Here is a 72,089-nt window from a genome sequence, read left to right on the forward strand (position 1 = left end):
CTAAACTAAGATTCTTATACCCAGCAAAACTGTCCTACAAAGTAAGATCAAAATAAAGCTGTTCCTAGAGAAACAAAAGCTGGGGCATTTTGCTACCAGTAGATCTGCCCTGCGTAACATGTTCAGGGGAGCTCTGGAGGATGAAATAAAATATTTAAAGCTACATGAAGTTTTAAATATCTCAATAAAGGTCAGTAAATTGACAATTACAAAAGCTAGTATTTTATAACAATGATTTGTAACTCTTTATTTTCTACATGATTTAAGAAACACATTTTTTAAATGTATTTTTAATCCAAAGGCTAGTAAGTGTTGTAAATGTGGTTTGTTCCAACATCAATTTAAGAGACCAATGGCTTTAAAATAATTATTAGTTTATGTTTTGAGGTACACGACACATAAAGACATAAATTTGTGATATAAACAACCAAAGGGCTGGGAATGAAGCTGTAAAACAGTAGAGTTTTAGTAAGTTATTAAAGTTAAGATGGTATAAATTTAAGTTAGAGTGTTAAAAGTTTAGAATGTTAAATATAACACTCATGGTAACCACAAATAAAAGAACTATAGAATATACACAAAGGGAAATAAGAAACAAATTTCAATATTTTACTTCAAAAAATTAGCTAAACACAGAAGAAAATAATACATAAAATGAGGGACAAAAAACTCTAAGCCAATGAGAAAACAAGCAGCAAGATGACAAAAGTAAGTCCCTCTTTGTCAGTAATACTTCTATTGTAAATGGATTTATTCTCTAATCAAAAATCCCATATTGATAGATTAGATAAAAGCACATGATCCAACTAAATGCTGTCTATAAGAAGCTAACTTTAGAATACAAATAAATTAAACTTAAAAGGATGAAAAAAACTTAAAAGGATGAAAATATTAACCAAAAGCGAACAGTGCCAAAATAATTAAATAAATGAATAAAAAATAACCTTCTCATTTCACAGACTGGAAGATTTATTATTGTTTTAAGATGGCTACACAATCCTAAGTGAACCCTAAGGAGTCAAAGCACAATCTTATCTAAATCCTGATGACACTTTTTGCAGAAATAGTAAACTTATCCCAAAAAGTTATATGGATTATCAAGGTATCCAAATAGCCAGAGCAATCTTGAAAAAGAATAAAACTGAAGAATTAATGCTTCCTTATTCCAAGATGTACAACAAAGCTAAAGCAATCAAAACATTGTGCTACTGGCATTAAGACAGACATGCACACCAATGGAATAAAATATCCTAGAAATAAACAGTCAAATGATTTTTGACAAAAATACCAAGACCATTCAATGGAGAAGAAGTATTTTCTCAAGAAATGGTCCTGAGAAAACTAGATATCCACTTTCAAAAAATGAAGTTGGACTCTTTCCTAATGCTATATGCAAAACTTAATTCAAAATGGATCAAAGATCTACATCACATTCATAAGATCTAAAACTATAAAACTCTTATAAGAAAATTTTATGTAAAAGCTTCATGACAATGCAATGATTTCTTGGAACTGATACCAAAGGTACAGGCAACAATAACAAAAATAAAACAAATTGGACTTAAAGTTTGGTGTATCAAAAGACACTATCAAAAGAGTAAAAAGACAATCCACAAAATAGGAAATAATATTTTCAAATCAGACATCTGATAAACAATTAATGTCCAGAATATATAGGAAACTTCTAAAACTCAACAATAAAACCAAATTATAAAATGGATTTGAATAGACATTTCTCCAAAGAAAATATGTAAATAGCTAAGCAGCACAGAAAAAAATACTCATTACTAATCATTGGGGGTGTACAAATCATAACTACAATGAGATACCACCTCACGCACATTAAGATGGCTACTATAAAAAAGGCAGAAAATAATGAGTGTTGGCAAAGATGTGGAGAAATTAAAAATTGAGTTACAATATGATCCTGCAATTTCACTTCTGGATATATGCTCAAAAGAATTAGAAGCTGTTAACAAAGATATTTGCACTCCCATATTCACAGTAGTGTTATTTAGAATAACTAAAATGTGGAAGCAACCCAAGTTTCCACTGACTGCTAATACATAAACAAAATGCAGTATGTACACAGAATGAAATATTATTTGGTCTTAAAAAAGATAGAAATTCCGACATGCTACAACAGGATAAACCTTGAGGACATTATGATAAGTGAAATAAACCAATTGTAAAATACAAATATTATATGATTCTACTTTGAAGCACTTACGAATAATCGAAATCTTAGAAAGTAGTTTCAGTTTTGAAGATGAAAATAGTCATTGAGATAAATGACAGTAAGGGTTGCATAATGGTTACATTATGAATGTAATTACTAACTGAACTGAACTCTACACTTAAAATGGTTACAATGGTACATTTTATGTTATATATGTTTTACCACAATAAAAAAATTGAAAAAATATTTATTGACCACTATGCTAAGTCTTAGGCATCTGTGTCTTTTAAATTGACAGATAAATAATATATGGTCATTATATTCAAGAAATGTACTACTGATAAAGAAAAAAGCTACATAAACACATAAGCAAACAGTATAATTTAATAATTCTATAATTGAAATAGGAATATAATATTAGTAGATGAGAGGGTCATTCTCAGAACATTAAAGAAATGTTCCCATGTGGAATTGTCTTTGTTAGGATTCAGTGTTCGAAATTTTTTGATTAATATATCATTAATTGTCATTTAACAAGATATTTCAGTCCATATGATAATTTCAGATGAAGCATCAGGCTTTGGACCAGAAGATACTATTTTAGGTAACCATGTTTTCAATAAAAGATTAAAAACAAACAACAGACACTGAAATAATGCAAACAAACATGATTCAATTTCTTTTTCTCAAAGTTAAAAGCATTTCGCCTCCCCTGAGCTGAAAGGATGCTGGGACTCATGATACCTGTGTGTATTTGACAACTGGGTCCTGCTGAGAATCTACTGAATAAAAGAACTATGTGAGATTTCCTAACACTTAGCTAGACAACTCTCTAGCAAAGTGCCTGAGAAACAGCAGGAAAAGGACTGATATATTATTCTGCTAGGGTTGCCCTAACAAAATACCTCAGACTGAGTAGTTTAAACAACACAAATTTATTTCTCACAGTCTTGAGGCTAGAAGTCCAAAATCAAGGTGCCATCAGGGTTGGTTCTGCTGAAGCCTGTCTTCCTGAATTGTAGACGGCCATCTTCTTGCTCTGTCCTCACATGGCCATTCCTTCGTTTATGTGGAGAGAGAGGTTTCTGGTATCTTTTCTTCTTATAGAGACACTGGTCTTATTACAGTGGAGCACCTCCCTTATGTCTTCAGCTGCCCTTAATTCTCTCCTTAAAAGGCCTTTATGTAGTCACATTGTGGGTTAGGCTCCAAATATAGGGCTTCAGCATATGAACTTGGGGAGGACAATTCAGCCCATAATTGGAAAGCTGCAGAATCTTGGAAGATCTTGTTCATTAAGATATTTTTATTGACTCAAACATAAGTGTGTCAGGACCATCACCATTCCCAGATAATGGATGAGGCTGAATGGGATGTCTGGATCTTCTTGCTTCTTAGATGATCTCAGAGTGCAACCACAAAGGACTGAGGGCTTCTAGGATACCACAGTGCAATTTCATATTGTTCAGAGGCTACTGGAAATTTGGAAGAAAAATGTGACTGAACAAGCATACATTCAATTATGAATTTATTTGTTCATATAAATATGTATTGATCTCTTGTACTATGGGTTGGTTGGGACATGGCTATAAAAACTAGAGGAACTTTTGCTTGGCTTTATAAAAGAAATAGGATGGAGTTTCAGACCTCATGAACCTTCAAGTTTAGTGGAGAAGCAAGCAAGAAGATCAAGAAAGATAGAAAACAAAATAAAAAACCATATACTGTGTCTTGGGGTGATAATGGTTTAGATTAAAAAATATCAGTATAAAGGGTCAATATTTATTCTATTTTGCTATTTTAATAGAAAGTTAAGAAATTATCCCTAAAAATGTGATATTGGAACAGAGTTTTAAAGCAAGTGAGCACATGTCGTCAAATAGAACTATTGAAAGGAGCAAATAAATATTTTAAAAATTTAAATGAAGATCCAAATGGACAAAAAAAAATTCCAGAATTAAACTGAAAATATTTTAAAATATAACAACTAGTGAACAAGAATAAAGAAATAATTTAGACAAGGAAGATTATAGCAACAAATGGTCCTCCATCCCATCCATCCTCTGACCAACCAAAATTAACAAGTAATCAAATAAAATAAAATTTAAAAGATATAATTAAAATCTTCTGAAAGCTGTTCAAGCAATCAGGAGCCAAGAAGCCAAGATTTCAAAAAGGGAAAACTCCTGAAGAGGGAGATAGCATTTAAAAAATTTTTTTCATTTATTTTTGTTTTTTTTTCTTTTATATGGTAAACCTATGCAAACTTTAGTTGCAGAGTTTAAGGAGTTATTAATGATAAAATGCTCTATATAAAGAAGGATATCCTGAAGGTTGATCCAAATTGTGCTCAGCATTATTTATAATTAGAGAAATGAATATTTAAATCACAATAAAGTGGCTATATATATCATGAAATGGCTAATTTGAATAAGCAGTGTTTTTAATATAAATTAAAAACAAGCCCACTTATGGTCAAAAAATGATGCTTTTTTTTATTACTCAAAGGAAATGAAAGCATACCTACACAAAGTATAATACAAAAATGTTTACAGCAGCTTAAAAAATCGAATATCCATAAAGATGCATAGTACATTGTGTTGTATCCATGCAATGTGACATTATTCAGTAATCAAATGGAACAAATGCTGAGAGTGAACAGCATAGTGTATTCAGTACAAGAAGCCAGACACAAAAGAGTATGCACTATGTGATTCCTATAATATGCAGTTAAATAACAGGCATCACTAATACGCAACAGAATTCATAACAGTGTTTGTTTCTGGTGGTCAACAATGAATGACTAGAAATAGAGTACAAGAGAACTTTTGGAGTTGATGGAATGGTTTATATGTTCATGAGGGAATTAGTGGCTGTGTAATTGAATATATGTGTCAAAACTCATCATGCTGCATACTTGAATATGTGCATTTTATTGTATGAAAATTATACATATGTTGAAATAATGGATCAAAAAGGATTTTTCAGGGATAGATATTTCATTATTGACATTGTTTAGAATTGCCAGAGCATGGCTATAATTAGAAGCAGAGGAACCCTGACTTGGCTTTATAATTGTTTTAAAATTCTTTAGAGACAATGTAATTTCTATTAACTGCTCTATGAGCAGATCTCCCCTTCTCCATTGCACTGGGTACATCACCACCCACTCCTAATTCTTGAAGTAACCAATAAAGAACATCACAATATGTCTCTACTCTGGCGTCGTAATCCCACATCCATTTGATTTATCTCTGTTGTAGAGGACAGAACATTCTAGGTAGGATTGAATCTATTCCTGCTTCTGGAAGTTAAAATCACTCTGGTTTAGGAAAATCAGTCATCTTAATCCTAATTACCACAGTGACTGGCCCTGGATGATCCATTCAGAATGAAGAACAAGATTTGTGTTGAAGAGAGTACCTTTTACTTGCATAGGGTGATAGGGTCTGTATGAGGCCTAGAATTGCTTCAGCCATGTTGTTGCAATCAGGTAAAATAATAGGGCAAGGGGAGTCAATTCAAAAGGGAAGTAAAGACAGTCCAGAGGACCACAGAGGAATGGACTGAGACCCTACCCTATTTTGATGAAAACTAGCCATACCTCCGGATTTTCAAAACAGGTAATAATAACCCCCTTACTCTTTGAGCTATGTTGTGTTTTTCTATTATTTGTTAAAATAAGAGTCATAAATGTTTCAAAGGGAAATAATTCTGCCTTATTCGACTGTACATTTCTAATATTTTTCATAGGATTTGCTTTTAAGTGAATGTTTAATCTGAAAGGATTTATTGCTTATGAATTGAGAATTCTTTTTAAAAAGAAAGAGATGCATTTTTTTTCTTTGGATTCTACAAACATTATTAAAATAACATCTTATTTGAAGACTTGATTATTTATGTTTAGTTCTGAAATGTTAAAGAGAATGTCTGGTATATAAATACCATACCAAAAAAAAAAAAAATTTGCCTTAGCTTTGTTGATTTCTATTTTCATCTAGTTAATGGAGTTTATTTCATTGTCTATTTCTTTTTCACTTCTGTTTTTTTTTTTTTTTTTTTTTTTACTATTATTTGTAGTCATCTCCTCTGCATTTTTTCTTGACCTGTGAACAACCCGCTTTGACAATGATATCCTGATTTCTTAATTAATTCTGTGGTTTCTGAGTGCAAGGGTAATAGTGCAAGTGATAATAATGAGTTTGCCTCTTATTCTGCTTGTGTTCTTGTCTCTGGATGCTTAGACATAATTACAAATTTAACTAAAAGTGTTGAAGTTTCACCTCTGGTGATAAACTTTTGTGTGCCGAGGTCAACTTCTAGCTTGCTGACATTTTCATTAAAAAGGGCAAAAAGAAAAAGAAAAATCTCTCAGCTTAAATGGAGATACCCAGTCTTTTGAACAATATATTGCATCAAGAGCCCATTAACTTTTCCAGTGTCAGCCCATGGGCCCAGCTCAACTATTATGATTATGATTGATACATGCTATTTTTACATACTCTGAGAGTCCTAACAAAACATTACATATCTCTATTGTGACCAACTGACCGTAAATATTGGGTCAAAAGAGAGATATTCAGTAATATTCTGGATATTTTCTTTCTACATTATCATATTTTAAAGGAAAACAAGTTTCTCATAGTGTTCCACATGTTTCATAAAGGTTTAATTCCTAAATTCTAACTTATTTATTTTTCCTCATTTAACTCAGAATTAAATATCTTTATGGCCTTAAATCTATGTCAAGAAGTGATTTGATTATTTGAGTAATTATTTTGAAATCAATCAGAAGTTCAATTTGATATATCTGCATATTTTTTTATTAAAAATCTTTTTAGCATACCTACATATGTTTCAATTTGATTTTTTAAATGTTCAGAGAGTAACATGGGATGATTTAATTTAACTACTGAACTGTTTTCTATTCTTGTATTTTGTCTTTTTATTTATACCTATCACCATTAATCAGCCTTTATTATTTACTTCTGTGACCACTCCACAACATGCTTATCAGCTACATAATTCAAGCCCAAATCTCGAGTGTTTTAATTTGTGATTTTTTCCAAATTATATTTGCATTGTTAAGTACAGCCGTATCTTTGTAAATAAATGGCCAGTTACCACTGTTCAGTCACACTTAAAGCAATCATGCTCTATTTTTCTAGTCAGCTATTTCATTTATTCTGTACAATAATAATTCAAACCTTCAACACTCCTCGATTATCTCCTTTCCAAGATTTAATTTCATTCGAAAGTTGATTCCGCCATATACTTCCACAAAACAATAAGTATATATTGTACTGAAATTTACTGTATCTTTAAAACATCTGAATGGGCTAACGTTCTCATATTCTCTAAAGACTCTACAAAAGAAAGATACTGCAATTGTGTTTTTGACTCAAATGCCTACGTATCATTCTAATATTGTCCATGAATTTTTCCCATTCATATCTAGCATGTGCGAAAACATTCTCTACACATTTTTCCCATGACAATTTAAACTTGCACACATCTTTTCCATCCTAAGCATTGACGTGTTGTCTTCTATTCAAAATCAAGATTACTGAGAAAGTATCCCATTTAATGACCAAGTATCAAAAATGGGTTCTACAAGATCTACTTTGCTCCTTAAAACAATTCTTGCCAAATCAATAATCTCTTTGCTGCTAAATTTAACAGAAAGACTTTAGATCTGCTCTTACTTAAAATCTGTGGCATTTGACAAATTTCATCAAATCTACATCTTTGAATAGACTCTTTCATTAGCTGTATGTAGAATATTTCTCCAACACTTTCTTTAAATATAGGGTCATTATTTGAATTGTGTTCCCCTCAATTCAAATTGTTAACCTCTCCTACTTGTGAATGTGATTTAATTTAGAAATAAGATCTTTGCAGATAGTCAAGTTGAGGTTATTATGATGATTTCCAGTAAAAAATGATTTGGGTTTTAATAAAGAGAGGAAATTTGGACAAACACAGACATGCACAGAGATAAAATGATGTAAAGACAGGCTTACATTTCCTCTTTCTTATTGTTCCCTCATTTCTGTCCCTACAAAGGTCCAGATAAAAAATTACTAATTTGAGAAATAAAGTACGAACATAAGCACAAACTGTCACTTAGCTGATTATTATTATCACTAGCAATAATTTTTACATGGAACCATTTCAAATAAGTTTGATTTATGCTTTAATGGTTCTCAATGAATATCAAATATTGACAAAATTAGAACATTTTTATTTTGACGTATATAATAAATTTCTATCATGGTGATGAAGGCAGAGACCAGACCAATGCAAACCAAGCATTGCTGACCAGCAGGAAAAGGTAGGAAGAGACAAGTAAGGATTCTACTTCTTTGTAGAGTCAGTCTCAAAAAATGTGTAGCTATGCTGACAACTTAATTTCATTTCTAATCTCCAAAAATGTGAGACGCACATTTCTGTTGTACTAACCATCCAGTTTGTGGAACTCTGTTATGCATTCCTAGCAAACTAATATGAATAGTGCTTCTTTGGCATCTATCCTTGGCTTTCTTCTGTTCTGAATCTTCGTATTTTCTATGTGTCATCAGTTACAGTGACTACAATTATCATCAACACTGGGAAAAAACTTTACATGACATTCAAGGCTTTTGATGTTCCAGGCTTGTTTTTTAAAGTTCATTGTTTTACATGTACTCCACGTTCTCTACATTCTAAGCATGCTAGTCTTCAGCATAGGGACTAAGAGCTTTATATCTTAGATCAAAAAGCAGTTCTAAAAGCCAGTTGTCTTTGGAAAAGCCACTAAACTTTTTAAGTTTCAATTTCCAGTGCTGTAAAATGAAGTTATTAAAGTATCCAACACTGCTACTCTAAAATTATTCTATCAGTCCTCTTACTTGTTTCTTTCTTTTATAGAGCATAGCTAGGCTTTTCCAATTCTGGGAATTTGATATGTTGGGAAGAAAATGACCCTCTAAATAAAGGCAAAGTATATTATGTGCAACATCATGTATTTTCTATTTCTTAAATGTTCCCTCATTTTGTCATTTATAAAGGTCCAGATAAAAATGACTGATTTGAGAATTAAAGTACCTAAATAAGCGCAAGTTGCCAATTGGCTGATTATTGTTAATCATTAGTGAAAATTTTTAGACAGAATCATTTTAAATAGGTTCTATTTATGCATTAATGGTTCCCAGTTAATATTAACAATTGAAAAATTAGTATATAGTTATTATGATGCATTTAATAGATTTCTACCATGACACGATTCAATATTTATCGCCAAATATATTAGTACAGATTATAATTTATCTTTCTTCCTGATTGTTTAAAATCCACATATTCTCCCTTGATATATTTAAATTACTCAGATTTTTTTGTTGTTGTTGATGATATTTGTTTGTTTTGCACAGTACTGTTGGATCGGTAATTAATTAATTTTTTATGTCCATCCACAGAGTTAAGAACTTATGTGTTGAATTATTTCTAGGATTTTTAGTTGTAGAGTTTATAAGGATAAACATATAGGACAAAAATGCATTAATGGAAATTATAAAGTTTACTGGTTCCACCTAGTGGAAATAAAAAGCAAGTTAAAAATAAAATTATCACTAAAATGATATCAAAAGGCTTTGTATAAAGAATTTCAAAAGTTTACTTATATGACCTTTCTATAAAGGTGGATATTCAATGCTTAAAATAAAATCTGCTATTTTAGAAACTCATATAAATAAATTCTGGATATCTATAACAATTCTCGTCTGGTAAAATATTTTTTTTTCTTATTTTAGAAGAGCTATCTGAGCAATAAAGAGGAAACTGAAATAGTATCTCCTAGTAATTATAAAGTTTTTGTTATTGTTTATTTATTTATTCCTCAGCATATCATTTAAATGTCATTCATTCAGCTGCTAGATCCGAATAAATAGCCAGAAGGATGTTTATAAATGATCCCAAACAAAACACATAAACCTGTAATAGAATGGTTCTTATATAGAAATTCCTCTTTTGAGCTAATAAAATATAAAAAGTCCTTTTAATGACTAATCATTTTATTGAGAAAAGCCCTGTATTTTCTACAAAACAATGTTCAAGCAGATGATATGTTTTAGCAATAAAAAAGCTAAATTATGTTTTCTTTAAATTCCATAATTATAGTATCTTTACCCTAATTGTGTTTATCATCAGAAAGTATGTTGAAATGATATGTGAATAATTTTTTTTCCAGTACAAACATTGTTAGAACACTTGTCAAAAAAAAATATTTTTCTCCTCTGCTTCAACAGCACCTTCGAGGTTTTTATGAATGCTATTTTTATCTTACAACTAAATTCATTTCTATTGTTTCTCTAATGTCTGTGAAAATTCAAACTGCACACAGTTTGTTTTTCTCATAGAAAAATCTTTCTGGGTTAGTTATGACAGACTGAGCTTTTTATGATGTGTGAAAATATCTAATCTGTATACAAAACACGTGGTTAGGAAAAGAACACTTCCTCATAATGCTAACTATCATTAACTAAACTTTTAGGTGTTTTAAAAGAAGTAAAAGAAAAATTACAACTCAGTATTATTTTTGTCAGATAGAAATAATATGCCACATAAGTCAAAAGGAATAAAATCCTCAGTGTGTCGACTTTCAATCTTGCTTGTTTAATTAATTTTACATATAAAAGCAAACGACTTAAAAACCATTTTGTGGCAGCAAATTACTTTACCATTTTTACCTTTGCAGCTTGCTGTAGATAAGCTAACCACATCCTTTTACATTTGTCACAACAGTGAGGACTTAATTTTGCTCTTATTGAACACCAGAGGAGAAATAATAAGTAAAAATAGCATTATCCTTATACTCTTATCATAATTATATATTACATTACATTGAACCATAAGGATGCAAGTTCAGACAAGTAATGTTATTTGCACTCATAAAAATATGAATCCGATACACTTAATTAATATATTATGGATTGCTTACATTTCAATATAAATGTATAAACGACGTTCATTTTTAAATCATATTGTGTAATCCTATTACACGATGACAAGGAAAATTACAAATCTAAATGCCATGACTGTAAAGTAGGCATGCAGAGCAAGGTGTATATCATAAAGTACTTCCCCTTCTATTCTGAGAAGACAGACAGAGAAACAATGAGAGAACTTATGAAAAATACTGAGGCTTACAATATTTATTAAGTCTTAGAGAAACTAAATGTGTGGAAATGAAACATATCTGAACCCATGTAAAATTTCATGTAGTAACCTTCACACTTCTTCAGAAAATTTTCCACTGGAAAAATTATATTTGATGATATATGTGCCCTGAACCACAGATTATCCTTAATATGAAAATAAACAGTGATAAGTACCACTTTAAAGAACATTTTTCACATTCATATTAGTTTGTAAGAAGTAGATCTGCTATTTGATTCCAAGTTCTTATATTAGAGTCATGTTCCTACCTCAAAGCATTTATATCTCTGTTCCTATATCTGAATATATCTTTTCCTCAAAGGCTCACATGTCTTCTGTCATCATGATTACCAGGTATGTATTCGAATGTGTCATTTTCACTAGGTCTCCCCTAATATCTATATTTAAAATTACATTATTATTTAAAAGTAAATTTGAAATATAATGAACACCTTAGTCTACCTCATGATGTCCCCAATACCCTTCACCATTTCCCTTCTTTATTTTTCTCCATAGCATTAATGACTATTTGAAATACTGTAGACATTTTTATAAATAGTAAGTCATCAATGTGATCAATAGGTTCTTGAGAACTTGTGACTTTAAGCAGAACAACAGATAAAGAAAACAATTTTTATCATGGGCTAATTGTTAGAAAAAAAATTCCTATGGCATACTTCTGGTTACCAATCACCAAACTTCTAAATAAGGACCCAAACACTTCTAATACTAAAGACTGAAATAAATGTGAGTTATACATGCATTTAAGAAAGATTTATGCAGAAAGATAGAAGCACTGTGGCATGAGAGATTCCCTCTGATCTCTCCTCTTGAAGTTACAAGTCAAATAACTATACTTCAAAAAAGGACTCTCTGCTCAACCCACAAACAGTCTGAGAGATCCTTGCATTGAAACAAGTGGAAGAATTGGGGGTGGAGGGGAGACATGAGAGGAGGAAAGGGAGAAGAGCACCCATGAAGGGTATCAACTCACTGAGGGTCTCAGGAGAGGGGAGGAATCAGGTCGCAGCATGCACTCTCCATGGCCTTGAGGAGCCAAGAGGTAGAGCAAACATTCAGCACTTACTGCAGCTGAACCAGTGATAGGGGCAGAGAAAACACTGAAGAGTGGCAACTGTGATCTAGCAGCTGCTATCGCCAGGCAGAAAAACAAAGCCATGGATCTTGGCCACCTCTTCTCACCCTCCCAGAGCTCGGCTTCCTTCACTCACCCAGAGCTAGCAGGGGACCCCAGAAGAAACTGTTTCAGTGAGAGTCAGGTTAGAGAGCACACTATCAGCAGTCCTGAGAACTAGAGGGACAGAAGCGCTTCTCCTGAAGTGGCAGACACATGCTGCAGGTGATCCCAGCGACAGTGATGGAGAGGTGAGGCAGCTGAGGTCTAGCAGACACCATTACAAGGAGGGGAATAAAGCCAGAAACACAGAAGCTGGCCTCTCTTAGCCCACGTGGCACCCGCCCATTCCAGCCGATTCTAGCAGGCCACCTGGGACACCACAGGCAATATGACAGTGCTAGCTGCATCCGGTCGCAGTGCTCAGATTTCACAAGATCAGAATCCCATTGTCTACCACATTCTCTCACAGGGATGGTACCCCGGGACTGAGGAGATCTGGTCACAGAGGAGATGCCCACCAACACAGGGATTATAGGACATGATCTACCGCCCTGCAAAGATCCAAAAAGCTGGAGAAGTGCAAGAGAAAATAAAAATCTTGCATTTCAGCACCACCTCTGGAAAACAATAGAAAGACCACTTTCTAACAATATACGCAAATGTTACTCTTAAAATTTTTTTATTCAGATGTCATTCCCATAAATGCCTAGGTAGAGAAATAATACAGACATATATAAGCTGGGGGAATTTACCACCACATGATCTGGATTACAGAAAATACTAAAGGGGTAATTCTACCTGAAACAAAAAACAACATGATAATAAACTATACGTAAGATGACTAACAGACAGATAGAAGCAGGAAATCGAAGCCCTTATTCAGAATAGGGTATAATATGCTTAAATATGACATAAAGAATAAAGGATGTAAAACATTTATAAAAAAAGACAATATGAAGAAATAAGCAACTGCAAATTAGAAAAGAACTCACAGCATAAATAGGGATAATTTGTGACAACAAAAACATAAAAGGGAAAGATATAAATATCTGAATTTTCATAGGGGAATAAAGTTAAGATACATTTAGAAGAGAAATGACTACAGTATATGAAACTTTCTTTTGCAACCATACACAAAAATGTCTAGAATGGAGACACAGAAAAAAAGAGGAAACAGAAGAAAAAACCTAAATTAAAATAGCAGCTAGAAACACAAGGGCAAAGAAACAATGGAGACACAGAGCTACCAGAAAACAAAAGGCGAGATGGCTATAAGAAATCCTCATACATCAATAATCACCCTGAATGTAAAGGGACTGAACTCAGCAATAAAAAGTCACATAGTAGTAGACTGAATCAAAAAACAAAACTTAACCAATATGCTTGCTACCTTCAGGAGACAAATCTCAACCGCAAGAACAAATATAGATTCAAAATAAAAGAGTAAAGGATGATACTCCAAGTAAATGGCATCCAGGGAAAAGTGGATGTAGCCAGATTTCAAAGTAAAAACGTAACAAGAGACAAAGATGCACATTTTATAATGATAAAAGGAACAATAAATCAAGAAAACATAAAACAATATATTTGCACTCAATCAGGGAGCACCAAAATATGTAAAGTAACTACTAAAAGAACTAAAAGGCAAAATTGACAAAAACACAATCATAGTAGGAGACCTAAAGACCCCTATCGATAGCTATGGATAGATCATCCAAACAGAAAATATATAAGGAAATATCTGCCTTAAATGACACATGAGACCAAATGGATATAATTGACATTTACAGAGCCTTATATCCCAGAACATCAGATTATATATTCTTCTCTAGTGCACACGGAACAGTCTCAAGGATAGACTATATGATGGAACACTCAACTAGTCTCAATAAATTTCAAAAGATCGAAATCATACCAAACATATTCTCTAACCACAATGCTTTGAAATTAGAAATCAACTGCAAAAAAAAAAGAAGCAGAAATAAACACAAATATGTGGAGATTAAACAGCATGCAACTAAAATACAAATGGGTCAAAGAAAAAATAAAAGGAGAGATCAGAAGATTATACATAGAGACCAATGAGAATGACAATACAACATGTCAAAACTTTTGGGATGCATCGAAAGTGGTAAGAAGAGGGAAGTTTATATCTTTGATGCCTATCTCAAGAAACAAGAAAAATGTCAAAAAACCATTACATTTTAAAGAATAAAAAAAGAATAAATGAAGTCCCAAACCAGCAGAAAGAAATAAATGATAAAATTAGAACATAATTAAATGAAATTGAGAGCAAATAGAAAATAGAAAAAATTAATTCAACAAGAGCTCATTCTTTGAAATGTCAATAAAATAGACAAACCCTTGGCCAGATTTACTAAGAAAAAAAGAGAAAGGACATATACAAAATTGGAAATGAAAGAGAAGTTATAACAGATACTACCAAAATACAAAGCATCATACAAGAATACTATGAAAGATTATATGCCATCCAATTCAATAACTTGAAAGAAATGGACAAGTTCTTAGAAGTATACGACCTTCTTAGACTGAATCACAAAGAACTGGAAAAATCTAAATAGATCCATCAACAGTAAGAAAATTGTAACAACCACCAAAAATCTCCCCAAAAGTACTGAATTCTACTAAATATTCAAAGATGAGTTAATACCTATCCTTCTCAAACTCTTCCAAAAAACTAAAGAAGAGGCAATACTTCCTAATTCATTTTCTAAAGCCAACATTAACCTGATTCCAATACCTCATAAGAATAACACAAAAAAAGAACACTACAGACCAATATCTCTGATGAATATAGATGCAAAAATTGTAAATGAAATACTAGCAAATTGAATATAGCAATACACTGAAAGATAATACAACACGATCAAGTGGGGTTCATTGCAGGGGCACAAAGATGATTCAATATATGCAAATTGATCAATGTGATACATCGCATAAAGAAAACATGATAAAAAATCATGCGATCTTATCAACAGATGAAGAAAAAGCATTTGACAAGATATGACATTCATTTATGATTAAAATATATAATAAAATGGGTATAGGAGGAAAGTACCTCAACATAATAAAAGCCACATATAACAAACCCTCAGCTAATATCATATTCAATGGTGAAAAACTAAAAGCTTTTCCTCTAAGATCAGGAACAAGACAAGGATGTCTGCTCTCACCATTGTTAATCAACATAGTACTGGACATCCTAGCCAGAACAATCAGGCAAGAGAAAGAAATAAAAGGCATTTGAATTGGAAATAAAAAAGAAAATTGTCACTTTCTGCAGATGGCATGATTCTTTATATAGAAAACTCTAAAGACTCTACCAAATAACTATTAGAAATGATTAACAAATACAGTCATGTTGCAAGATACAAAATCAATGTATCAAAATCCTTTATGTTCCTATAAACTAACAATAAAATTTCAGAAAAAAAAATTTAAAAAATTCCTTTTGTAATTGTAACAAAAAAGAATTAAACATTTAGGAATAAACTTAACAAAGGATGTGAAAGACTTATATGCTAAAAACTACAAGACTATCAAAACAAATTGAAGAAGACAAAAATTAAAACATATTCCATGTTCATGGATCAGAAGAATCCTCATAGTTAAAATGGCCATATTACCCAAAGCAACATACAGATTTAATGTAATTGCCACCAAAACCTTAATGGTATTTTATAAAGAAATAGAAAATAAAAAGCAAAACATTAGATTTCTAGGGAACCACATAAGACCTCAAAGAGTCAAAGCAATCCTAAGAAGAAAGAACAAAGCTAGAGGTACCACATTCCCTGACTTCAAATTGTGCTACAAAGCAACAATAATCAAAGCAACATGATGATTTTGGCAGAAAAACAGACACATAGGGCAATGGAACAGAATTGGCAGTCCAGAAATCAAGTCACATATATCTGGGCAAATAATTTTCAACAAAGGAACCAAAAACATACAATAAAGAAAACCTCGTCCAGAAATGGTGCTGAGAAAATTAAAAAGCCACATGCAAAAGTATGAAACTAGACTGCTCTCAGTCACCATGTATAAAAATATAACTCCAAATGGATCAAAGATCTAAATATAAGACCTGAAACAATAAAATACATAGAAAAAAAAAACATAGGTAAATCACTTATGAACCTTGGTCTTAGTGAAGATTTTATAAATTTGACCTCAAATACAAGGGAATTCAAAGATAAATGAATAAGACTATATCAAAATAAATGAATAGGACTATATCAAACTAAAAAGCCTCTGCACAGCAAAAGAAACCATCAACAAGACAAAGAGCCTAGCAACTGACAGGGAGAAAATATTTGCAAACAACATCTCCTATAAGGACATACTTTCCAAAATGTGTAAAAACTCATACAACTAAAAAAAAAAAAATCCGAATAAAAAATGAGCAGACAACCAGAACAGACATTTCTCCCAAGAATGGCCAACAAATAAATGAAAAGATGCTCAACTTCAGTAGCTATTAGGAAAATGCAAATCAAAACCACAATGAGATACGACTTCACACCTGTTGGAATGGCTGTTATCAACAAGACAAGTAATAACAAGTGTTGGAGAGGCTGTGGAGAAAAAGGAACCCTCATACACTGCTGATGGGAATGTAAAATGTTACAGCCAATATGAAAAACAGTATGGAGGGTCCTCAAAAAACTAAAAATAGAATTACAATATGACCCAGTAATCTCTGTCTGGGTATCTATCACCAAGATTTGAAAACATTTATCTGTAAAGATATATGCACCCTGATATCAACAGCAGCATTACTCACAGTGCCAAGACATGGAAATAACCAAGTGTCCTTCGATAGATGTTTGGATAAAGAAAAGGTGGTACCTATAGACAATGGAATATTACTTAGCCATAAGAAAAGATGAAATATTGCCCTTTGTGACAACATGGATGGCTCTTGAGATTATCATGCTAAGTGAAATAAATCAGAAAATGTTGGGAACCATATAATTCAAAACTGCATCAATCCATCTGGTGAAGCCATCTGGTGGGATATAAAACTAAAAGCAACAAATGAACAAGACAAACAAAAACTCATAGACATAGACAATAGTTTTGTGGTTATCAGAGAGAAACGGGGAGACTGGGAGGTAGAGAAGAGTAAAGGGGGTCAAAATTATGGTGACGAAAGGAAACTTGACTTTGGGTGGCGAACACCCAATACAATATGCAGATGATATATTATAGAATCATATACTTGAAATTTATTGAGGTTACTGGTTAATTTCATTTAAATTTGATAAAATTAAAAAAATATTAAGAAAGATTAATAAAAACAAGTAAGAAAATTATTTTCTAATCTGAAGAGTCCAGTCCAGATTCAAAGCTAGGTAGAGCCTCTCCCATCAGCTCAAGGTACAAGGTGGGAACTCACCCCGTAGAAGACACCCTTCCATCACAGGGTGCACTCACACACACCCACATACACTCAGACTGGAACATGCCAATTTATCTAATGTGCACATCTTTGCGATGTGAAAAAGAAAACAGTGTAGAGAAAACCTACGCAGACATTGAAAGAATATGCAAACTCCATATAGACACTAGCCCCACAGGGGAATCTACTTCTTTTCCCTCATCAACATTATAAGTAAATGATGTTATATACTAAATGACATTATTGGAAGACCTGCTGTACACTTAATATAGGGCTTGTCCAACTCCAGCAAAATGTAAACTCAATAGGAGGAGAGATTTTTTTTTAATACTAGATTTCTAGGGCACAGAACACTACTTGGCAGATAAAAAATGTACTGTAAATATATGTTAAGCATTTAATGGAATATTAAGATGAATAAATAATTCACATAATTATGTGTTGCAAACAAGATCAACATTTAGGAGTTAGATGTAGATGCACATTTCAATTAAACACAGGGGTACTTCTTAAATTGGATATCTCTGTGGTTCACACACGTAGGTGGCATATCCTACATATGTGATACAGTGACATATCCTCTGGGGGTTCTCGGTGGCAGTATCCTTGCTTCCTTTCCTTTAATCTTCCTATTAGGTATGTACCTTCCTCAAAGTCCAGATTTTAGGTCTCTAAATTTTTTCTTAATTATACTTCACTTTGGAATCTCATTAATTTCTATAATTTCCACAACACCTGCAAGTAAACTTATCAACAGACTGCAGGTTTTAGTAATGCATGCGCATGCACATAGATGCACACACATAAGCATCCATGCACATATACGTGCACAGTATATTTTTGTAATGTATTTTTCCATATTTTAAAATTGAGATATAATTCACATACTATTGAATTCATCTTCTTAAAAATATAAAAGTCAGTAAGTCTCAATATTTTTTAAATTTTTAGTATATTTACAATATTTTTGCGATCATTACCATTACCTATTCCAGAAGACGTTCGTCACACCAGAAGGACACACATTACCCATCAGCATTCCCTTGCCATCATTATCTCTTCCACTCACCCTTGGCAACCACTAAGCCAACTTTCTGTCTCTTTGGATTTACCTATTCTGGACATTTCATATGAATAGAATGATGCATTATGTAGCCATGTGTGTGTGTGTGTGTGTGCGCGCGCGTGCGTGTGTGTGTGTGTGTTTCACTTGGTACAATGTTTTCAAGGTTCAACCATGTATCAACACTTCATTACTTCTTCTGGCTGAATATCGTTCTATGGATAAACATATTTGGTTTATAAAGTCATCTGTTGGACATTTGGGTTCTTTCTTGTTTTCAGTTATTAAGACTAAAGCTTCTATCAATATCCATATAAAAATGTGGTGGGAGCATATGTTTTCAATTATCTTGAATGTATATCTAGGAGTGGAACCACAGGGGTATATGGTAACTCTGTTTAATATTTTGAGAAACTGCCAAATTCTTTTTCCAAAGGAGCTGCATATATTCTTACCAGCAATTCATAAGCGTTTCCTTTTCTCCACATTTTCAAAAATACTTGTTACTGTCTATATTTTTTTAATTACAGCCAACTTAGTGAGTATGAGTGATATTTTATTGTAGTTTGATTTTATTTCCCTAATGACTAATGATGTTGGGTGTCTTTTTGCGTGTTTATTAGCCATTTGTATATATTCCTTGGTAGTATGTCCATTCAAAGCCTTTGCCCAATTTTAAAATTCTATAATTAATCTTTTTAATGTTGAGTTGTAAGATCAATTTATATATTCTGGATACTAGGTATTTTTTCACTTCTTTGATAGTGTCCTTTGAAGCACGGAAAGTTTTAATTTTGAGGTCCAACTTATTTTTTGTTGTTGTTGCTTGTGCCTTGGAAAAAACATTTCTCGATCCTAGGACACAAAAATTTATACCTAATTTTTCTTCTTTGAGATTTATAGTTTAGGTTATATACTTAATTCTTAAATCTATTTTGAGTAAATTTTTTATATATAGTGTGAGATACAGGTCCAAATTAATTCTTCACATTTGAATATGCAAGTGAACCAGCATTATTTGCCCAAAAGACTACTGACATTGGAATATGTTATTTCTAAATCTATCTATAATATTATTTTAAAAATTAGGACACATCCATAAGACATTATAAATTACACTCCTTAAAAAAGAAAAAAAATTGCATAGTGATATATATGTGTGTGTATATATATATGTATATTTATATACGCGTGTGTGTGTGTGCGCGCGTGTGTGTGTAGTGATACGCGCACACACACTACATATTTAAACTGCCTCCAATCACATTATCATCTCCGGTTTCATCCACACTTTGACTTTAACTGTGGGTAAATTTATGCAAAGGTATACCAAAGTCCTTTGTACTATTTCTCCAAAGTGTTTACCTTTGAAATTACATAAACCTTTTTTTTTAAAGGTCAATTCAATAGAACTTTCAAAGTTTATGTAAACTTTGGAAGTTTTATATAAACTTCTGAAGAGAATGGGTACAAAGTTTTGTTGCAGATTTTTAATAAGAATAGTGAAAAATTTTGAAAGAATATGGTATATCCATATTTGGGGCAAGTAAAATGTTCACCAAGAAGATGCATTGCATGGAAAATCACTACAGTGCATTATAATATGTCATTAATTGTAAAAAAAAAAAATAAGTTACTAAACATATATATTCACATATAAAAACCAATCTATATTTTCAGTTATGTAATAATTCTTTTCTTATTTATGTTTTTATTTTTCATGCCATTATTTTTATATTCAGAAAAAATATTTTTCTATATTCACTTTAAAAATCCAATGTAAACATATCCATGATTCTTTTTTCATGCCTTTATTCATATAATGAAAATTATAGTATGTTGAAAATTATTATGAAAAAAAGCTCGTTACTTAAGAAATAGTATCTAAATCATATAATACTATATAATACCACATATATAAAGAATGTAATATACATATTCAGCATTAAAATAACTGGTGTAACTTAGGAAATATATGTCATAACATGTCACATATAAAATTGTTCATACTTGTTTTCAGTGTACTCTTTAGAGAAAAAAAAAAAACACTTCAAACTTTTAACATAGATGGGTATAGTAAGTTCGTTTGCTTCAACAGCCATTCTGATCAATAATTTAAAAGATTCCTTCACAAAACATTTAAGGATTTTCTTTGAATTAACCTCTTAGTATTGTAAAGTTTGTGTTTTGGGACAATTAACTCTGTCTCTGTGTTCTTTGGAAAGCAGACCCTGAAATGTGAGGTTAGCATACAAGTTGTTTATTAGAGAGATTACTGGTGATCCATCCCTCTCCTAGGACAGTAAGGGAAAGATCAGGATTCAACAGAGCACAGATTGTGCTTAGGCCTCAAACCTGACTTGTTCTGTAGCTGGGATGGCCTTTTAAAGTAGTTGAGTTGGGATAAGGAAGCCAGGCTCTTATTGTATACCCCTGTATCAAAGAGTCGCTGAATATAGTCTTCACCAAGAAGGGGTTGTTGGCTACTCTAAAATTTCTTTCAATGCTGTAATATAGTTGAGTGATCTCAAGCTCAAAGTCTTTTCTTAGGTACTGGAGAAATGACAAATTTGAGGAAGGAAGCAATAGCATGAGAGTTTTCTAAAACTACATATAATTTATTAAAATGCCTTTTAAAATAGTAATAACATATTAAGGCATATGATTTATCATTTTATATGTATAACAACTTCAGTCTCACTTTTAGCTGAGACCAAAGAAATACGAAAAATAAATAAGCACCTGGGTCACCTCATTTTGAAGCAAAATGCTGCAATCATCGGGGCAAAGTAAGAAACTGAAATATTGTTCCACCTATATTAATTTTCACCTTCTTCACTGACTGTAAAGATGATGGTTGAAGATTTGAAGAAAGTACAATTATTTTAGAGAGTCATCAGTGTAATATTCACTACCCTTCAATGGAAGTGAAGTATAACACCACTGCTTCACTTCAAGCCTAGTGAGAAGGACCACGTGGAGACTTCCTTTATGAGAGCATAAGGATTTACAAATATAAGGATAATGCTTGTGTTAGGATGACCGAAGTGGAAAGTTTATGCTTGGAGTTCATGGCCCTGTGCCAGAGCAGAGTGGTAGCTGTACAGATAGCTGTCAAAGGTAGGACAAAATTTTCATTCAGACATCAGGGGTGAATAAGGAGTCAAATTAAAGACCTTTTTCCATAGGGTAGCGGTTAGCATGCCTTCTTAACACACGAAGGTCCTGGGTTCAAGCCCCAGTGGAGCCATTGTCCATGGTCTACGGCCACGGCACCTGGAACAAGCCCAATGTCTGATCTTGGAAGCTCAGCAGGGTTGGGCCTAGTTAGCACTTGGATGGGAGACTATCTAGGAAGACCAGGTACTGTAGGCATTAATAATAATAATAATAATAATAATAATAGTAATAATAATAATAAAAGATACATAAACTGAATAAGGATATATAGAAAATTAATTTCATTGAAGAGGTTCATCTGTGGGACAAGGAGATCCAACACCATTTTGGTGATTTGTGTGGGGAAGATCAACAAAACCACTTGATCTTTATTTTGGTGACCAACTTTTTATACTTACTTTTCTGGACACTTTTTATTTACCTCAGTCAACTCTCTTGTGCTTCCCTAAATTTCTGCTATCTCTTATACTATCATTTGGAATAGTGGGGGGGAAGATAAGAATTAATATGATAATCTCATTTATGTTCTCGCTATTTAATTCCCTAGGCTGCAATTCTTTTCATTCACAAACACTACAAACTAATAAAATTTATCGTAGCAATCTAGGCATTGGTGAATACCATATAGTACATGTGATCGTCCTAAAGTACTCTAATTATAATTCCCATGAAATGAAGAGACTACTGAGTGAGAATTAGAGCATTTAAAAATAATTATATTGCAAAAAATACTAATAAATTTCTAAAACACGGAAGGAGAAGAGGGGAGGGTGAGAAAGCAGGGAAGGGAGAGGTAGAGGGTGGGGTGAGCGAGAGAAAGAAGTAGCAGAAGGGGGAGAGAAGTCAATTTAGAGGTAAAAAAATTAATTTCAAAATATGTTGAAAATAAAGCAATTAATTTCAAATTGAATTATTCTAGATTATTTTTAATAACTTATTTTTCCATTTGCCAAAAGTTATGCAGTATAAATGTGGCTTGTCAGAAAGAAAATTTAGAACTGAGGTGATCTGAGTGAATTATTAGTGATCAACAACTTAGTTTGGGTATTTATTTAATCTTAGCTGATTTTTTTCACAGGCAAGCTGTGCCATTTTAAGGTGCTGTGTTGATATGTACAAATAAATGAAGAATGTAATTGAATAAGTAATACATATTGAGAAATGTGTCCTCCAGGTAGAATGGACATACCAATATACTAATGTTTGATGTAAAAGAAAATATCACAATCAGTTTGATTTATAAGATGAACTGTCACTAAATACTGTTTGGTATGTGAGAACCCTTAAATACTCACCTGTTTTTCCTGTGAGAAGTTTTCATTCTCCCTTTTTTTGTTGACTCATTAGTAAAATATCATTTAAGACATTTCCATTAATATTTAAAGCACATCTGTGAAATGTGAAAAACTAAATATTAAAAAAATTCCTCAAATTGAGTGTTAGAAAGCACGTGTGTGTGTGTGTGTGCGTGTGTGTGTGTGTGTCTGTGTGTCTGTGTGTGTGTCTGTGTGCGTATCTGTGTGTCTGTGTGTTTTGAAAGGTGTGGTGAATGGTTTGACTTCTGGGCAGGATCTTGATGCAGTTGTGGCAGCAGAGGCTCTCATATCTAAGTGTCATTTAAATTCTACCTCTTCTAGAACTTGAAAGCAGAGAACGAATCAGTTATTCAACAGGCTAAGTCTAATATTTACAATAATGTAATCTTTGAGCCTGGGTCCTATTCTTGCTCTTTATAAATTTTTGGTTAGAAGGTAGGATTATTCAAATTTTAAAGCTTTAGCAGTTTTTCTGATGTTTGTTTAATGAACTCTGATTATTTAGTTCCCTTTGACAACTTAGGCATTGGTTACTTCAGCTTTAATAAAATAAGGATATTCTTAAAAACTGGATATTTGTAAAAATTAAAAATAAATTAATTGATTACACTCAAAAAATTAACAGTGTACTTAGGATTATCCCTAGGAACATTCTGTCATTTTTATGTTGGTGAGCAATGTTAATGACAAACAGGTACAAAAAATATATTTTTTAAAACTTTCATCTTTTTTGAAAGTAAATTATAGAGGTTCACAGTGAGGATATATGATCAGCTGTCCCCTTGGCCAAAATAAATAATGAATCCTGTTATTTATATTTTAAAAAGTTATTATTTTAAAACATATCATAAACATACCACTATAAATAAGTGCATACTTATTTCAGATGAATCTTGGGACAACTTGTAGTTCTTTGGAAAGAACACATATTGAATCTGAATGCTGGTTCTTGCATTCAATATATGTAGAACCTTATAAAGGTTTCTTTTACCTACTAGCCTCAATTAGCTAGCATATACATTGCAATATTAATCCATATATCGCAAAGTCATGAGAAGCTAATGAAATAATGTGTAAAATACTATAGTTCATAGATCAGAGTAGCAACACACTAATATTAGTACTGTATGTATATTTATAATACACAATAGATTAAAATTTATAGTTATTAAACATTGTGCAGTGTAGATTCTAATTCTGTTTAATAAAAGAAATAAAATTTTATTGAAAGACTACAAATGATTTGAATTAATCTTTATGTTTGTTTAACAGAAATTAAATATTTTTCGAAACAAAAAATCTTCAAACAAAAACTGTAGATAAATATACATTCTGCTTAACTATGATAAATAAAAATAATAAAAACAGTTACTAAAATTTCCATAAAAACTAAAATCTAAAGAATATACACATAATAAATACATCAACATGCCATATTTACATGATACAAGTATTCTAAATGCAATTGCAATACTTCCTCTTGAATTACATTCCTCTTTTTATGTACGACAAATGAAAATAGTTTTATTGCTTTATATTCACTTTCCATTTTGATAGTGCCTATATAATCCAGTTTGTCAACCAACTTGTTTAGACATTGTCAGGAAATAGGTTTGGATTTTGGTAATAGCCAGACTATCTTCAATGAATGAATTCTACAATATGCAGAAAATCTGAAGAATGCAGACCTATCTATAAAAAGTCACATCATTCCTATATAGGTAACAATAAAGTTCTTAATTTCTACTACCAGAAAATTCCCCCCAAAAAAGTATCATAAAGTCATATTCAATTGAACAATCTAAGCAAATTAATTATAAAATGTCAATAGTGTAAGAAAAAAATATGCAGATATAATCTGGTATTTTGAAGAAATTATGTCATTGGATGAAAGAATATGAAACTAAAGTTCAAGCAATATTTATTAACTGTTTTTTAAGAATTATTTAAAATATTCTCCAGCTAATTTGAGTTTAAGAAGGCATATATATTTTTACGGTTGTTTAAAAGTATTTTTTCGTTGACATTTGCAAAGAAGAAAAATGCTTTGGTGTTGATACTTGGATTCAAAGTGAAAAACTTAGTTGTCAAAAGTGAAATGATATGCCCCTGAACTAATAGCATCAAGCTACATAAATAGTTATGTATACAAAGTTATGTATATCTTTTCATAAAACTGTCTTATTAAAACAAAACACAAACACTAAAGTTTTCTCTATTATTTTCTGAATTGTATTAAACGATCAAGAAATCTAAATAAAGCAACCTTAATTTTAATAACCTAAACATGTAGGTATCTCATATATTTTATTACAAAGAAATCATAGCTAAAAGTGATATTCAGGAGATTATATTGGTAAAAAATAGGTAAAAATTGATGAAGTCATTAAATTTTCAAAAGTTATAAATTATCCTGCAAAGCTTCACTGGCTGCAAATTAGCCTGTGCTGTAGCCCTCTGTTAACAATCTATAGATCATTTTATTATTCATGAATTTTAGTAATTTCAGGACACCACAGGTCATCTTATGCTCATTTATTTGCTAAACACCTTGTGCTAGTATGCCTATGCTGAAAAATTGCTACTATTTACTTCCTGTGAGACAAGCAAGCAACAAAGTGCCGATTTTGGCCCCAGACATCTAGTATGCCAGGCTGCACATATATCTTGCTGTCAGTGAAATAAATGAGCCCTTAAATTGGCTGCAAAGCTTTAAGAACTGAAATTTATATGTCTAGTTATCAAACAGAAAGTTCAGAACACCTGCCAATATGAAACATAATTGTGACAAACTGTTACATTTTACCTTTAACTTCTCAGTTTTAATATGGCCGTTTCTACAAAACCTCCCAAGTCAGCAAAGAAAAAAACAATCGTGACTCTTGTGTCTGTGCGTGTGTATGCATGTGTATGCATGCATGCGTGTACAATGTATGTGCATGCATGTCTGCATAATGGCATTACCATTTAAACATTGAGTCGTCCATCAGCAGATGCATAACATGACACAAATAGCCAAAGCATCAGAATTTACTTTGAAGGGAAAGTCAAATCCAAGTGGATTTGCCAGCTTCAGTGAGCATTTAGATATCTTCCCAGATTTACAGCTCCTTTACAAGTTCCTCTCAAAATATCAACAATACTGAGGATAAAGGGTCTGTATTTTATTTTAGTTTTTAATCATTAGAGATTTTGACAGTTTGAAGGATACTAAATATTATCCCTTACACATACTTTGCAGATGAAGAAACATTCTTTAAGGGTTATGTGACTTGTCTTTGAAAACAAAGAAGGTGGAATAATCTGTAAAGGGGAGGGAACCACTATAGCGCTTGCTTTCTAAGACAGTATATTTATATCAATAAAAAGAACAACCAAAGAAGACACATTAAATACTAAAAAACACTCTTATGTGTGTTTTATATTAAATCCTGACCATGACTCCAATTCTAGATATGGAGAAGCTGATGTACAGCCAGGATTAGTGGCTTGCGCAAATTTTCATGCTTAGGCTGCATGTTGTGAAGTCATGATTTAAATTCCAAAATCTAGCTTTACTATCCATGTATTTAAACCACTGTGTTAAAACCCTGAAGCTCCAACAATGACTAAAACCCTTGATTATGTCATTACCTCTTTTTTTCACTATTCCACACTATATAATACTAATTTATTCTGTACCATCTGATGTGTTTCTCTTTAATGGCATTATAACATTTCACAGATAACTGCACAAGCCTTCTAAATAAAATTATTTATAATATGTACTCTTTTCTAACCCTATGTCACATATGTGTGTACGAGCTGGTTTTTGTGTACTAACTGCAGGAGCCAAGTAAAGAGCGAGACAGGAAGAACTTCGCCTGTCTACTTGGTTATACTTTTTTTGTTTGTTTGTTTGCTCAAGGACAGTTTCTTGTACAAAACTGTAGGCATCCTTTATAAAATCCTTTAAGAATAGCATGTATTACTCAAAATTTTTTTAAGTAATGATTTATTTAATTTAAACTTTCTATTCTTTTTGAAATGCTCAAAATCAAAGATGTGCAAAATAATGCAATTCAATATAACTGTATCTTCCCCATCAGTGGAGCTCACAAAAGAAATCAAGGATTATATCTTACTCTTTTGAATTCATTTTGTGTGGAATTCTCAAGGCAATAGAGCAGCTTTAATAATTCTGAAAGAAAAACTATACTTTAAAAATGTATGACACTGTTACTTTGATTAATTTTTTTCTGATACTTTCTCTCAGGTATTGGCTCTCAGATTGGTGATAGCCAACGATTTGTCCTCTTGTTAGAGAGAAATGTGATTTGACTGTCATATATTTTGCTAACTGATTTTCCAAGTAACTCCCTCCCTCATTATATTCATCATATAAGCTGCTTCTGCAGCTCTCTTAGAAAAATACAAAATTGATTATTTTACCTTCCAGTTTAACTGCTTTGTTCAAAATTCAATTCTGCCATATACTATCTTCAATTTTAACTTGAAAGTATACCCAGTGCCATGTACTATTTGCAATGCCCAGAAAAGTTCTCGACATATATTAACTACTCAATACTGAATACACTAATTTATTTCTAATTATTTACTTCTCCTTTTTCAATCTGATGCCCTACCATGACAATTTTATTATTCTGTTCTAAAATAATCTCCCATAACCACAAGCATGTAATGATAACACCTCTAATAAAAACTATGATCATCACTTCTTGAGTTCTTATTAAAGGCTAAACACAGTTTGAATGATTTACAAATATTTAAAACTCACAATAAAATTATTATAAAGAACTAAACCTCGAACAGATTAAGTAAATTGCCCAGGTCACATACCATTAGATGTTGGAGTAAGGGAGCAGACTGTTGGAGAGAAGGTAAAGAGTGAAGCAGGGCTGTGTGTTTTCCTGGCCTACCATCTACTGAGATCTGGCTCTGACTATTGACTGAAAGTCACGTTCCTGAATTTCTATCAAGTTGTCCTTTCCACTCACAGATCTGTCCATGTCCAAATTTACATCTGGTCTCTTTATGCCTAGCTGAAAGAATAAAGACACTCCCACTATCTCATCCATTAACCTCCTACTTTTTGGTTTCCCTTTATTAACAACTATTCAATTGATTACATTCCCTTCAAATTAGCCAATCTGAGTGTGTTCTGTGTTTCTTGCTAAACCGCAATGATGCAGGAATAATTTACTATGATATTCCTATGTTCACAGATATGACAGCAAGAACCCGAAGATATTAAGTGATTTGTTGAAATTCTACAATTTAGTCATAGTCGATTTTGAGGCTACATTCCAGAGTTCTGTTTCTTCTGCTTGAATATACAAATGGTAGTTTTAAAGACATTTTCCTTTTTATCCTGCTTTTACGGAATCTAAGAACAAAGAGACAAAGAAGTTATGAAATGAGAGTCATAGAATGCCAATATTATTCAAATATGCACAATGTTATAAATGGAAATGTAATTGAAATAATGTGATAATTATGAAATGAAAATAAGAGGTTCATCTTAAATAAGAGTCTATTGGATCATCCCTATCGTTGCATTAGCAGATACTCCTGAGCCATCACGAAACGGTAATTACATAAATGTATTTATACATATTCACTCTACAAAGGCTATACTGTGATAAATTTGAAGTGTTTTCAGTCTATCATAACACTTAGAGTAAAAAGTGCTTTCCTTTATGTATTTTATGCTCCTCCAGAGATTCATGTTCTCTATTCCTTCTCCATTTATAGTATCCTTTCAGTATTCTTACTGCTTTTAGCTATCAGCTAGTTCATTTTTATTATGTCTATGATAACCACTTAATGTTTTAAATTCTTTTTTTCTTTTTTGTTGAAAAGGTGTGGTAGAAAGAGTAAAAGCTCTCCAAAGTGTCTATATCTTAGTGCTTAAATTTATGACTGTTTCAGATTTCATGGCAAAGGAAAATTAAGGTTGCAGATGGACATAAGGTTGCTAATCAGATGACCTTAAAATGGAGACAGTGCCCTGATTAATCACAAGGATCTTTAAAAGTGGAAGAGGCAATAGAAGGAGAGAGTCAGGCACTGGCAGTGTGAGAACTCGACCCAGAGTTCCTGGTCCTGAAGATGTAGGAAGGAGGCCATGAGCTAAGGAAACCGAGCAGCCTCTAGAAGCTGGAAAAGGCAAGAAAATGGTTTTCCCCATAGAATCTCCAGAAAGTGACTTAGCCCAGAAAGACCTACAATGGATTTCTGACTTACAGAACTGTAAAATAATAAATTTGTGGTAAGTCACTGAGTTCGTGGTAAGTTATTGAAGCTGCAATAGGAACTAATGAAATAAAAATTTAAGTAACCTATTATTTCTTAGTATATATATTAAATATTTTCACTATATTTTCTATTAAAAATGTATATATAAATTTCCTAAAACTTGTTCAAATTTTGCATTTTAATAGTCCCAGAATTAAGTTATATGTGACTAACATAAACTTAATTGAAGTAGAATGTTTTGTCCATTAAAACCTTAAAGATGACAAGTGTTTTGAAAACTATTACTATATTATCATATAGTTCATATCATATAGCTTACTATTTTCAATTATTAAAAAACTAAAGAGATAAGATATGTAATAGGACATATAATATTTATCTTATATTTGTGAAATTTGTTAGAAATTGATGACATTCCAATACATATGAAAAACACAACAAACCTTCCAATAGTTCTCTCTCCCACTTTCCATCTTTCTAGATACATATTATTTATATATAAATAGGTATTACATTCAGATATTTTATTTGTATTTGAATATGTATATATTTGAATAGCCTCATGTTCATTATATAAGTTAAATTTGAAGTTAAAAATCTTCCCACAAATAAAACTCTATGACTAAATAACTCTACTGTGAATTATACCAAAAGTAATAAAGGAATATTGCCAATTCTATACAATCTCCCTAAAACCTAAAAGAGAAACCCTTCCTAAGTTAATTTATGAGATTAGAAGTATGCAGATGCCAAAATTATTTTTTAAATTATTATGAGGAATAAACACTATATTTATAAGAATACAGGAAAGATTTCTTAAACATTCCTTAGAAATCAACTTTGATTTAACTTCAAACTCTCACCAAAAAATAGAAGTGGATTTCTTCAACCTAAATGCCATCTATAAGAAATCTATGCTTAAAATATACTTAATGGTAAAAAACTGATTTCCTGCTATGACTGAATGGAATCAATGAAACATTCTTATTCAATATGTTTTGGAGGTATTAGTACAATAAAACAAGAAAAGGAAATGACAATCGTAGAGGTTGAAAACAAATATAACCGTCTATACATATACCTTATAATGACTCTAGAAAATTTCAAATACAGAATACATAAAAATGCACTAACAATAATAAATGAAGTTGGCAATTTTGAAAATTATCCTAATAAGGACAGCATAAAATTAGTGTAAAGATCAACTAATAGATCGATAAAATTAAATGTATAGCCTTGAAAAAACCCTACATACATATCATCAATTAACAAGTGAGAATGTTGTCAAATTATTATAATGTCAAGAGATTACTTTAAGAAAAAAATTATACTGGACCATCTGGATAAACCTGGGTAAAAGATAAGAATCAACCCCAATTTTAATCCTTGTACAAACATTAAGTTGGTGATTTATAGATCTAAATTTACTGTCTGGAAAAATAAGATTTAAAAAATAAAGGAGAAAATCTTTGTGGCCTAGGTTACAGATTTTGTAGGTAGGACAAAAAGCATGAACCATGAAAGAAAATAATGATAAATTGGACTTTGAAAAATAAAAATGTCTGCTCTTAAAACACCTTGTTAAAGAAATGAATAAACAGGCCATAGACTGGAGAAAAAAATCAAAATTCTATTCTGACACCTGTGATATATAAAGAAAGCTATCGCAAGCTGAGATGAAAAATTACAAAACTTTTCAAATGAGCAAAAATGTATAAAAAAAATTTTAAAAGGCTTACAGTTTTGTATAAACAGCGATGGCAACTAAGCATATGGAAAGAGGCTTAATATTATTATTCATTTGGGAAATGAAAATTAAAAGTAATTGGGATACTATTACTTATCTACTGGATTGGGAAAAATCCAAAGTAAAATCAAAGATAAACAAAATCAAAATCAAATCTAATGATAAAAAGGGATGACAAAGACATTTAGCAAAGGGTACTTTCACGTGTTCTCAGTAAGAATGAAAAGTTAATCACCCACTTAAGAATAAAATTTGATAGTCTCTTAAAACTTAATATACACCTATTACATGACCAAGCAATTCTACTCTTAGTTATATGTCCAAGAGAAACAGATGCACACATTTGCAAGACCTCTCCATCAATATTTGTGGCAGCTTCACACAGCCACATATTTGAAAGAACCCAAATATCTACCAACTGATGAATGGATAAATAAATTATAGCATGCCAATTCAATAGGAGAACATATAAAATAAAAATAAATGCAGCTGCATTGGTGAAAATATCAAAGTATTTTGCTAAGTGAAATAAAACAGATACACGAAACTATTGATTATATGATTCTGCTAACATACCATTGTGAAAATGATAAAAATATAGAAATCAAAAGCAAATAACTGTTTGCATGTCCCCAGGGTTGAAAATCATTAACTATAAAGGATCATATAAAGGAAACTTTATCACTATGGAAATTTTCGATATCTTGATTTTGGTTATGGGTTATTTACATTTATCAAAACTCCTCAAAGTGCATGGGTTATATACATTTATTCAAAACTTATCATATGTTCACATCAGTAAATATAACACAAAATGACAGTGAAAATTAACATGAGCATAAAACCTTAAGTTAATTTTTCATATTTACATCCCGTAATTTCTATGAGAGTACGAATCTTTCTTGTTTCCCTTTATATTCCCTGCAACAAGTCTGTTAATCTATTACATATTAAATAAGCATGTGTTGACTAATATTATGGAGATTGATTCACTGTGATGGGAAAAGGAGAGGGAGGAAATAAAAAAGACTTGGAACAGTTGAATCAGGATCTCCAGAAAGAGAATTTTCAACTAATAGATATAGGCAGAAAATGTTTCAGGTGGGATATGTTACAGACTGAATGTTTGTATCCCCCAAACCTTCATATGTTAGAATTTTACCTTCATCGTGATGGTATTAGGAGGTGGGGGTCTTTAGAGGTAAATAGAATTAGACGAGGCCACAAAGGCAGAGTCCTCATTAATAGGATTCGTGCCCCTATAAGAGTCAGCCAAGAGTTTGCCAGCTCTCTTTTTCTGCAACATGAGGATACAACGAGATGTCAGCTGTATGCAGCCCAGAAGATAGCTTTGACCAGAACCCAAAGTGCAGACATCATGATTTCAGATTTTCAGCCTCAAAAACTGAGAAATAAATTTTGGTTTCTCATAAACCATGCCATTTATGGCATTTTGCTATAGTAGCCTGAGTTAACTGAAACAAGATATTTTGAGATCTTATTAAATAATTTATCAAAAATTCTTAACATTTTGCTGATTTAAAAAGCAGCCTAATACAAAATCATATTTTGGGGAAATGTATGCAAATATTATCATAGATAGCTTTTAATTTGTTATGTGTCTGTTACTATGCTTAACAATTTATATCAATTACCCTATCTAATATCTGGGGCCAATCTTTGGGTCAGATGCTAGTGATGTCCTCACTTCCTGCTAAAAAGGAAAATAACTTGCCTAAGGACATAGAAGGTATAACCTAAGGATAGACCCTTATGACTGTCAAACTCCATTTTTCACCTTTATAATTTGCACCCCCTCAAATGGTAGACTGCCTGTTCAGTATACACAGGAAAGAGGGCTTTGTATACTGGGTATTATTGAGGTAAGAAACTCTCACAGAAGTTCTTGAGCAAACAGGCTAAAATTTAGAACACAACGTATTAAATTTTGTGGGGGATAGAACATTCATACACATTATTTTTCAATGGGATGTGAGAATATTTTATAAAACTAGAATCTGGGTGATTTCATTGTGCTACAGTGATCAGGAGTGGATGAACAGTGTTTTCAGGAGTGGAAATTATTTTAATAGAATGAATATAATATATTTCTTATGCATATGTATGTGAAATAGTAATAACATAATAAGCTACTGCAAAATCTATTATCTTCTTAGCTTTTTAAGATATTTTCTAGATGCAACATTTTATTAAGTAGCTTAAAGTATAAGCTGCTGTTAACAAAGAAGTCCCAAAATGCAGTGGGTTAAAGATATTAGGGATTCGCCTTTTTTGTAACAGTCCTAAGGTAAGAGGTCCAGGTCGGTAAGGCAGCTCTGCCTCATGCATTCATTCAGGAACCAAGATCTTTACTTCATGTTGTTCTGCTATACCACAGGGCATTAGCCTTGTCCATGGTATTAAACTGGAATTTCTATGTCTACTTTCCAGGTTGTGGAAGGGTAAAGAGAAGTAACCTAAATTGTCATACACAATTTAGCTCACTTTTCATTGTCAAGAGAGTAGTCATAGGTCATATCTCACAGAAAATAGGTTGAGAAATATAGTTACTATTAGATGTCCATTTATAATTATGGCCAATTATAATGCTGTAACAATAGAACGAGAGAAGAATAAATTTTGGTGAATAACCTATGACTTCACCTCTTGGTTGAAGCACATTCGTTGATATGTGTGTATATATGTGTCATGGTACAGCCGCAAGTACCATCAAAGCACCAAAATTAATGTACTCTTAATGACGGTGCATTAGCTTTGGAAATGTAAAGATGAAATGACATTTTTTTTACTCCTACTCTTCAAAGACAACACAATTTTTTTTCTCTTTCCATCCATATAATAGACTAACCTTTGAACACTTATATTTTGAGATGATGGTTAATGGTCTAGTTCATCGGATGATCAAAAGCTCTTTTAGCAGCATAACGCATGTGCACTCATACTTCAAAGCTAGATTTATTCCATAATGCATAGTTGAATAAATGAGGAAACATAAAAAGATTACTTTTGAAATTAAGATGCAATTTTAAAGCTATGCATTCTGTTTGGGGTAATATACCATTTATAATACATCCATTTTTATACACATATTCTATTTCAATTCATAAAACTGGGCTCACAAAATAAGCAGTTTCTAATTTGAGATCTTCTTAAAATGTGCCCCCAACTGACTTTACATTGTCATTAAAATCATTACAAAGTAATGTACTCCTTAAGCGCATTCAGAAATTCCTTCGCAAAACATAAATGTTTCCTAAGAAGCATGAGCACTTTAGCATTCACTCTTCCCTACTCTCCTGTCCCAGCCTCTAATGATCAGCCTCATCGAGATCACCAGTCTTCCAAGAGAAATTTAATACAAGCTAGAAATATGAGACACAAATACAATTTAAAATTTTCTAGAAGAGACATCAAAATTTTTTTAAATGAAATTAATATTTATATTCATTTATATAAATGTATATTTAACTTGATACATTTAGTATTACCAGTTCAATATGCAATCAATATATAAGTATTAATGAGATAGTTTACATTATTTTTTATACTGATTTTGTAAACTGGTGTCATTTCCCATTTACCGCAAGTGTTAACTTTGAATATCAAAAGATTCAATAGCTACATGTAGCTAGTGGCTGATCTGTATTAGATGCAGCAGTTCTAAAATAGAGAGGAAAAATTGAGATGATATTTAAAAATACATTCTAGCAGGGAGAAAAATATTTTTAAAAAATACTTATTAAAGTCTATAAAATTTGACAAGATAAAAAATCTGATTAAAGTAGTATAGGAAAAAGCAGTGACAACTACACAAATGATGGAAGTAAGAAAGTTAAGCACGTGAACATCTGAGCAAAAAATATTTCGGGCACAAGTAATTCACAATGCTATTGTCAGGAAATGAAATTCCAGCTATATTTTAATAACAATAAGACTAGCTGCTAAAAACAGACTGAGCAAGGCAAAAAGTCTAGGGATTGATACAAGAGACCTAACAAGGACCAGGAACAAATAATAATAAGGAACAAATAATAGCAAATATAACCCAACAGAAATAATAATATAATGACTATTACTGTAAGAAAACTGTGGAGATACTGAAACATTTTGAGTAAAAAAGGGACAAGATTTGATATGCATTAAAAATATCACTCAGTGTTAAGGATATGTTATGTGGATAAAGGATCTTTCTGCTATTCTATTGAGATTGAATTGAAAGTGGATACGTTAGTTTCTGAAAGCTGCCATAACTGCTAGAAACGGGGTGGCTTAAAGTAACAGTCTTATTCTCTCACAATTCTGGAGGATAGGAATCTGAAATCAAGATGTTGGTAGGAACATGCTTTCTCTGAAATCCTTAGAGAAGGATCGACCCTTTTCTGCTTTTTCCTAGCATCTGGTGGTTGCTGGCAATCCTTGATGTTCCTTAACTTTGTGTGTCACTCTAGTCTTGGCCTTCACATGTCAGTCTCCCTGTGTACCTGTGTTCGAATGTCCTTTTTATAAGAATACCAATCATTATAGTAGGGCCACCCTACTCCAGTGTGATTTCATCTTAACATGAGCACATCTCCAGGGACGCTATTTCCAAATAAGGTCACGTACCCATACCTGTGGTTAGGACTTGAACCTGTCTTTTAGGGGGACACAGCCAACCTCCAACATGGAGCAATGATAAAGCAGGAGGACTAGATAGGGATGTATATTATTAACGCAGAGAGTGCCCTGAGTGAAAACAGGTGGTTTTCAAAATATTGGCCTTTGGGTAGAGTCTCTGTGCCTTCTTTATGGGGAATAAAATAAATGCTTACTGAGAGTGTGTGTTTTCTTCCTTCCAGCCACAAATATACATTCTGTAACACTATTCAAGTATTACTACAAGAATTAAGAATATCAGTGAGAATCTAAAACATGGTATTCCTTGAAGGAATAATAAAGCGGGAGACACAGGGGAGCCACAGAGTTATTTGATGATATTGAAAGATGATGTAAAGGTGTAAAGGCAGAAGGGTGTGTGTGTGTGTGTGGGTGGGTGTACACATGTGTACACCTAAGTATGGAAAGAAAGGAAAGGAGGAAAGAAAGTGTCAAATAGTTTGAAGAATGTGGTCAAAGTAAATACTTTCAAAGATCAACACTTTAGACGGGAATCTTTTGGTTAATGAGTTTCCATTTCAAATATAGAATAAAGCGATTAATTAGCTGTTCATCTGAATAAAGATATAAGCTTAACTTAAGAAATGAAAGTCCAGTGGTACTAGTCTCTTAAAAATGATCAAGATGTTATTGGACAACAAATTTAACTATATTTCTAAAACTAATTAAATATATTTATAACTTAATAGCAGACAGAAAAGAGTATAATTATAAAGTAGTTTTCAGAAAACAAAGGAGACTCATTTATTGTTTTTCATCTTCTTTGAACTTAGATGAAAGTAAACAGTATTTAAAAACTATAGTCTTAAAGGATTTTAAACCTAAAACCCAGAATATTTAATGAGCTCTTTCCTAGAATTTAAACCCAGTAATTATTTAATATCCTTCCATAATCCTTATTGATCATGCATGTTTTGCAAATAATTTCAGGTTTAATATAAATCATTTGATTATTGTAAGTGTACAACATTCGTAACCTACCATTACTAGTTCTAACTGTATTTTAAAGGATATGTTAAATTTTACATTCATGACTGGCACATCTGTTGAAGAAGACAATTTACTCTCAAAGAGGAAATGGTTTTAGCAAAGATTATTACTAAGATTGATAACAACTCATTTCAGAATAACTACTAGGCATGAAATAGTACAATAAATGAATCAGCAATCAAAGTATGATGCTAACAATGATGACTTCTGAATTTTATGAATTCTTGAATTTGGAAATCTATTTAGCTATTTCTCAGAGAACTGCAATATCTATAGCTATGCTGGTTAAATCAATTGTTTTATTAGAAAAATAATATATAGCGTTTGAAAGCAAGGTTAATAATTTGGAAAATACATAAGTTATAAGAAGGAAAAATTTAGTATTTTTTAAGTAGAATTTCAAATTTTTCTTATGCTTTAAAAATGTTCCAGTGGGACGAAAATGCAATTTTGTAACTCTGGTCATATTTTTCTATTACTGTTCAATATAAATGTACATTTTTTTTTATTTTTATTGCATAGTTTTTATTAATTAACAGAGAGTAGGTTTCAGACCATAATACCCTTAAGCAGCAATTTAGGACTTTAGAATTTGACTGTGATATACATTGATTACTGATCCTTGCATCTTCTTAAATAGAAAAACTGCACAATCTCAGTCAATTGTGTTGGAACCAACAACTATATTGTACATAATATTTGCTATTAATTTAAAATAATAGTTAATCAAAATAAATTCCAAGTTTCATTTAAACTGTTGCTCATAAACATTTATAAATTAGATAACTTTTAATTTAATTTAATTATATTTTTATTTCAACCAGAATATAGCAATTTATTTTGGAAATATGTTTGTTAAAATGTATATGAACTATGAAGTAACCTAAGAATGAAACAAATGTTTTATAAATTGAAGTTATATAAACTTTCTATGTATCTGTCAATAGCACTTTTTTATGTGAACTAGTTTCTGATACCAGTGTCTTACTCTTCTTCACCAAGTATTTGGTTATAATCTTTCATTTAGCCAAGGGAGATGTTCTGGAAAAGACCTACTAATTGGTGTCAGAATACCTCCTTGCTTAAGGTCCTTTAGGTCTAAGATTTTAAGTTTTTTGGTTCCATTTTGTTTAATTGTGTACTTGTTAACCATGTGTTCTTTATTAAAAATGTTTCCTATCTCCTTCTATTTACCCATATCCACATCATTTACATATCCTTTTGTCTCCACTGCCACAGGTAATGGTAACCAGCTGGTGAGTATACTTCCACCATTAAATTTATATAGTCAAAAGCAAGTAGAGGAGTAAAAAATCACCCATTGAGGAGAGCTATTGTGAGAAAGAGTCCAGTAGAGATGTTTTAGGGCACAGATGGAGCAAATATGTCTAAGATTAGATGCACTAAAGAGGAGGAATTTCACTTTACCTGTGTCATATGCCCCTAAAGATGGCACAGCTCAGGGCCAAGAAGTCCACCTCAGCTCCCAGTTTCTCTTACAGGGTAAAGTGAGCATGTGAGTGAGCACTTAGCTTCTCCAGCTGAGTGAGAAGCTGATAGAGATCATTTTTTTTCCCCTCACCTTATCCAGAATGGCAAGTCATGGACTACATGATGGTGGGGGTGGGGAGGAGTAGGGAGCAGCTCAAAGTACAGCACCCATAGCTCAAAATGAAAATTTTCAAAGGACAAGATCCTACTAACTGCTTCATAGACTATACTATGAACCAGCCCATGAGCTATTGGGTGTGCCTCCTCTGTGGATCCCCCAAGTGGTCCAAAGATACCTACTCACACCTCCATGCTGTGGTCTGCTTCATATGTCCTTCCCTAATAATGGCAATAGGAAGTCTTTGAAGACACCTAGCAAGCAGGCACAGAAAACCAGCTCACCTCTGCAAGACTGGGACACAAACCTGAGCATTCAACACCACTCTGGGGAAAGCATATGAGGGGCTGGCAGCAGTCAACCCAGCTTTGCGGGCATACAATCTTTAGACTTCCCCTTCAGGAGAAAATAAGTGTGGAGTAGGCTCATCAATACAAGAAATCTGAGGACACCTCAGAATCACTGTGCTCCCGAAGCCAGTCGGTAATGATTAAAGGAGGGAACCACAACTCTGATGTAAAGACAGCAATCCAAGGCTTCAAAGAACTTGAAAATCATAGACACGTGGACACTAGCCAAAGAACATGATAATTTCCCAGTAACTGACACCACAGAAATGAAGATCGGCAGTTTTCCTGATAAAGAATCCAAAACAGTGGTTTTCAGCAAGTTTAGTAAGCAACAAGAAAACCTACAGATATTTCAATAAAATTAGGAAAATAATGCATGAACAAACTGAAAAATTTAACAGAGAGATATAACAATAATAATAATAATAATAATAATAATAATAATAATAATAATAAAAGTAACCAGGCAAAATCTGAAGCTGAAGAAGGCAATGAATACAATGCAAAATAGTTGGGTCTTGTTTTTCTCTCCATTCATTCACCAATACTGAATCATGAAGAAATTAAAAATCTGAATGGGCCAATCAGGAATAAAGAGGTTGAATCGATAATCAGAAAAATCTGCCAAGAAAGAAAAATCCAGAACTAAACAGTTCTACTGGTGAAATTTACCATGTTGATCCGTCTCAAACTCTTCCAAAAAATAAAAATAAATAAAAAATGAAGAGCAAGAAATAAAAGGCATATAATCTATAAACAAAAAAATCTTATGGACACCACCAAAAAATTATTAGAAGTAGAAATGGAATTCGGTAAAGTTGCAGGATAAAAAATAAACATACAAAAATCAGTTGTTTCTCTATATACTAACAATGAAGTATTTGAAAAAGAAAAAATAATCCCATTTACAATAACATCAAAACCAATAAAATCATAAAATAAATTTAACCAAAGAAATAAAAGATCTGTACTGATGAAAGAAATTCAAGAAGATACAAATAAATAGAAAGATATCCTGTGTTCATGGATCATAAGAATTAATCTTATTAAAATTTCTATATTACTCAAAGCTATCTATAGAGTCAATGAAATCGCCATCAAAAATTCCAATGGCATTTTTCAAAGAAACAGAAAAATAATTCTAAAATTCATATGGAACCACCAAAGACCTCCAGTAGCTAAAGCGATCCTGAGAAACTAAAAAGCTGGAGGCGTCACACTTCCTGATTTAATATTTCAAACCTATAATGACCAAAATTGTATGTTACTGGCATAAAAACATCCACACAGACCAATGGAACAGAATGAGAGTCCAGAAATAAGGCGATACAGTCAACTAATATTTGACAAGGGAGCCAAGAAATACTCAATGGAGAGGTGATACTTCCTTTAATAAGTAGTGCTGGAAAAATTGGAAATTCAGATGCAAACAAATAAAAAAGGTATCTTTGTCTTAACGACATTCACAAAAGTAACTCGAAATGGGTTAAAGACTAAATGAAAAAGCTGAAATAATAAAACTCCTGGAAGAAAACGTAAGGGAAAAACCCCTTTGTCAATGTAGGGGAAATATCTGTTGGCATTGGTCTTAGCAATGATTTTTTGTATATGCTACAAAAGGCACAAGCAAAAAAACCCAATTAAACAAATAAAGAAAAATTAATAAGCTAAAATAAACTAGTGTGAATAAATCAAACTAAAAAAATTTCTGCACAGCAAAAGAAATAATCAACAAAATTAAATATTTGAAAATCATATATTTAATAAAGGGTTCATATTTAAAATATATAAGGAATACATACAACTCAATACCAAGAAAACAACTTGATTAACAAAAGACATGAATAGGTATTTCCCACACATGCAAATGGTAAACACGTACATGAAAAGATGCTCAAAATCACTAATCAGGAAAATGCATATCAAAGCCATGAGATATCACTTCAACTTGTTGGAGTGGCATTACAAAAAAGACAAGATAATAAGTGTTTGCTAAGGTACAGGGAAAAGGTAACCTTATACACTGCTTGTAGAAATGTCAATTGATGCAGCCACGATGGAAAACAGTATGGAGGTTCTTCAAAAAATTAGAAACGAAACTACTGTATGAAACAGTAATCTCACTTCTAGGTACATATCCAAAAGAAATGAAGTCACAATCTTTATATTTGCACTGCCCATGTACATTGCAGCATTATTCACAATAGCCAAAACGTGTAAATTATGAAGGTATAGTAGATTTTTCACAATAGCCAAAACGTGTAAATTATGAAGGTATAGTAGATTTTTCTCTGTTTCCTCATGCTTTACTCTTCGTATGGCACATACAAATAACTGTTAGCAGACATGTAAGATAACATCAATTTTGTGTATCATAATTTTAATTATGTAAGAAGTATTAAAACAAAAAATTAATATGAATAAAAATAAATAAATATCAAAACAAAGAAATTTATCTAACCAAGTCACAAAGGTTGTCAAAAGTAAAATGTTAATCCTAAATACATTGTAATCAAAACATAACAATTTCAAAAAATTTTACATAAGCCTAAAACATTTCTATATTTAATTAGGGATATACATATAATAGTACACATATTTTACATATGCACACACATATTTGCATAATAATTGCATGAATTATTTTTATGATATATGAGAGTAACTACAAATTCTACCTGCTCTTAAATGACTTTCTTGGCATTTCCATATTTTTTATTCCATTCCCTAAACTACAACAGAAATAAAAAGCATTTTAAATTGTCTTATTATAATTTCATCCTACATTAAGGTTACAATGAAGAAAAAATCCAAGCAAATATTTGTAAATTTTCATTAAAACTAAAATTAAAATTAGCTTAAAAACATTGTAGATTAACTATAAAATTTACTTAAAAACATATACATTCAAATGGTGGTTCTCATGGACTCTACTATGCCTGAGAATCACATGGAGAACCTGTGAAAAGAATTTCCTGACTCACCTCCAGATATTCAGTTTCCATAGGTCAAGTTAAGGTTCATGAATCTACATTTTTAATATGTATGTAGGAACAAACTTTGAAAACTATTGTTTTAAAACTCTAAGCATTCTTTGAATATTTGAACAGGTGTTAGGGGGAAAAGTATGATTAAAAAGATAAAGCAATAGATAATCTTTATTTATTTTCTTTCCAATTAATAGAAAAACAAAAAAGGTATTGTTAGCATACTGATAAAAATAGTAGATCCTAAATCAAAATTAGAAAAGAAATGAATCATGCCTAGATTTTCATATCAGCTCTACCTGTAATACAGTTTGTGACTTTTAGTTACTGCAATTTCTCTGACTCAGTCTCTCTGCAATGTGTCTTTATTAAAATATGCAATATTATAAAGAAATGCAAATAACTCTTCAGGAAATTGCTTTAACTAAAGCTAATCCCTGATATGTGCCTTGGCACAGATATTACTTTATAAAAGAATATTTTAATGAACTAACACCTGCCTCTAAAAACCAATGTGGAGCTTTATTTATTCATGAATTATATAGGATTATGTTAACGAATTAGTGTACATGCATTATTCTTTAATTTTCACTGTTTAAGTTGGAAGACTTTTATCAATCTGTTTAACTCTGTATTTTTCAATTCAACATACTTCCATATGAAAATAAAATGACATCAAAATCCTTTATCCCAACAAATTGTGATATTAAATAGAAATATTTCTGAAAGTTTTAAATAGCTAATTATTTATATTTACTTGCCACCAGGATTATAGTCTCTGGATTCATAATTTAATAACTATATGACTCTCAATTTTACTCTATTCTTTCTATTTCGACTTAAATAACATCTTTACCTTTTCTTGTAAATGAAAGACATTAGTCTGAATTTATTAGCCTATTATTTTTTGATATATTTTAGTCAGAAATGGTAGGCTACATGTGACCAAACTGAATGACTCTTACGGAATTCTGGAAAAGATTTGATTCAAGATAAAAGCACATGAAAGAAAAGGAGCCTAGTCTTACATAAAAAAGAAAAAGTCATTTTGTCTGTATCTTCCTTTCGAATGATATTCTGTAATATGTTTAGGGCTCCAATCTTGTAGTGAAGAACATTAATTTATATTAGCAGCTATGTTCAACATTTTTTCAAAGGAAAAAGTGCTGGTTTACTAAGAAAAAGTAGTCTTACAAAATGATATATACATGTAGGGTATGCAACATATATAGAATAGCATTTCACTGAATTGGTCTGTGTGTACATTGCCATACTATGTCAGAAATTTATGAAATAGATAACCATGTCATCACAGACTTCAGTCTGTCTTTCCTCTAAACAGTAACTGTCATCTCATTACATTAATCAATATACTAAGAAAAAAAACACGTATATATATTTTAAAGATGTAAATCCAGGGCAACCAAATAGGTAATTTTTGCTTATTTGAACATTTGGCTATTCCCATATAAAAATAATTATTTGGATGAGAAAATAAGAGATTTGCAAATCAAAAGTATATAGAAAAAAATTTCCCCCACCTCTGTTAAAACTCTTGTTTCTTTATCAATATTGAAAAAATGTTTATAAAATGTGTGCATGTATTAATACATTCATGTAATCAAACACATATACACATATATAGGCACATATGAAGAGATAAATACCATTCTTTTTCACTTAAGTTAAAATCAAATTTTATAAAAACATTATTTCATTTTTATCACAATTGCAAATGCCATTTTTTTTCAAAAAGAGAAAGTATATATATATATATATATATATATATATATATATATATATATATATGCTATTAAAGGCACATAACCTTACAACTAACAAATAAAAATGCTTTGGAGATCTAATGCACAGCATAGTGAGTATCGTCAACAGTATTGAATTATAAACTTCAAAACTGTTAGATCTTAAATGTCCTCATCACAAAAATAAATGGTGATTATGTGACATGTTAGAGGTATTAACATTAAAGTGATAATTATATTGCAATATAAATGTATCAAATCAACATGCTACACATCTTAAGAATGGTTTATAATTTTTTAAATGCTGAAAAAAAACTAAAGAATAATATTTCCTGGCATATAGAAATTATATGATATTTAAATTTCAGTACTCATTAATTAAATTTTATTGAAACATAACAAAGCTTTTTGTTTTTCTTTTTATAATTGTGGCAAGAACACTTAATGTGAGATCTATCCTCTTAAATTTTAAGTGCACAATAAAGTATATGAATACAATGTGGTACACAGATCTCTAGATCTTATTCATTAGGATGAAATGAAACGTGGGTTGTAGAGACTAAAATATTTACTATTTGTCTTTATACAAGAAAAATTTACACATCCTTCCCTTAAATGATACAAAAAAAAAAAATGGGATTTCAGGAGACATAATGACATAAAGCCATTAATTATACCTGGAAAATAGCAGTTTAGGCTGCTATAGCCTTTAGATTGGTCACTGACTGAAGGCCATGACCTAGGGAAGTTTGCTTAAGAGTCTAATCTCCTAAGCATTCTGAGTAACATAGTCCTCATCAGCCAAGAGCGATCCTCCAATAGCTAAATAATTTTAAAAAATATAGACAATATCATGTGCTGGTGAGGTTGCAGAGAAACTGGAGCTGTCATATTTTCCTGGTGGGAATGCAAAATGATACTGCCACTTGAAAAAATGTGACAGTTTCTTATAAATTTAAACATATCATTACCATAGGACTCAGCAGTCTCTCTCTTGGATATTTAACCCAGAGAAATTAAAACTCACGTTCACACTAATATCTGCATATGGATTTTTATAGCACGCTATTCATAATTACAAAAAAATCTGAAATAAAAAAAATGTTTCTAAATGATGGAATAGATAAAGAAAAAGCATACAATGGAACATTATTCAGCAACAAAAGGAAAAAATTATTTATGCAAACGATAACTTGATGAGTCTTGGTGGTATTATGGTGAGTGAAAAAAGCTTATCTATAAAGTCATACGTTCCACACTTACATTTATGTGACCTTTCTTAAAAGGTAAAAGTACGGTGATAGTGAACAGATCAATGTTGCTGTGGCTTAGGGGTAGAAGGAGAGAATGAATTCAAGGAAGACTGCCACAACGTTTTATGGGATGGTGAAACTGTTTTGTATCTTGATGATGATTATAGTTATACGCATATATGTATATGTTAAAATTCCGCAACAAAATACATCTTGTATGTTATATTAAATAATTACATACACACACATCTCTCATCTATGTTGAAGCCTAGAGAAGCTCTTCATACCTATGCTTAAGGTTGGACTACTCCATGAGGCTCACAAGTTTGTACTTAAGGCCAGCACCTGTAGCCCTATTTACATCAAAATAGCCACTATCCTGTGGAGAAGGCTGAAGTTGGCCCTCAATTTGAAAATCAAATTTCATCACTGTCCAATTCAATGTCAGTGATATCTGAAGTCACTCTCTCTTGCTGTGGTAAAAGTCTAAATCAGTTTTGAAGGAACAGTGACAATTTATAAGAGAGTAGATGCAGAGTAAATAAAAAATCTGTATTAAAAGCTGCTATTTAAAAATATGGTTTAAATTATTGGAATCTTACTCATTCTATCACAGATAGTTCTAGCAGTTGCAGACTTCTTTCATAGAAGCAAGCCTTTTGCTATATGGCAAAAGAGGAATACAATTTCACGTCTGATAGGCCAGCTTCAAAAAGGAAAGAAAGAAGAGAGAAAAGATGTAAATGTGTGGTCTTTTTACTCTTTCTCATTAATAAGATTCTGTCATTCCTTCTCCCCTTGGGATGAGTAAACCAGAGAGAGGACAAAAATATTATAGTCTTTCATCTCTCTTCAGCAAAAAAGCTATGAGTAGTGGGACAAATAATCTCATCCTTAAAAATCAATAATAAATACATGTAATGTTATTATTATATTCTTAGGAATATAGCTGGCAGTATCAATTATAAGTATGCATACTCTTTGAGCCAACAATCTCATTCCTGGGAATTGCTTTATTCATATACCAGAAAATATGTACAAGAAGGTTTAATGGAACATTTTAACATAATTTACAAAAAGGTTAATCACAAATAATTTTGTTATGACTTTTTTTATAACCAAGGAAAAAAATCAGTACAGAAAAAAAATCATAAAGAAATATATTATTGGCAAGGGTTGCCTTTAAGTGATATGACAATACTAATTATTTCTTTTTTAATTTCTGTATTGTTGCTTTTGCAAAGAAATAAAATATATAAAAAAGGACAAAGTAATGAAATATGAGCTCTACAATAATGAATATTTAAATTTTTTCTTATCAAAATGTTTAAATTAAAAAAAATAGCTTAGTATAATGAACACCTATACACATCACTTAGATTTAACAGTTGTTGATATTTTGACACAATTCTTCATCCATTTATTGCTATTACTGAAGTACTTTAAAGTAAATTACATAAAGACCACTAAATACTTCAAGACTACTATATATTTTTGAAAAAATATTTCCATCCTAACCAAACATCATGAAACTTCTAACAAAATGGATAATTTATTGATTTCATCTAATAACCAGTCCCTGTTCAAATTTCCCCAATCATCTTACTTTTTCCTTTCAGTTAAAAAAAAATGGTAAAATATAAGTAACATAAAATGTATCATCTCAAGTTCAGCTCCATAGTATTAAGTACAAGCATATTGTAGTACAGCTATCACCACCATACATATCAAAAACTTTCACCTAAAAAAAAAATTGAAAGTCTATATTGTTAAACAATAACAGGATAACTCCACATTCCCTGTATCCCTCGCCTCTGGCAATCACCATTCAACTTTTCATCTCCATGATTTTGATTACTCTAAGAACTTCATGTAAGTAGAATTATACATTTTTTTTTTTCTGATTGGCTTAATTCACTTAACATCGTTAGTGTTCCTTCACATTATGGTTTATATCAGAATTTCCTCCTTTTAAAGGCTGAATAATATTCTACTATATGCATATATCACATTTTGCTTATCTACTAATCTGCAATGTACACTTGAGTTGCTTCTACATTTTAGCTACAGTTAATAATCCTGCTATGAACACGCGAGTACAGATTTCTCTTCAAGACCTTGCTTTCATTTGGGAGGAGGGGGGATATGTTCCCAGAAGTAAATCACTGAATCATTAGGTAATTCTATTTTTTATTTTTTTTTGAGGCACCATACTATTGTCCACGGCAGCTGTATCATTTTACATTCTCACCAACAGTGCACAAAAGTTATAACTTCTCCACATCTTTGTCATTCTTTTTTTTTTTTTTAAATAGCAATGCTCCTAATGTGTGAATGTGTGTGAAGTGGTGTCCTACAATGGTTCTCATTTTATTTCCCTAATAATTAGTGATGTTGAATAACTATTCATTTGAGTTACTACTAAGTGTCCTTACATTTGAACCTGAAGAATTCCCTTTAGCATTTCTACAGTGCATGTCTAGTAATGGACTCTCTCTATTTTTGTTTATCTGGAAATGTTTTACTTTCTCCCTTACTTTTGAAAAATAATTTTTTCTGGACATAAGATTTTTGGTTGATAGATTATCTTTCTTGTACACTTTAAATATATCGGTCTACTATTTTCTACCTTCTAAAGTTTCTGATGAGAAATTTGTTAATCTCATTGAGGATCCATTGTATGTTATGTTACTTTCTGATGCTTTCAAGATAGGCTTTTTGTCTTAGACTTTTGATACTTCCATTAGAATGTATCTTGGTATGGGTCTCTGATTTCATCCCACTTGAAGTTTGTCAAGCTGTTTATTTATATGCATGTATTTCATCAAAGTTGGAAAAATGTCTGTCCTTATTTCTTCAAATATCTCTCTGCTTTTTTTTCTTTCTCTCTCTTCTCAAAACTCCCATACTCTATGTGTTGACCCATTTGACTGTGTTCCACAGGTCCTGTAAACTCTGTTCACTCTTCTTCAATATTTTTTCTTTCTGTTCCTCAGAATCACTCATTCCAATTTTTCCTGTCTTCGCGTTCCTTGATTCTTTATTCTGCCTGCTCATATCAGCCTGTGAATCTCTCTAGAGAATTTTTCATTTCAATTATTATATGTTTAAGCTCCGGAATTTCTAGTTGATTGCTTTTTTAGTTTTTCTATTTCTTTATTGATATCTCCATTTTGTTCATATATTATTTTCTTAACATTCCCCAAGTCTTTTGTTAGTTCTTTGAGAATCTTTAGAGTAGTTTTAAAGTCTGTCTAGTAGTTCCACCATCAGGTTTTTCTCATAAATAATTTATCTTGGTTTATTTTTTTTCTTTTAAATGATACATACTTTCCTATTTCTTGATATGCCTTATGAGTTTTTTAAATTAAAAACTAAACATTTGAATCTGATATCATGATATCTCTGGAAATAAGATTAACATCCTTCCCCAGGGTTCACTGGATTTCGTTCTGTTTTCATTGATGTGGGCTGTCCTGAGGATCAGCCTAAGGTGAAGATTTGTGGTCCTTTCAGATCTCTGCAGAGTATTCACCTTTCCCTGGGCATGGATGTCGACTCTCTAATATCTCCCCTATTTGCAACTGCCTTTGAATAGTCTAATCTTTAATGTCTGGCTCCCAAAAAGGGAAGAAGAAAAAAATAAAGATGAAAGGAGAGGGCCTTGCGACAATAAGGGGAGAAGCAGCTACAATTGCCACTTTATCTAAATTTCTGAGATCAGAAACACCAATCAGCAATCAGAACACTGATCCCCAATATTTAGAGAATGAGGTCTTTATTTCTTACCCTGGCTGCCACAATGTGAGCAAGCTGTTCCAGGAACACTCACACAGCTGATTTTCAAAGGGCTGGAGGATGTGTTATGGGTAGCCATTGTTAAGCTAAAGCTAACATTGACTAAAATTTACCGCAATTTACTGTCCAAGCCTTTCCCTGAAAAGTGCAAGCTGTCAATAGACTCCACAATTCTAAAATATTTACATCAGACAGAATCTGCTACTGTAATTGTAGTCTGGTTGTTCCCAATGCTTCCTACTCTACCATCTTCCCAGGATCCAATAATAGAATATTTTCAATGTAAGAGTAGAATCAATTTGAATTCCCATCAGTAGGGAAATAATTATAAAATCGTAAAATATTTATTCAATGGAATATAAGTCGATCATGCAAAAAAATTCTCTTGAATCTATAGCGATTATCTTGAAAAGATTTCAAGTACATAGACATTATTTGTTTCATAATCCATACATCTATTTTAAAAGATTAAAAGAAAACACTCTTATTTACTACTCAAACTAAATCAGAATAATTTTACAATTAACTTGAAAAACTTAAAATGCATGTAAGGCAATACAGACTAACTTGTTTTCTTATTTTGTATTCTGCATATATTTCTTCAATAGCCAGCAGAAATACAGAAAGTAAATTTAAAGTATATGTTTTTTAAAAACGGAATATTAACCAAATAATCAAGATTGCAATATTTCATATATAATTCCCAAAATGATTCTGATAGGAAATATCTTCAATGTAAAAATACACTTTAAGTTGCCAAACATTTTCAAATACAAAACTATCCTATAATACATGTATTGTTGAATATATATATATTTTTTAATATTTGAAAGAATAGAGTGACATGATCAAGACCAAAAGATATTCTGTTTCAGTTCTCTAAATTCTCCCTCTCCTCCTCTAACAATCTGTTCTGTTGCAAGGCTGTACAGTTGTATAGGGATTAATGTCTTAGATATCTACCTTTTCAGTTGATATGCTGGGATAAGATCTCTAGAGAGTAGCTGACTCTTGACAATTTGCAAGATCTTTATGGAAACATTATAGTTTATTTAAAAGAATTTCATAGAATAGAAAGACAAATTAGCCAGTAATAATGTCCATGAATATTCATATTAAAATGAAACCAACAAAATAAACATTTTGTGTATTTAAATAATATTATAATAGTATTGCTTTTGTTTCAGCTCTTGAAATTTTAGCATAGAAACTCATTTCACTTTCCTAAATATATAAGTTTATATGAATATAGTTGGAAAGTTTTAGTTTCTCTGCTATTTCCATAATTTGATTTTCTCTTTCATTCTTGGAAAGATGACACAGAAGTGTCTTAAAATGTGTATAGTCCATCTCTTTGTCTGTTAAATTATTCAAGAATATAAATATCAATTCAGCCAACAAAAATATGTTCCTCTAGGTTAGTATATGGGAAAAAGGGAGTAGAAAAATAAATTAGAAAAGCATACATATTTTGAAGAATATCTGAGAAAAATGCTCTATTTTATCCATTTTAACACTACTGTACTCTTTCTGACAACTGATGTTACAGCAGTAAAATAAATAATTTGGTTTCCTTCTACTATGAACTGTAGTTTTATATATATATAATTTTTTTTGCCCAGGCTAAGTGATTTTCACACGCATGGGAAACCCATTTAAAACATCCTGCTTTATTCAAAAGTTTAGGAAAATTACAAAAAGCAATGTTTTTGTGACAGCTAAAATTTCATTCACTTATATCAATCAATAGGCACTAACAGATTTAGCAATTTGCTGACTTTAAGAAAACAAGATGAAACTTGGATCTTTCCCTCCCTAAAATATATAGTATAGTGCTGGTATAGTAGTGGGGTACAGAAATGTATGCAACTAAGTTTATTAAACATCAAAGGGGCTATTATAAGAGTTTGCATAATATCTAGTTGAAGCCAATAACACTAAGCAGTCAATGCTCTCTGTAAGATGTTTTTCTTTTCTACAATAATGCCTTTACTTAGTGATCTGTGTGTGTTGAGCATTTATAACTCAAGGCCTGCACAAACATAAATAACCACTATGAAGACAGAATTCTCCAAGGGGATACTACAGAATATTTCACAACACAGCCTTTTGGATTCTGACAACACGGGCAACAAAATAGCTGTCATTTTCCATACCGGCATTATTTTTTAATCACTTATGCAAAATTAAATGTCAGGGTAGATCACCAAAAAATGATAGATATGCTTTTTAATCAAAATGATGATAGAATTTTAATTTATTTCCCCATTGAGCTGTTTTACACTTTCTCTTATAAAATAATAAGTTTTTTTTTTCTTGTATGCTACCTGTGATCTCTTCCCTCATGATTATTCTGCCTACTGCCACTCAACTTGATATTTCTCTAATCCTTAATTTATCACATTGTCTTACCTACTTAATATCTCTTTTTCTTTGTGATGATTTCTGCCTTAGTCTGACATTTTACAAAACCCAAGGGTTGAGATATGTTAAACTCGACATTTAAAAATAATTCTACCAATATTGTAAACAAATGAGAGCGTTGTTGGCTATATTTCATTAGAAAAATATAACATTAAGTAAAAAAAAAAAAAAAAAACTGCTACAAGAGACAGAGAAGAACATTACATAATGATAAAAAGTCAATTCACCAGAAATATTTAACAGATATAAATATAAATGTACCCAACATCACAGCATCTAGATATACAAAGCAGATATTGCCAGACCTAATGAGAGAAACAGACAGCAGCACAATAATATGAACTTTAATACTCTACTTTCAATAATACATAGAACATTCAGACAGAAAATAGATATAAAAAATAGTGGATTTGAACATTATAGACCAAATGGACTGAACTAAACATATTCAGAACATTCCACCCAATGGCACAGAGATATAATACCCTTCGAACACACATAGAACATTCTTTGGTACAGATCACGTGTGAGGTTTACTATAAAAAGTCTTAAGAAATGTAAGAAGATTGAAACCATACCAAGAATCTTTTCTAACCACCATGGAATGAAGCTAGAAATCAATAGGAAACAAACAAACAAACAAACTTGAAAGTTCACAAACATGAAAATTAAATGACACACTGTTGAACAATCAAAGGGGTCAAAGAAGAATCATAGAGAGATTAGAATATATCTTGAGGTGAATGAAAACAAACACTACATACCAACACTTATGAGTTAGAGTAAAAGCAGTACCAAGAGAGGTTTATAGCGATAAATGGCCACATTAAGAAAGAAACAAGTCTCAAGTAAACAATCTAAGTTTATATATTGAGGAACTAGGAAAAGAAGAGCAAGCTAAGCCCAATGTTTAGAGAAAGAAAGAAATAATAGAGATTGCAACAGACATAATCAAAATAGTGAACAGTAAAACAATAGACAATAATCAAGCTAAATTTTTTTAAATAAATGAAACTGACAAACCTTTAGCTAAATTAACCAAGAAAAGAGTGAAGACTCAAATAAGTAATATCAGAAACAAAAGATGGGACATTACAACTGATGCCACAGAAATAAAAAAGGATCATCTGAGACTACTATGAACAATTAACTGTATGCCAACAAATTGGATAATTTAGAAAAAAAATGTATAAATTTCTATAAAGACACAACTTACCAAAGTTGGTTGTGAAGGAACAGAAAACCTGTATACCTTGATAATCACTAAGGAGACTGAATCAGTAATAAAAAAAACTTTCCAATGAAGAAAAGCTTCACTGCTGAATTCATAACCATATAAAAGAAGAATTAATGCCAACCTTTGCCAACTCTGCCAAAAAACTGAAAAGAACACTACCAAACTCATTTTTATGAGGCTAGATTTATCCTGATATCAAAGCTAAACACATTACAAAAAAAGTAAAAAACAACATACCAATATCCCTGATAAGCATAGATGCAGAAATCCTCAACAAAATATTAGTAAATAAAACTCAATAACACTTCTTAAGAATACTACACTATGACCAAATAGGATTTATCCCAGCAATATGAGAATAGTTCAATACTTGCAAATCCAATGTGATATACCACATTAACGAAATGAAGGATAAAAATTACAAGATCATCTCAATAAATGCAAAAGAAGAATTTGATAAAATTCAATACCCTTTCATAATAAAATCTCTCAATGAATTATAAATAGAAAAATTTAAAAATAATAATAAAGACCATATGTGAAAGCCCACAGGTAACATTATACTCGATGTTGAAAAATTGAAAGCTTTTCCTCTAAAATCAGAAACAAAGCAAAGATGCCTCATCACTAATTCTATCCAACACAGTACTGAAATTCCTAACTAGAGCAATTGAGCAAGAAAAAACTAATGAAAGATATCTAATTTGAAAAGAAAGAAGTAAAATTAACTCTGTTTGCAAAAGACATGATGTTACATACAGAAAACCCGAAAGCCTTCACACACACAAAAAAAACTGTTAGACCTAATAAATGAATTCGATAATGTAGGAGTATATAATATCACTATCCAAGTGTACAATTAGTTACATTTCTATATACTAAAACAAACTGAAAACAAAATTGAGAAAAAAAATCCCATTTAAAATAGCATCAAAACAGTAAAATATTTCAGTATAAATAAAACTAAAGAGATAAAAGATTTGTATTGTGAAAATTATAAAACTTCATTAAAAGAAACTAAAGAAGACACAAATAAATGGGAGAATATTCCAAGTGCATGGATTGGCCCAGAAACAAACACAAGCAGAGTGAGTGCACCCCCCACCCCAGGGCCAAAGGGAAGCCACACCCACCTGTTGCCCTTCCAGCCTCTCCCCCTTGCAGGCTCCACCTCCCACCTCCCAACACCTGCTGGGCCCTGTAGGCTCCTGAGGACAAGCGCATCTCCACTAGACTTCAGAAAAAAACAGTGAGAAACGATTGGACATATCGGTGAGGTAGAAAGTGAAACAGACCAAAGAATAAGCCAGTGAGGAGATTTTGGAAGCAGAACAGAAATGTAACAAACTGCCAAACATTTTTTCAAGAGGTCGGAATTAATTGCACAAACCCCAAATTTTGCTGTAACTCTGTCAACCATCATTAAGAGTCTGCACTGCTTGGGGGAGGAGGATGATGAGACATTGCATTGTATGACAAGAGTTGACACGACAGAATTTTAAGATGTTAAAATCATGTTACAAAGTAGAATTTTATTTTGATGAAAAGCTTTGCTTTGAAAGCCGTGTTCCCTCTTCAGAATTTCATCTGACTGAGAGTGGAGATTCAGCTTCAAAGTCCACTGAAATCGAATGGAAATCTAAGAAGGATTCAATGAACCATTCAAGTCCAACACAGAATAAAGCCAATGGGCACAGACATTGTGAGAAACCAGGGACATACTTAACCTGGCTTACTGACCATTCTGATGCAGATGCAGGTGAGTTAGAAGAAGTCCTCAAAGATGATATTTGGCTAAGTCTATTACAATACCACTTGGTTCCTGACATGTATGATGAAGGGGAAGGAGAAGATGATAATATGGTAGAAGAAAGATTGAAAGTTATTGATGAAGAAGCAGATGAGGATGAAAGTGAATAAGATGAAGATGATGATAAGGTAGGGAAGGAGAGAAAAGAAATACGGATAATTTCCAACCTTCCTTTTTAAATTATCTCTAGTCTCTGGGAGCAAATTGCAGTTTTCCCCCCATCTTGTGCTCAGTTACCCTGCTTTTGAGGCCTCTTTTCTCTCTTTTATACCATGGTTTTCAACTTATTTGGGGGAGAAATGCTTTGAACAGAATAGGATCAAAAAAGAATCTCTACCTTTCCCTGTTACAAATTCATTTTTATTCCTTTCTGTCTCAGCACAAACTTTATGGAATCAACATCGCCATGCTCCGGGGGAAAAAAGAAAAACTTTCTGCTCCCTTAGCTCTGCTGGAAGTTGTAGGTTGCTAGGCTCCTGTGCAGTAGTGCACCGAATTCTAGCTCTTTTCCTCCTTTATCTGTATAGTGGGCTCAGAGATTACACCGTGTCTCGATGTGGATTAGTTTTCACTACCACATATCTGCTTACTTTCTCTTGTTTAAAAAGAGAGAGAAAAAAAAACTTTAAAAAATGAGTTATAAAAGTTTGGCAAAGGGTAGGTTTGAGATGTTTAGGTAGATTAAGTGGGCATTTTGACAATGGTTTCTCCTTTGACATGTTTAATTGTGATGCTTAGCTGACATCCTTGAAGTTTAAGATGACACTTTTAAAATAAAATTCTCTCATAGCGATGACTTGAGCCCTGCCGCTTAACGAGAGAATCAGCTGAACCTATAGGATCTTATTTGGAATTGACATTCTCTTTTGTAATTTTGGTCTTGTTTATTTTTTAATTTTCTTTTTGTTTCACTGTAAAGAAATGACGATGCTCAGTTTTCAAGGTTAAAAGTATACAAGTTGCTTTGTTACAATAAAAATAAATGCATACACAAAGGATTTGATGCTTTTCTCTAAAAAAAATATACTTAATATGACTTCCTCTGTTTGACTTGTATAACATCCTATCAAATTTTGTCACCCTAACTCTATATTTTTTGATACACATTTTTTAGGATGCTCTCAGGGTGATATGGATTGAGTAAAGGGATTTGAACCAATGTATTAATGTCTCCATAGCTGGGGAACATCATAGGCACAATGTACCAACAGTTTCTAAAATTTTTCACATCATTTGAGGTGTCAGGTTGCTCAAAACTCAATTCTGAGCATATTATATCCTTGATTTGTGTTTCAAATTGGCATTTTAAGAAATTGACTTTTGTTTATCTACATATTATAATAATAATGTGTACTACCATCATCAGATAGACATGATGCTCTAATGTCAAGTTACATGTGGGGCAGCTGCTGGCTTGTCTTCACTGGCACTATAAACATGTCCGAGACACAGGTATTCAGAGTAAGAAGTTTGTATTGGTAGTAAGAAACTCAAGTTAGGAACACATTTGTCTCTAAGTATAAACAATTAGGCATACAGCTCTCAAATGAGACCCCTCTGTGGGAATTTGGGTGAGATGATAGACTCTGCTATGTCTGCTAAAAGCCATTGTGCACAGAATAACATTTTGAGAAGCTACTTAAACGCTTAAGTTTTAATGCTGTAAATATAGTAGCTAAAATTAAATGCCACTTAACTTTTTCAGAAGTGAATTAATGACAGTCTGGTCAGATTCAAAGCTTTTTGACGTATAAAAATTTTTAAATGGAACTATCACTTCGACACGCAAAGTATAACGAAAACCTGTCTAGATAGTATGTAATTTCTGCACAAGTCTCTGTTTAGTAAATACACCACTGTACACTGGTCCAGAATCTAGTTCTAATAAATGAACATAAAGATTTAAAGAGAAAAAGATAACATTTATTTTTAACTAAATTGACACAGTACAAAACTATTGCCTACCGCAGTCTACCTTAAGATCTCTCATCTCCTGTCTTGACCTGTAGCGCTAAATAGGGTTAATTTGTTGCAATAGTTTTCTGGGGACAAATTGGTCCTCATGAGGGAAAAAATAAGACTATACCACAAAGGAAGTACAAGGCACAGCTATCTTTTATAGGTTTAAACATGAAACTAGATTCTGAGATTACTGATTAAGAGACTTGGACTTGGGAGTGTTATCCCAAATTACAAGATAAAATTCTCTGGAAAGGACCTCAGAAGTTGGTTACACTAACTTGCATAATTCCTCCTATAGCCATGAAATATTGATGGCCATATACTGAATAAAGGTGAGATGCCAGATTTCCCTCTTAAATAGTAAAGAAAGAACCATGCTGCATTGTATATATTACATGCAGTTGTAAGACTCAATGAAAATGTTCCATAGGAATACCAAAGCAATTCAATGATAAGAGAATCTTTCTGATACCAGAGCTGAAAGTAGGAGAGGCTATTACAGAACTTGGCTCACTAATAAAAAGTCAATGGAAGCCAAATGGTACTTCAACACCAGAAGAGAAGTGATCATAGACATAATGATGACTAGCAAGGATCCATTGGCAGCCAAGGGGATGTAACGTGCAGAGGGTTATACATATAGTTAATAGAACACAGACTTTTCAGGGAAAATGCAGGTGGGCAGCCAAAAAGTTACTATCCAATGTATGCCAAAAAAAGAAAGCAAGGATGGAAAATCCAGGAGATGAAAGCATTTGGTCATTTAAAAGTCATAACCCTTTGCCCAATTTCTAAAGCTAAGCTGGTTATCAGAGTTACAACCCATTGCCTGTAGAGGTAGTGAGGTAGCCAGTAGAAACTACCATGTAAGAACCATAGTTAGGATACACATAATGGATACTTTAATCCTTAACTGGAAACCTTTGGTCATTTCCTCTGGTGACTGTGGATTGGGGAAGAGCAAATTCCCAAATGTATTCGGAGATGTTAAAAACAGGGTCTGTGTTTACACTAATACCTAGAGACCTAAAGCATCATCATTTCATAATATCCCTTACCTATTAAAAATGGGGCATATTGACACATAGGTGGTGAGGGGAGGTAATAAATATGTCTTGACCAAATGCTGGCTTACAGATATTACAATGGTGACCACGTGGCCATTTTATCACAGTGTTTCTTTAGTCCACAGAAGAATTATCATGGTAGTAAATTTTAGGAGAAGTCTTCAGAAACTACTCTTTCCTGCACTTGACAATAATAATTCAAAAACATTGCATCACAAGTGGTTTTGAAAGTAAAAAACACCTTCTAAAACTAGAAGTTTAAAAACATATTAAAAACTAGAAGTTTAAAAATATATGCAACAAGAAGTAAAAAAAAAAAAAAAAAAGGAAATACAAATGCCTCCTCCAAAAATTTGGAAGATGTAGGAGTAGTTCTGATTCTCATCATATCTGCTTAAATTCATCAGTGTGATTCCTGTAAAACAGGATGAATGCTGGAAGACAACTATAGACTATTGCAAGCTCAACCTGATTGTAGATTAAATTTGAAATCTCTTTGCTGAATATTAATATAGCCTAAGTTATAGGATGTAAAACCACTGTTTAGAAAATGTGATCTTTGTGTTCTTTTCTATCTTTATAAGAAAAGACTGTTAAAACTAGTTTACATTCACATAGAATAAATAAAAAAGTACAGTCATGATTTTTTTTTTTATTTCATAAACCATCATTGATACACCATTACAATACTGACAGAGTACATAAGTCAGGCACACGTGCAGGAAGCCTGGATGCCCACAACACCCATCACTGCTGCACCAGTGACTTTTTTTCAACTCATGTCTGCGGGAATTCATTATGACCAGATGAAAGAAGAGAATCTTAATTTTGTTTATCGATGATTTGTCTTGGTACGAGCATGCAAATCAAGATCATTAACAACTGCAATATACTATCATAATCGTTATATTGAAAAACAGTGACAAAGAAAAATCTTCCCAATGGTCATAACTTCAGAACTTGAACATGCTCATCCAATTCGCATGGACAGAATAGTGGCCCAAGGAGAGAATAAAAATAGAATAAAAATGGACTCATGGGTAGAAGACTGGTTGGGAAATTCAGGATCCTGAAAGGAAAAAATATTGCAGGTACTAAAGGTATATATATATATACAGCCTCAGTATGTCTGAGGACTTTTTTGACCTATTGGCATCTGATTATACTTAAGCTTACATAAGTACAAGGGATCTACTTTACAGAAAAAAAAAAATGTATGAGAATGGGCTTATGATGACGAATTCACTGACCTTCTACTTCCAGGTTTGATAGCTATGTCAAGAGGAGTCTTTTTCACTCCAACGAGCACACACCCTGATCATCCGAAATGATAATTGTGACTAAGAATGACTATGAAATGGTCACGGGAACAAATTTTGAGTGATCTCAAATATAATCCAATTGATTTAATACTTGTTAGATGAATACCTGGCAAGTGGAAAAGTTATTTCAAAAATGTGAGCCTTTTCTAGTAATGTGATTCTCATCCTTCATTAGATCTTTTGTCTTTTGGGCAACGGTAGGGTGTTCATTTCATGGCCTGTAACAATCTATTGCATGCCTTCAATGAATTTGGCAATGTGAGTTTCTGAAGAAAAAAGGAAGCCATGAGTCCTGATCTGTAACTTCTCAGAAACTAGTGAGCTCATATATTCATTTGCCAATACCCGTAGCCCACAAACTTACTTATGTACTGTTCAATGACCTGCTCACTTGCTTATTTTACTAGAGTGTCTTATCTAAAGTTTTAATCCTCTGGGTGTTAATCCGTCACTGAAAACAATTTCAACCATAATTTTCTGGCTCTTGATTATGACTCACCCACATGACCCAGTGAAACAAATTACAGTGTTCTTATTTCATTGATTTGACCGCGGGGCCTTTGTAGATCTTACTTCTCTAATTAGTCTGTAGAGAGAAATTGCAATTTATAGATTCATGGAATAGCATCAGAACAGAAGAAACACTTTTAACAATTTTGGAACCCAAGGGATTCCAGAACTGACAGTGTGATGAGTTGGGTTTAAAATTAGCTGGTCTTTGTTAAAATAAATAGTTTCATAACAACACAATTCCTGCTCTAGGCATCTCAGAATCACCATAGTTTTGTTTGTCAGAAATGCTGAAATACACAGAAAATGACAAATTATATTACATTTTCATATTACAATATTGAACATTCTATTACATTTTATTCTTAAAGCTGCTATCCTCTTTGAAGTACTAAACATTGCTTGTCTGTAAAACTTCAACAGACTCTCAAATTGTCTCTGTTACTAGGAGTCTGTCTTTTCTCTGATGACTTTCCTATGAAACAATATGTGCTTTATGTGATGTCACGTTTTCAGAATCACATGGGCTCCTCAGGTCTACTTAGTAGTTTTAAAATGTTTTTCAAATATTGTACATTTTTATTCTACAAAGGCAATATCACACAAAACTTTATTATATAAAAGATATTTCTCATTCTGGCTATAATGGAATAATTGTTGCTGAAATAATCCTCCATGTATAAACAAATATAAAACTAAACAATATATATGAATCAACTGCTTTTTGGCATTCAGTCATAGGCAGCACAATACTGAAATCTTCATTGAGAAACCTTAAAGTGAATAAATAACTACTAGGATATCTGTAAAGAACTAAACACATAGTGTTGCTTTACTCTGATGAAATGTGCATGTACATTTACATTATCTGTCAGAAATATGTCTATTAATAGTATATCTCTTCAGACATTTTAGACGCATTTAAAGAAGTGTTAGCCATTTCTACTTTGAAAAAAGGTTATAAAGATTGAATATCCAATTCAATTAAATTAAAAGTTAACTAATTTATATGTGTTTATTTTAAATATTTTTATTTTAATCTTTCCAAATAAAAGTTTCATGAAAACAGCAATCTTGCCTGTCTTTATTCTTCATACTCCTACACTATAGTCTAATGCCTGGCACTTTTTAGGTACTCAATACATATATGCTGAGTTTAGGAAAAAAAGCACTTATTGATTTCTTCTCAAGTAGATATCCAGTATAGTACTATGAATCAATTCCTTTTCCTAAGATACTTTAATAAATATGTTAATCAATAGCTCCAAGATATGTATATTAATATGCAATATAATAATATATTTATAATATTTATTTATATTACATATAAGTATGTATGTATATAAATGTAAAGTAACTCAAACTTCTTAAACCTTAGATCTGTAAATGATCTTAGAATATATAGCATAGCCCTACCATTTTAAAGAGCATTTGAAGTTGTGATAGAGATATGTGACTTGACTATGTATATATGATTATTTATATTTAAGAAAGCTATGTTAGCCTATGCTCTTTTGCAGTTTGTAGGAAGATAAGTAACAGAAAATTAATTTAAGTTAAAACAAGGCACAAAAAATTATTACTTTACAGAACAAGACATTAGGACAGTTGCAAGTTATTCAAAATAGTGGAACCATAAATGAAATATTTTCCTGTAATATATACAAATGAACGTATCACAGTTAAAACAGTATTTATTCAAAACACATTTTGTGAGTACCCATCACATGCTAGGAACTATGAAAGGAACTTGGCCTTTATCTGTGAATAAAGTAGACAAACACCACTGCCTCCATGGAACTTAACTGCCACTAGTGGGAAATATGTAATAAGCAGTAATGGATACAACAAATTAAGTAGTATGGTGAAGATACTAAATATTTAGGAATAAAATAGGTAAAGGGAGTAAGTTCAGCAATAATAGACAAAAGAACTACTTTCAGTTATCAACAGGGTATGGGAGGTAGAGTGATATTTGAGCCATAAAAGGATATTTGAAAAAATATAGAAATAGGTGAGGGTTTTGGCAACATAGCTATCTTTGTAAGAAGTATTTTAAATAAAGAGAAAAACCCATGCAAAGTCCCTAATACACAGATAGATTTGTTCTGTTCAAGGGTCAGCAAGGAGGTCAGGGAGGATGTCGGACAGTGAGGGAGGGGCAGAGGAGTAGATGAGGAAGACAAAAATATTGATATTTTATAAAGATAGTTCATATCTAGTAATGTTTACTGAATATTACAAGCACCACATACAAACTGACAACTCAAAAATTTGACAATTTAAACCTAAAAGAATAAACTATTAAGGTTAACGAAATTAAGTCTCAGAGGAATAGTAATGGAAGGTGTAGTGTGTCTTGTTCAGTTTACAGAATTAGATCATGACAAAATTCAGGTGCCCTTATTCAGATTTTATGTAAGAGAATTTCTCTTGTAGTCTTTGGTGACAAATAGGATGTTACAATAATGTAGCACCTTTAGGTGCCTTTTTGAAAGAAGTCTTTTCTGTGTAGGGCACTAATAGCCCGCACCCCATAAGCAGAAGTTAGGATGTTGCTTTTTTTTTTTTTAAATCCAAATCTTTAATCCCTCTAGTACTTATAAAAGAAAGAGCAATTGGATTCTTTGGCTTTGTGAAAGTGAAAGCCTCATATCCTTTTATTTAGTAACAAGTGGCTCATCACATTTGATCTGTTGAGCTACAAAAGAATAGAACTTCAATATGAACATCATACAGAACCCTCACCATTCATGCCTTTGTTCCATGTGGCCACTGCTTTCAGCTCTTAAAAGCAATTCTTTTACATCATTTTCTGAGTCGTTATTTTACTGAAAAGCTTTCTAACTGTCCACGAATATTACAACTACTGTAAATCAGGTGACAGCTTAACAGTAGAGGTCTTTGAAAATGTTGCTTTGCTCTTATTTTCCTTAAGAAAAAATCAAGTACCCAGGAAAAAATAACAATACTATCACATAGTTACTGTACCAAGAAAATTATATAAATATAGACATATTCAGGATACAATCAGTAATTATTTTAAAATTCATAATTGTCTATATTAGATTATGTAAAACTAATATAAAATCGTTTCATATTTTGCAGGTCTCTTGTTTGGTGCATACACATTTAGCATGGCTATATGTTCTTGAAGGATTGTTCCTTTCATTATCATATTATATTCCTTAAAGTCTGTAATTTCATTTGCTCTGAAGACTATTTAATTTGAAGGCCATCTTTATTTTTTAAATTAACATTTTCATGATATCTCTTTTCCATAATCTTACTTACAATCTGATTATAGTTATGTTTGAAGTAGTTTATTTTATGGACAGAAAGTTGGATTATATGTTTAAATTCAGTCTACGAAACTATTCTTTTTTAATCAGTGTATTTAAAATTTTATATTTAATGTAATTAGCGATACTTAGAGCTTAATTTTGCCATTCCATTTATTTTCTTTGCTGTTGTAGTTTTTGTTTTTCTGTTTTCTTTTACTTATCTTCTTGTGGTTTACGTAAACATTTGTTAAAGTTTAATTTCTAAATTTATTTTAATTTTGATTTGTCTACAGTGTTTACTAGTATTGTACTTGTATAGTATTTGTATAGGTTTTTAATAATATATTCTAAATAATGTTAATATAATATAATCTTATATTTATATTATTTTTAATAATAATATACCGAGTTATTGTGGGTATTACTACATATATTTTTTCTCATAATTATTATTTTTGAAAACTGAATTCTGAAGAGAAAAAACATGGAATAAAGTGGTATGAAGGAGAAAATAAGTAGAAATGTAAGGTGTTTTGCTAATTCTTTGATTGATACAGAGGATGTCCCACACAAAACAACACAATAAAGGTTTACAAAGTCAGGTGTTTCCTGATTTCAGTCTCTGGTATTTGGAATATAGGCTCCAGTACTTATTGATTGGGTAGAATATTGGGTGTGTGGCACTATATCATATAAGTGGACCCACGCAGTTCAAACACACATTGTTGAAGGGACAACTGACAACTGTATTTTTGATCCCTGGTTGAGAATTCACATATGCAGAGGATCGACTAGTTGTTTTATGCAGATTTTCCACTGTGCAGGGACTATGCCCATAACCCTTTCATTGTACAAGGGTCAAATATATTGAATGTATCTTAGGGTCATCTTTTTTTCCCCTCAAATTACATATAAATGTATATATAAGTATGTATTTATATGTGTGTATATGTATACACATGCGCAGGTAAGTATATCTGTATAAAACACATATATAATTTTCATGTTATCCTCTCCCTATAATTAAAGGCTTCGCAGAATTAATTTATATCATTTGATAGGATTTAGAAAACTAAACTTAGAATATTTGTTCAATTTTCCATTTATAATGAAATCTGGGAGAACATAAAAACTTAAAACACATACTATCTAGAACATTTAAGATAAAAATCTTAACTTTTATGTTCATTGCAAACCAGAAGCAAATGTGTATTCAAAGCAGCAGTAAACTACACATCTACAAATGACCTAAAAACATTTTTTCTATGTATCATTTAGGAAAAGAAAAATCGTGTATCTTATATCTGCAAAGAGCATAATTCAATATATAGTTTACTCATATTGGGTGCCCATAACTGTATGATATTGAAAAAAGTATAGCAAAATGTAAAAGATTCTCAGATGCAGTTACAAAATCAACATTCTCAAACTAGATATTAATTTATTTCTTATTTAACAGTATATGTTAAATGAAGAGTAAATAAGATATTATTAAAATTTGATATTATAATTTGTGAAAATGTTGCTACCTAAAATGAAAAACCAGAAAGTGAATAAAGAATACAAGCTACGGCTAGAAAGGAATTATTTTGCATTAATGTATTTGATGTTAACTGCAAAACTCTTGCTCACCTACATTATCATAAGAATATTATTTTCTGTGGGAAAGCTTTTTTGCTTTCACATTAGTATTATAAGTAATAACTACTTATTTTCTCTAGCACATTTTATCAAGGATTTAAGTTTGCTCAGGCTATTCATATATTTCTAGATAAATTTAAATTCAGAATTTTTTGGATAATGGCATTAACTATGAAAATATTTTCTAATTTTGAAATAATTTGCTGAGAGATAGGACTTAGTTACCTTTTATTTTACTTACCTGTTATTTGGTTATGATAAAATGCATATGGTTTGCAATTTTTTTTTTAATGACTCACTTAGATTTCCAGGTAGATAATGATTTATCCTTCTCTTTCCTCCAGGATGTCTAAAATGGTAATTTTTTCGTATATCAAATACCTAAAAATTAGTGTGAAATTAATTCTGACAATTTTTTTCTACTGAGATATATGTACATATATGTACACATATACATATCTAATTTAATATAAAAATGCATTAATTATAACTTTGTGATGTTTTGCTGTCTGATTGGCCAGACTCCTAACCTTATTCTTCTCTTCAAGTAAATCTATACTATTATTGTTTTTCACTCTATTTCTTCTCTAAATTAGATTCATGCTATTAAGTTAAACATACACAAACACTCACATAATCATGATATTAATTAGAATTGTCTTTAATTTAGATATCAATTTATCAAAAGTAATATTGAAAAATAGCAAATGGATTAAGTTATGTAGTATTTTATTAACGTTTTTTATAATTAATAAATTGTATTTATATAGAGCCTATCCAATATTTATTATATGTATTTCAAGATTCTTTATATATTTTGGCTATTTTAAATATTATGTTTCAGTTTGTAATTATTTTCTAACTGTTTAAGGCTGATCTATATAAATATAGTATTTTATTTTCATTTTTATCTCATACGTAAGCTTATTAAAATACTTTTCCGTTATAATAATAAATGAGTTATATTGTAGTTGAAGTAAGTATAGACTTTCTTTTGTAGATTTTTTTCCCTTTCATTTATTTTTTCATCTTTATTTCACTGCCTAGTATTTCCAGCATAATTCCGAATGGCAATTGTATTTGTTCTCTTAATTATCATATCTCCAATTTTTAATTGAATAATTCCAGTTTTCTATTAATGATACTTTTTCTAACTGCGAATTTTGTGAAAAACTTTTTTTTTTCAAATTAATAGTTTGAATAAGAAAAATCTAGATTAACATTTATTTGCGGGTACATTTAAAAACAATCAACCTTATTCCAGTACTTCAATACAATAAACTGGCTCCATTTAAAGTCTATCTGATGACTGGTGATAGATGTATACAGATATGAAATCATTACCACAATCAAGCTACAAGGCTTTTTCATCACTGCTAAAGATTCTTTTGCTCTTTCCCAGTACATTCTATCTTGTGTTCTAGCGCCACACAAATTCTCATCTGTGTTTTTGACACTATGGGAGAAATTTGTATTTTCCCCCATTTAAATAAATAGAAGCAAATAATTTCGTATTCTTGTGAGATATGGCTTCTTTCATTCACCAAACTGTTTTTAGACTTAGCCATGTAGTTGCATAAATCAGTACTCCATTATTATTTTTTTTTTTTTACCCACTGTTTAGTATTCTATCCTTAGTTTATTCATCCATTCACCTGGTGATAAAAGTGTAGGTTATTTCCAGTTTCAGGCTTTTGTGAATAAAACTGCTGTAAACATTGGTGTACAATTCTTTTACAGGCATACATTTTTATTTATTTTGGGTAAATGTCTAGGAATGGTAGGTATGTTCACTATTTTAAGAAACTGCCTTCCTGCTTTCCAAGAAGTTTATATTATTTTATATCCTCATCAACAGTGTTTGTGAGTTCTGGTTGGTCAACCAACACATGGGAATAATAGTTTTGGGGGATATGTTTTTCAATTTTATTCATCTAAGGGGTGTATAGTGACATCTCCTGATGTTGTCCATTAGCATGACTAATGATGTCACCCATCTGTTAAGGGTTTTTGAATTACTTCTAAATCATATTTTATAAAATGACTGTTAAAATATTTTCGCATTTTTAACAATAAGCTATCTTCTTATGATAGAGTTTTTAAATATTCAGGATAAAAGTCCTTTGTCAATTATACATATTTCTATTATTTTCTCATATTTTGTGGCTTGCTGTTACTCTCCTAGTGATACTTTCAGAGTACAAGTTGTTCATTTTCATAAAGTTCAATTTTACATGATTTCCTTTTAATCTATAATTTCTATTTCCTTAGAACACTTTGGTAACCTAAGGGTGTAAAAAATGTCTGTTTCCTCTAGTTTGATGACTATGTTACTATAAATTGTTCAAAATATTCATTTACTATTGCTTTAATATCTGTAGAATTTGTAGTAAAAACCTTTTTTGATTCCTATTTTTTCTCTCTCTTGGCTTATTATCTGCCTTGCTAGGGTTATATCAAACAGTTCTTTTCAAAGTACCAACTTTTGCCCTTATTAATCTATTCTATCACGTATTTTCCTACTGAATGTGATTTCTCTGATTTTTTTTTAATGTTTACTTTTTTATTTTTCTTTATCTTCTGATGAGAAACCTTAGGTCATTTATCTTATACTATTTTTACTTTTATAAATTTGTAAATAAAACTATAAATTTTTTCTAATTGCTATTTCACCTTCATCCTCAAATTTTAATATGCTGTATTTTAAATATTCCTCGATTTGAAATATTTCTTAATTTCTTTTTAATTTCTTTTTTGGCTCATGGAACACTTAGAAAGTATTATGTAATTTTCAAAACTTTCTGAGTTTTCCAAGGTATCTTATTTTTATTGAGCTCTAATTTAATTTTTTTTGTAAACACAGAGTCATTACTTCTCTTCTTAAATTCATTGATTCTATTTCTCTGATTCAGCATTTGTTCAATTTAGGATAGTGTACCAGATACATTTGAATCACAACTAGAATGTTAATAATGATCTGAGGAGCTTGTTAAAAAATAGAAATTTTCAATGTTTTGATTAAGTAAGCCCAAATGTACTGCTCAGCACGTGCACCTCAGGAATCTCCAGTTTTAAGAAGTGCCTTAATATTATGCATAGTCCTGATGCACAGAAGGTATAATACAAATATATACAACATCTTCCAAAAATTGTTTTATAATCAGAATGGATTTAATTAGAATGGCAAAGTGTTTGGATTGCAAATGTGCTATAATAATTAGATGTAACTATCTAATATAAAAACTAGATATAATTATTTAAAGTTCTCATAGATGCATGACCCTTAGTTCTTGATTTTCTGCTTTCTAACATATATTTCCTTATGTATTAGGTTTTAACATTTGTGGCTCTTCCTGTGCTACTAGCCTCATTTCTTGACATTGTCTCATTTAACTGGCTGTGATGACATTTTAAAAATCGCTTGAAATAATTATGCTCTCGTTTCCACCTTTCTGCAATTCAGTCTCCCCCAATTTCACCCAATCATCGCATGGCAAATTATGACAGATATTTCATGATCAAGATAGACATTATTTGTACTAGGAATAAATTCCTGATCCCCCAAATTATGTTAGGTGCCCATCTGTACATTCTAGTGGCAACACTCACTTCCTCCATTATAAACATATTAACAGTGTGCAAATATCTTGTTAAATATATGTCTCCAGCAGTAGGCTATCAGAGCCATATTCACTGATGTATTTCATCATCTTCTTAGAATAGATTGCACACAGAAATGATTAGATATGTGGTATGAAATTCATGACAAAATAAGTGAATTAATAAAAGTTTTAAAGAGTTTTTATCATAGATATGATTTTTAACACTTCCATGGTGTCAAATACAATTCAAAGGTCTTTACATATCAGAAAAAATTTTTGTGGACTTTTTGATCATTCTTTTTCTATAGAGTAAAAATATTCTAACAGCTCTAATGTTAAATATGTGTGGTCTAAATTCAAGAATATTTACTTTGGAATATATAATCTACATTTATGTTCCCATTTAAAATATTTTGTGGGCTGACAATATCAACAAATAGTACATATAGACTTGCAATATCTGTAAAGGGAGTATGTTTTAGTTGGGTTCAGCATTTAGACTTAACAGCTACTGTGAACATGGTAGCTTGCTTAGATGCTCTAAATTATGTGACGATGTACCCTTTACTGACCTCAATGTGCACAGTAGGTCACAATTCTTCCTGAGAACTTTATAAGATTTATTTCACTGTACTTCAGCATAACACCTTTTATTTGTATACATTTATGTTATTCCATCTGTATTGACTTAATTAGGTAGATGCTATATATATATATATATATATATATATATATATATTCTGCTCTAAAAACTTTATTAACACATAATTCTCTAGTGATTTTAGCAACAGTAGAGAAGACAAAGGTCACTAATCTAAATAGTTTTTTTATACATGCAAGTGGAAAGAACGATAATTTTGCAAAAGTATAAAACAGAAAAAATATAAAGAAAAATTTTTTCTTTGTAGTATGCATATAAGCAACTCATATAAGTGATTTTATTCACCTCTAAATTAAATAGGCCCTTATCTCAACACATTCAGCACTCTAATTGGCATAAATGTAATGTAGTTGTCTGAGGGTATACCATTCCTGGAGGAAAACAGGTAAATAAGAACGATTACCAAAAAAACATATTTTGTAAACTCTTTGATCCATTTTCTATGAAAATTCAAACCTTACTTAAATCCCACACAAATAATACTGAGGGCAAAATAATTAATAGACTTGCAAGTGAATCGGATTTCAATTCTAACATAAAAGGCAGAAAAATAAATTTGTCATTTCTTAAAGTATCAAGTTCATGTAGTTTATTTTCTGCAAATGCATATTAGACAATTACTTATATTAATTGTCATATATTTAAATTTGTCAATTGGAAAGATGAGATGCAAGACCTTTCTGTAAATAAATAACTATGTTTATTTTCCCTTGCTTAAGAAAAAAAATATTTAGTTATCAAATAGTATCGAATGCAGTGGATAATATGATAACCCAAGGAAAAATTTTTTATAGTGAACAATTTTATAAATTTTACCAATATGGTCTGAAAAAGAATACCATGAAAGTTTTCTTCATTGAAAAATAAAAATTTTCATTTGAACAAGGAAGTTTGAGAATTTCAGAAATAGATGGAATGTAATTTACAGATGATGTGAGCTGATAATGATATTTATGGTATTTGTGTAAGACATTAAAGAATAAAGTATTTTAATCTTTTGTAATAAAATCTCAAAATGTTTGGTAAATAGTCTTGTTTTAAAACAATAGATGTATAAAATCATAATATTTTACATAAGAATATATTATGTTGACAGCATATTAAATTGCTTATTTATGCATACTACATGTAATTTCTAGTAAAAATACTATAATGAGATGTAGGTCATAGTGCATTAAGAACAAAACTGATATCCACATCCAAATAATTATGATTAAAAAGTTGGTCTCTTTTTCTAAGGCAGTATTTTGATCTTCTTGTCTAATTACAAATGAGGCAGTATCACAACCTTACTTTATTTTTAGTTTTGTGTTTAAAACATTTTCTCTTTCTAGAAGATATATAATACAAAGAGGGATGCAGATTTTATAATATGTCTGAAATGGTAATCTTATTTATAATTAGAAGCAGTGTCTTTTAAAATAGCATAATTATCTATCAAATAAGGATAACCATAAACCTAATTAGAATTAAGAATGCATCTTAAATTTTAATTACACACTACTCTCCTGTTAAAATTAAATCCATAATCATGTAAAATGTTAGCAATCTTTTGAGAAATCAAGACTATACAAATATTATTTCAGGCAATGGGACAAAGTAGTTCTTTATGGGGCTATACACACACACACACCTTTTATCAGTACTTGACCATCCAAGCTATCATTAGCAGAATCTGTCACTAAAATCTATTTTTCCCCACATTAATTTCCATTGATTCTGTATTGCATTAAATTTATAATATTATATAATAAAATACAATTAAAAGGATTCTGTAATTTTCAAATCAAGAGTATTTTAACTTCATAAAAACCAATGATGGATAAGAAGAGAAAATTCCTTAAAATTATGAGTCAAATCTAATTAAAATGCTTAGATTCCTATCAACACTAAGGAGCCATTTTCTAAATTTTTAATGAAGGCAATTTCACTCTACTCTCAGGGATTTTTTATGAGAAAAGAAAGAATATATTGCTCCATAAAAGAAAAATAATGTGCTTCTTTTCTCCAAATATATCCTTGGATTAATATTATTTAGTAAATAAAACTTCATTTTCATAAAATGTTGTAAGAAATTTGTCTCTCAAAATAAATGAAGCACATATAAAGTTTGAGTCAAACTGCAAAATACCAAAACAAAAGTAATGGGTTGTAACACAAAAATATAATTTTGAAAACCTTAATTGTGAACAAAATTTTGTTTATACTTAATACAGGGCATCTCCAAACTGTGAATTTAATAATACTTGATACAGTTTTAATACTGGCACTCAATTTATTTCACTTGACATTCATAAATAAATTGTATTTAATTATCAAATATTCATAATTGTGATATAAATTCAATTTCTCAAATTTATAAATTAGATCTCAGTGCACACAGTTCATATTTTATTGTCTCCTTTTTTATGGCACATTCCAATTACGATGACTTGGGATAGAACAAATTTATGACTACTAAGATGTCGCCTTTCTCCCAGATTTATCTTACAACTTTTACCCTATTTGGGGACATATCATTACGTGATAGATATGAATTAAAAGTAAATGACTTTCAACAAAATAAGATGTGCTTGTTTACAACAATCATCTCTCAATATATAAGTTTGTTTCTCTAGTGTCCTTGTTGATTCCCTGCCCATGTATTTGTGGCTGTGGACTGCTATGGTGAAGCCGTGTGACCTTGGAAGAAAATTAGATAATTATGTGAAGGAAAAAAAGAAATTTCCCTTTGTAGTATTTGTAAAACAGCACTCTTTTAGGCTGATACAACCTAGTCAAAAGTTAACGCAAGGGACAAAAATCCATTAAAATATCCTAAGATTATGAAAATCAGATTAGTTTTGATCAGTTATAAAATTTTAGTGTCCATGACCACTAAGGTAATGTCTGATCACTGTTTTATAATCAATCTGTAATTTTTTTGATATGATGAAGTAGCTTATCAAATAAAACAAATCAAAACAAAATAAAACAATAATAATAAAATATAGCAAATAACTTCCAAAATATGTATAATTATTTAGCATTATCTATATTTAAATTTGAAACCTATTGCTGATAAAATTTTTTAATCGTATATCTTTGATTTGTTATTAATTTGTCTTAATGTGTGTTTAAATTTGTCTAAACAGCATTATCAATAGTTTATAGTATTATAGAACTTATTTTTTAACTTCACTTCCTGAATTTCCATTGAGAAAAAATTCAATATTTTATGAATATGTCTTCTGTTTTTGTAGTATATAATTGTCAAAAACATTTTTTTATCACCAGAGATGCAGCATCCTCAGTTTCTTCTTGTTTATAGAACAACTGTACTTAGCATCATCTTAGTATGTTACTGTTACATAGGCATCTTGAATTAGAAATTAGGCAGGTTCTGTGTAAGTACCTGTTCCCTCTTATTGCTCTTCTCATTGCTTTCAGAATTCTCTATCAGGTGTTAAGTTGGAAGGCTGGTCTATTTAACCAGGCCCTGGTCAGTAATTCAATAAGTCCTGATGTAATTTTATGCTCACCTATCTCTAACATTTACTATATTTCTTGAATATGATAGTTATTAAATTAAAACTTGTCAAATGATCAAATATGTAAGAAAGAAATGAATGAATGAATAAATGAATGGTATCACTATGCTATAT

The 72,089-nt window shown here is 31.3% G+C and overlaps 1 pseudogene; it reads left to right on the forward strand.

Moving 5' to 3' along the window:
- Positions 1–22,035: 22,035 nt before the first annotated feature.
- On the forward strand, positions 22,036–54,575 carry LOC107512030 (annotated as a pseudogene).
- Positions 54,576–72,089: the final 17,514 nt, after the last annotated feature.

This window comes from Rousettus aegyptiacus, unplaced genomic scaffold, assembly GCF_014176215.1.
Source record: "Rousettus aegyptiacus isolate mRouAeg1 unplaced genomic scaffold, mRouAeg1.p scaffold_m13_p_11, whole genome shotgun sequence".
Taxonomy (NCBI): domain Eukaryota; kingdom Metazoa; phylum Chordata; class Mammalia; order Chiroptera; family Pteropodidae; genus Rousettus; species Rousettus aegyptiacus.